Source organism: Procambarus clarkii, chromosome 70 (assembly GCF_040958095.1).
Source record: "Procambarus clarkii isolate CNS0578487 chromosome 70, FALCON_Pclarkii_2.0, whole genome shotgun sequence".
Lineage (NCBI taxonomy): Eukaryota > Metazoa > Arthropoda > Malacostraca > Decapoda > Cambaridae > Procambarus > Procambarus clarkii.
In genome coordinates this window covers 8852132-8924220 of record NC_091219.1, presented here as the reverse complement: position 1 = coordinate 8924220, position 72089 = coordinate 8852132, and the positions used below count along the sequence as shown (strand labels likewise).

At 40.9% G+C, this 72089-nt stretch overlaps 1 protein-coding gene and 1 long non-coding RNA gene across 4 annotated transcripts; one reads left to right on the top strand and one right to left on the bottom strand.

The window, feature by feature from the left end:
* Positions 1-23000: 23000 nt before the first annotated feature.
* LOC138356169 (uncharacterized) lies at positions 23001-24099 on the top strand. Its single transcript, XR_011224234.1, has 3 exons — positions 23001-23073; positions 23541-23762; positions 24007-24099. It is a non-coding gene; the product is annotated as an uncharacterized lncRNA (long non-coding RNA).
* Positions 24100-39815: 15716 nt separating this feature from the next.
* Positions 39816-44811, bottom strand: LOC138356168 (uncharacterized). Of its 3 annotated transcripts, none has more exons than XM_069311909.1 (3): positions 44545-44811; positions 42313-42518; positions 39816-40411 (listed from the first exon to the last, which is right to left on the bottom strand). In XM_069311909.1, exons 1-3 carry the CDS (start codon positions 44645-44647, stop codon positions 40373-40375), a joined length of 348 nt encoding a protein of 115 aa, XP_069168010.1. In that variant the 5' UTR covers positions 44648-44811; the 3' UTR covers positions 39816-40372. The 3 variants fall into 3 exon arrangements, 2 of the variants coding, with proteins under 2 accessions (XP_069168010.1, XP_069168009.1); XM_069311908.1 differs by lacking the exon at positions 39816-40411 and adding an exon at positions 41325-41493 and having other exon boundaries at positions 44545-44796; XR_011224233.1 differs by lacking the exons at positions 39816-40411; positions 42313-42518 and adding an exon at positions 41325-41493.
* Positions 44812-72089: the final 27278 nt, after the last annotated feature.

The window sequence follows — 72089 nt, the reverse complement described above, 5'->3', positions numbered from 1 at the left end:
ATATATATCGAATACGTTAAGGTGATGTCGTTACATCGTTCAAATTAGTTTCAAATGGTCCGTCAGAAGGCTCTTTCGCATGGTTCTCTCAGACAGCAGGTTACCCGTGCGGAAAATGACACCAACACCGAGTCTACCCTATATATATCTAATACGTTAAGGTGATGTCGTTACATCGTTCAAATTAGTTTCAAATGGTCGCCCAGTAAGCACCCAGCTCTGAACATATAGAGAAAAAGTCTGATGTACCACACCCGATTTCTGCAGAAAGGTTAATTTTTCGGCTCGATTTTCTCCAGAATAAGCACATCTAAGTGAGTGCACCGTAACCGCGAACAAACACCTTGCATTAAGGGAAAATACTGGAGCCAAAAAACGAAAATTGAAACATTTGCTCCTTTTCTCTCGAAACAACGAGACACTATGTCGACAATTCGTCAATACTCGTCTGTAGGCTCCTTCGCATGGTTCTCTAAAACAGCAGATTACACATGAGGAATTTGCAAAAAACACCGAGTCTACCCTATATGTATCGAATACGTTAAGGTGGTGTCATTACATCGTTCATTTGAGTTTCAAATGTTCGGCCAGGATGGGATGCAAACATAGTGTATAATATAGTTTATGTTTGAATTGAGATTCCCACCAAAGTTTACCACAACGAGAAAAATATTGCCAATACGCCAATATCCGTCAGAAGGCTCCCTCGCATGGTTCTCTCAGACTGCAGGTTACCAGTGAGGAAAATGACAGCGACACCGAGTCTACCCTATATATATCTAATACGTTAAGGTGATGTCGTTACATCGTTCAAATTAGTATCAAATGGTCGCCCAATAAGCACCCTGCTCTGAACATATAAAGAAAAAGTCTGAGGTACCACACCCGATTTCTGCAGAAAGGTAAATTTTTCGGCTCGATTTTCTCCAGAATAAGCACATCTAAGTGAGGTGAGCACATGATCGCGAATGCACCGTAACCGCGAACAAACACCTTGCATTAAGGGAAAATATTGGAGCCAAAAAACGAAAATTGAAACATTTGCTCCTTTTCTCTCGAAACAACGAGACACTATGTCGACAATACTCGTCTGTAGGCTTCTTCGCATGGTTCTCTAAAACAGCAGATTACCCATGAGGAATGTGCAAAAAACACCGAGTCTACCCTATATGTATCGATTACGTTAAGGTCATGTCATTAAATCGTTCATTTGAGTTTCAAATGTTCGGCCAGCAAGCACCCTGCTCAGAACATATAACGAAAAAGTGTGATGTTCCACATCCGATTTCTAGAGAAAGGTAAATTTTTCGGCTCGATTTCCTCCAGAATAAGCACATCTAAGTGAGGTGAGCACATGATCGCGACCGCACCGGAAACGAGAACTAGCACCTTGCATTGAGGGAAAAGACTGGAGGCTAAAAACAAAATAATGGGAAACATTTGCTCCTTTTTTCTGGCAACAACGAGGCACTATGTCGACAATTCGTCAATACTCGTCTGTAGGCTCCTTCGCATGGTTCTCTAAAACAGCAGATTACCAATGTGGAATGTGCAAAAAACACCGAGTCTACCGTATATGTATCGAATACGTTAAGGTGATGTCATTACATCGTTCATTTGAGTTTCAAATGTTCGGCCAGGATGGGATGCAAACATAGTGTATAATATAGTTTATGTTTGAATTGAGATTTACACCAAAGTTTCCCACAACGAGACAAATGTTGCCAATACGCCAATATCCGTCAGAAGGCTCCCTTGCATGGTTCTCTCAGACAGCAGGTTACCCGTGCGGAAAATGACACCAACACCGAGTCTACCCTAAATATATCTAATACGTTAAGGTGATGTCGTTACATCGTTCAAATTAGTTTCAAATGGTAAGTCAGAAGGCTCCCTCGCATGGTTCTCTCAGACAGCAGGTTACCCATGCGGAAAATGACAGCGACACCGAGTCTACCCTATATATATCTAATACGTTAAGGTGATGTCGTTACATCGTTCAAATTAGTTTCAAATGGTCGCCCAGTAATTACCCTGCTCTGAACATATAAAGAAAAAGTGTGATGTACCACATCCGATTTCTGGAGAAAGGTAAATTTTTCGGCTCGATTTCCTCCAGAATAAGCACATCTAAGTGAGTGCACCGTAACCGCGAACAAACACCTTGCATTAAGGGAAAATACTGGAGCCAAAAAACGAAAATTGAAACATTTGCTCCTTTTCTCTGGCAACAACGAGACACTATGTCGACAATTCGTCAATACTCGTCTGTAGGCTCCTTCGCATAGTTCTCTTGTACAGCAGATTACACATGAGGAATGTGCAAAAAACACCGAGTCTACCCTATATGTATCGAATACGTTAAGGTGATGTCATTACATCGTTCATTTGAGTTTCAAATGTTCTTCCAGGATGGGATGCAAACATAGAGTATAATATAGTTTATGTTTGAATTGAGATTCCCACCAAAGTTTACCACAAAGAAACAAATGTTGCCAATACGCCAGTATCTGTCAGAAGGCTCCCTGGCATGGTTCTCTCAGACAGCAGGTTACCCGTGCGGAAAATGACACCAACACCAAGTCTACCCTATATATATCGAATTCGTTAAGGTGATGTCGTTACATCGTTCAAATGAGTTTCAAATGGTCGCCCAATAAGCACCCTGCTCTGAACATATAAAGAACACTTAGTAAGCCAACCAGAGGCTTAGGGCCATCGCAGGAATATCCCTCCTAAAAAAATTCTTTTAATAAAGCACAGTACTTCAGCTTTGCAGCTTACATGGGCATACCTCATTAATTGCAATTCATCCACTTTTCATGGTGTTGTATTCAGTGTATTTTGAACTTTGTATTTGAAGTCTTTAAATCTTTGCGCTGCAAAAGATTTAATGAGGCATTAATGGTTCAACAAATTTTACTCCATTAAACATTGGATGACTGAAGTTTTTACTCAGTCTAAGCATACTCCATTGTGAATTTATTTATTTATTTATTTATTTATTTATTTATTTATGCATATACAAGAATGTACATAAGGAATGTGAGGATACAAATATGGTAATTACAGTCTTGTAAAGCCACTAGCACGCGCAGCGTTTCGGGCAATTGTGTTAAGAACATTTATATTGCGACATGGAATTCATAAGCTCTTTATTTTGAGGATGGGATGCAAACATAGTGTATAATATAGTTAATGTTTGAATTGAGATTCCCACCAAAGTTTCCCACAACGAGAAAAATGTTGCCAATACGCCAATATCCGTCAGAAGGCTCCCTCGCATGGTTCTCTCAGACTACAGGTTACCAGTGAGGAAAATGACAGCGACACCGAGTCTACCCTATATATATCTAATACGTTAAGGTGATGTCGTTACATCGTTCAAATTAGTATCAAATGGTCGCCCAATAAGCACCCTGCTCTGAACATATAAAGAAAAAGTCTGAGGTACCACACCCGATTTCTGCAGAAAGGTAAATTTTTCGGCTCGATTTCCTCCAGAATAAGCACATCTAAGTGAGTGCACCGTAACCGCGAACAAACACCTTGCATTAAGGGAAAATACTGGAGCCAAAAAACGAAAATTGAAACATTTGCTCCTTTTCTCTGGCAACAACGAGACACTATGTCGACAATTCGTCAATACTCGTCTGTAGGCTCCTTCGCATAGTTCTCTTGTACAGCAGATTACACATGAGGAATGTGCAAAAAACACCGAGTCTACCCTATATGTATCGAATACGTTAAGGTGATGTCATTACATCGTTCATTTGAGTTTCAAATGTTCTTCCAGGATGGGATGCAAACATAGAGTATAATATAGTTTATGTTTGAATTGAGATTCCCACCAAAGTTTACCACAAAGAAACAAATGTTGCCAATACGCCAGTATCTGTCAGAAGGCTCCCTGGCATGGTTCTCTCAGACAGCAGGTTACCCGTGCGGAAAATGACACCAACACCAAGTCTACCCTATATATATCGAATTCGTTAAGGTGATGTCGTTACATCGTTCAAATGAGTTTCAAATGGTCGCCCAATAAGCACCCTGCTCTGAACATATAAAGAACACTTAGTAAGCCAACCAGAGGCTTAGGGCCATCGCAGGAATATCCCTCCTAAAAAAATTCTTTTAATAAAGCACAGTACTTCAGCTTTGCAGCTTACATGGGCATACCTCATTAATTGCAATTCATCCACTTTTCATGGTGTTGTATTCAGTGTATTTTGAACTTTGTATTTGAAGTCTTTAAATCTTTGCGCTGCAAAAGATTTAATGAGGCATTAATGGTTCAACAAATTTTACTCCATTAAACATTGGATGACTGAAGTTTTTACTCAGTCTAAGCATACTCCATTGTGAATTTATTTATTTATTTATTTATTTATTTATTTATTTATGCATATACAAGAATGTACATAAGGAATGTGAGGATACAAATATGGTAATTACAGTCTTGTAAAGCCACTAGCACGCGCAGCGTTTCGGGCAATTGTGTTAAGAACATTTATATTGCGACATGGAATTCATAAGCTCTTTATTTTGAGGATGGGATGCAAACATAGTGTATAATATAGTTAATGTTTGAATTGAGATTCCCACCAAAGTTTCCCACAACGAGAAAAATGTTGCCAATACGCCAATATCCGTCAGAAGGCTCCCTCGCATGGTTCTCTCAGACTACAGGTTACCAGTGAGGAAAATGACAGCGACACCGAGTCTACCCTATATATATCTAATACGTTAAGGTGATGTCGTTACATCGTTCAAATTAGTATCAAATGGTCGCCCAATAAGCACCCTGCTCTGAACATATAAAGAAAAAGTCTGAGGTACCACACCCGATTTCTGCAGAAAGGTAAATTTTTCGGCTCGATTTTCTCCAGAATAAGCACATCTAAGTGAGGTGAGCACATGATCGCGAATGCACCGTAACCGCGAACAAACACCTTGCATTAAGGGAAAATATTGGAGCCAAAAAACAAAAATTGAAACATTTGCTCCTTTTCTCTCGAAACAACGAGACACTATGTCGACAATACTCGTCTGTAGGCTTCTTCGCATGGTTCTCTAAAACAGCAGATTACCCATGAGGAATGTGCAAAAAACACCGAGTCTACCCTATATGTATCGATTACGTTAAGGTCATGTCATTAAATCGTTCATTTGAGTTTCAAATGTTCGGCCAGTAAGCACCCTGCTCAGAACATATAACGAAAAAGTGTGATGTTCCACATCCGATTTCTAGAGAAAGGTAAATTTTTCGGCTCGATTTCCTCCAGAATAAGCACATCTAAGTGAGGTGAGCACATGATCGCGACCGCACCGGAAACGAGAACAAGCACCTTGCATTGAGGTAAAAGACTGGAGCCTGAAAACAAAATAATGGGAAACATTTGCTCCTTTTCTCTGGCAACAACGAGACACTATGTCGACAATTCGTCAATACTCGTCTGTAGGCTCCTTCGCATGGTTCTCTAAAACAGCAGATTACACATGAGGAATGTGAAAAAAACACCAAGTCTACCCTATATGTATCGAATACGCTAAGGTGATGTCATTACATCGTTCATTTGAGTTTCAAATGTTCGGCCAGGATGGGATGCAAACATAGTGTATAATATACTTTATGTTTGAATTGAGATTCCCACCAAAGTTTACCACAACGAAACAAATGTTGCCAATACGCCAGTATCTGTCTGAAGGCTACCTCGCATGGTTCTCTCAGACAGCAGGTTACCCGTGCGGAAAATGACACCAACACCGAGTCTACCCTATATATATCGAATACGTTAAAGTGATGTCGTTACATCGTTCAAATGAGTTTCAAATGGTCGCCCAATAAGCACCCTGCTCTGAACATATAAAGAAAAAGTCTGATGTACCACACCCAATTTCTGCAGAAAGGTAAATTTTTCGGCTCGATTTTCTCCAGAATAAGCACATCTAAGTGAGGTGAGCACATGATCGCGAATGCACCGTAACCGAGAATAAATACCTTGCATGAAAGGAAAATACTGGAGCCAAAAAAAGAAAATTGAAACATTTGCTCCTTTTCTCTCGAAACAACGAGACACTATGTCGACAATTCGTCAATACTCGTCTGTAGGCTCCTTCGCATGGTTCTCAAAAACAGCAGATTACCCATGAGGAATGTGCAAAAAACACCGAGTCTACCCTATATGTATCGATTACGTTAAGGTCACGTCATTAAATCGTTCATTTGAGTTTCAAATGTTCGGCCAGTAAGAACCTTGCTCAGAACATATAACGAAAAAGTGTGATGTACCACATCCGATTTCTGGAGAAAGGTAAATTTTTCGGCTCGATTTCCTCCATAATAAGCACATCTAAGTGAGGTGAGCACATGATCGCGACCGCACCGGAAACGAGAACTAGCACCTTGCATTGAGGGAAAAGACTGGAGCCTAAAAACAAAATAATGGGAAACATTTGCTCCTTTTCTCTGGCAACAACGAGACACTATGTCGACAATTCGTCTGAAGGCTCCTTCGCATGGTTCTCTAAAACAGCAGATTACCAATGTGGAATGTGCAAAAAACACCGAGTCTACCCTATATGTATCGAATACGTTAAGGTGATGTCATAACATCGTTCATTTGAGTTTCAAATGTTCGGCCAGGATGGGATGCAAACATAGTGTATAATATAGTTTATGTTTGAATTGAGATTCCCACCAAAGTTTACCACAACGAGACAAATGTTGCCAATACGCCAGTATCCGTCAGAAGGCTCCCTCGCATGGTTCTCTCAGACAGCAGATTACCAATGTGGAATGTGAAAATGACACCAACACCGAGTCTACACTATATATATCGAATACGTTAAGGTGATGTCGTTACATCGTTCAAATGAGTTTCAAATGGTCGCCCAATAAGCACCCTGCTCTGAACATATAAAGAACACTTAGTAAGCCAACCAGAGGCTTAGGGCCCACTCAGGAATATGCCTCCCCAAAAAATTCATTTTATAAAGCACAGTACTTCAGCTTTGCAGCTTACATGTGTATACCTCACCGATTGCAATTCATCCTTTTTTCATTGTGTTGTATTCAGTGTATTTTGAACTTTGTATTTGAAGTCTTTAAATCTTTGCGCTGCATAAGATCTAATGAGGCATTAATGATTCAACAAATTTTACTCCATTAAACATTGGATGAGGGAAGATTTTACTCAGTCTAAGCATACTCCATTGTGAATTGTGTTAAGAACATTTATATTGCGACATGGAATTGATAAGCTCTTTATTTTGAGGATGGGATGCAATCATAGTGTATAATATAGTTAATCTTTGAATTGAGATTCCCACCAAAGTTTCCCACAACGAGACAAATGTTGCCAATACGCCAATATCCGTCAGAAGGCTCCCTTGCATGGTTCTCTCAGACAGCAGGTTACCCGTGCGGAAAATGACACCAACACCGAGTCTACCCTAAATATATCTAATACGTTAAGGTGATGTCGTTACATCGTTGAAATTAGTTTCAAATGGTAAGTCAGAAGGCTCCCTCGCATGGTTCTCTCAGACAGCAGGTTACCCATGTGGAAAATGACAGCGACACCGAGTCTACCCTATATATATCTAATACGTTAAGGTGATGTCGTTACATCGTTCAAATTAGTTTCAAATGGTCGCCCAGTAATTACCCTGCTCTGAACATATAAAGAAAAAGTGTGATGTACCACATCCGATTTCTGGAGAAAGGTAAATTTTTCGGCTCGATTTCCTCCAGAATAAGCACATCTAAGTGAGTGCACCGTAACCGCGAACAAACACCTTGCATTAAGGGAAAATACTGGAGCCAAAAAACGAAAATTGAAACATTTGCTCCTTTTCTCTGGCAACAACGAGACACTATGTCGACAATTCGTCAATACTCGTCTGTACCCAGCAAACACAAATCATCTACACAACGTTCGCCTATCTCTTCCCATAGGTGTGGGAATGATTTGCATTGAGAATGGTGCAGGAGAGCCTTTGAGAAACTTTTACTCAAAAAATCCAAACACAAAGGTTTAATTATAAATTGTTTTTCTACAATTATTTTCTTCCAAATGTAAAACAAATAGTTTTTACATGTTTAAATATAAAATTTATGGTGTTTTTTTGTAAAATTCATTAATAAATTGTGAATGATATATATTGGCTGAGTGAAACCTTTAAAATCCATTTAGTTATAATATGAACAAAAAAAAGTAGTTTTCCAAATTTTCTAAAAATCGCTCTTTTTAACACAATTTGACTCCTTATGCATTCCACTAAACACTAATATCATGTTTAAATATATAATTTATGTATTATTCCCTAAGATAATTTATATAAATTATAAAAGTTGCTGGAAAGTGGTGAGAAAGAATCTGAACACGTTTTGTTGTCTTATATTGGCGTGTTCTTATTAACTAGAGTGAGTAAGAGTGAGCGAGAGTGGGTAAGAGTGAGTAAGAGTGACTGAAGGTGAGTGAGAGTGCCAGAGAGTGTGTAAGTGTGAGTAAGAGTGAGTATAAGTAAGAGTGACTGAGAGTGCGTAAGAGTGACAGAGTGAGTAAGAGTGAGAGTAAGGGTGACAGAATGAGTAAGAGTGAGAGTAAAGTGATTGAGAGTAAGGGTGAGTATGAGAGTAAGAGTGATTGAGAGTTAGAGTGAGAGTAAGAGTGATTGAGAGTAAGAGTGATTGAGAGTAAGAGTGATTGAGAGTAAGAGTGATTGAGAGTAGGAGTGATTGAGAGTAAGAGTGATTGGGAGTAAGAGTGATTGAGAGTAAGAGTGATTGGGAGTAAGAGTGATTGGGAGTAGGAGTTAGAGTGAGAGTAGGAGTAAGAATGAGAATAAGAGTGATTGAGAGTAAGAGTGAGTAAGAGTAAGAATGAGAGTAAGAGTGATTGAGAGTAAGAGTGATTGAGAGTAAGAGTGATTGGGAGTAAGAGTGATTGGGAGTAAGAGTAAGAGTGAGAGTAAGAGTAAGAATGAGATTAAGAGTGATTGAAAGTAAGAGTGATTGGTAGTCAGAGTAAGAATGAGAGTAGGAGTGATTGAGAGTAGGAGTGAATGGGAGTAGGAGTGATTGGGAGTAAGAGTGATTGAGAGTAAGAGTAATTGAGAGTAAGAGTATGAGAGTAAGAGTGAGAGTGAGTATGAATGGGTAAGGGTGACTGAGAGTGAGTAAGAGTGACAGAGTAAGAATGACAGTAAGAGTGATAGAGAGTAAGAGTGACAGAGAGTAAGAGTGACAGAGAGTAAGAGTGACAGAGAGTAAGAGTGACAGAGAGTAAGAGTGACAGAGAGTAAGAGTGACAGAGTAAGAGTGAGTATGAGAGTAAGGATGACTGAGAGAAAGAGTGAGTAATAGTGCGTAAGAGTGATTGAGAGTTAGAGTGAGAGTAAGAGTGATTGAGAGTTAGTGAGAGTAAGAGTGATTGAGAGTAAGAGTGATTGAGAGTAAAAGTGATTGAGAGTAAGAGTGATTGAGAGTAAGAGTGATTGGGAGTAAGAGTGATTGAGAGTAAGATCGAGTGATTGGGAGTAAGAGTGATTGGGAGTAGGAGTAAGAATGAGAATAAGAGTGATTGAGAGTAAGAGTGAGTAAGAGTAAGAATGAGAGTAAGAGTGATTGAGAGTAAGAGTGATTGAGAGTAAGAGTGATTGAGAGTAAGAGTGATTGGGAGTAAGAGTGATTGAGAGTAAGAGTGATTGGGAGTAAGAGTGATTGGGAGTAGGAGTAAGAATGAGAATAAGAGTGATTGAGAGTAAGAGTGAGTAGGAGTAAGAATGAGAGTAAGAGTGATTGAGAGTAAGAGTGATTGAGAGTAAGAGTGATTGAGAGTAAGAGTGATTGAGAGTAAGAGTGATTGGGAGTAAGAGTGAATGGGAGTAAGAGTAAGAGTGAGAGTAAGAGTAAGAATGAGAATAAGAGTGATTGAGAGTAAGAGTGATTGGGAGTAAGAGTAAGAGTAAGAATGAGAGTAGGAGTGATTGAGAGTAGGAGTGAATGGGAGTAGGAGTGATTGGGAGTAAGAGTGATTGAGAGTAAGAGTAATTGAGAGTAAGAGTATGAGAGTAAGAGTGAGAGTGAGTATGAATGGGTAAGGGTGACTGAGAGTGAGTAAGAGTGACAGAGTAAGAATGACAGTAAGAGTGATAGAGAGTAAGAGTGACAGAGAGTAAGAGTGACAGAGAGTAAGAGTGACAGAGAGTAAGAGTGACAGAGAGTAAGAGTGACAGAGAGTAAGAGTGACAGAGAGTAAGAGTGACAGAGAGTAAGAGTGACAGAGTAAGAGTGAGTATGAGAGTAAGGATGACTGAGAGAAAGAGTGAGTAATAGTGCGTAAGAGTGATTGAGAGTTAGAGTGAGAGTAAGAGTGATTGAGAGTTAGTGAGAGTAAGAGTGATTGAGAGTAAGAGTGATTGAGAGTAAAAGTGATTGAGAGTAAGAGTGATTGAGAGTAAGAGTGATTGGGAGTAAGAGTGATTGAGAGTAAGATCGAGTGATTGGGAGTAAGAGTGATTGGGAGTAGGAGTAAGAATGAGAATAAGAGTGATTGAGAGTAAGAGTGAGTAAGAGTGAGTAAGAGTAAGAATGAGAGTAAGAGTGATTGAGAGAAAGAGTGATTGAGAGTAAGAGTGATTGAGAGTAAGAGTGATTGGGAGTAAGAGTGATTGAGAGTAAGAGTGATTGGGAGTAAGAGTGATTGGGAGTAGGAGTAAGAATGAGAATAAGAGTGATTGAGAGTAAGAGTGAGTAAGAGTAAGAATGAGAGTAAGAGTGATTGAGAGTAGGAGTGATTGAGAGTAAGAGTGATTGGGAGTAAGAGTGAATGGGAGTAAGAGTAAGAGTGAGAGTAAGAGTAAGAATGAGAATAAGAGTGATTGAGAGTAAGAGTGATTGGGAGTAAGAGTAAGAGTAAGAATGAGAGTAGGAATGATTGAGAGTAGGAGTGATTGGGAGTAGGAGTGATTGGGAGTAGGAGTGATTGGGAGTAGGAGTGATTGGGAGTAGGAGTGATTGGGAGTAAGAGTGATTGAGAGTAAGAGTAATTGAGAGTAAGAGTATGAGAGTAAGAGTGAGAGAGTGAGTATGAATGGGTAAGGTTGACTGAGAGTGAGTAAGAATGACAGAGTAAGAGTGACAGAGAGTAAGAGTGACAGAGAGTAAGAGTGACAGAGAGTAAGAGTGACAGAGAGTAAGAGTGACAGAGAGTAAGAGTGACAGAGAGTAAGAGTGACAGAGAGTAAGAGTGACAGAGAGTAAGAGTGACAGAGAGTAAGAGTGACAGAGAGTAAGAGTGACAGAGAGTAAGAGTGACAGAGTAAGAGAGTGAGAGTGATTATGAGAGAGTTAAGAGTGTGAGGTGTGTGAGTGTAGCAGGCCAGGGAGGCAGGATGTGTGGTCACAAGCGAGGCCTAGGCCTCGTGATCTCTAATGTTGGTTTTTATATATATGTTGGATTTTTTGTCCTGTTTCAAATTATAATTATTTAGGAGGAATGTAATAAGATATTGCACAGTATTAATGTGACAATAATATATGCATTATTTCCTTGATAATCAAACTTGTTGTTCAAAGATAATATACAATCTTTGAAGGAAACATTTTGAGAGCGCGAGCTGGCAACACTAGGCTGGTGGTGGTGAGAGAGACATATGGTTAGTTGTTCTCAGACCTTCAGTGGTGAAGGGTGCGTCCCAGCTGGCCGCCACCAGCCACCACCAGCCGCCACCCGCCGCCCACCACCAGCCGCCACCCGCCAGCACCCACCACCAGCTGCCACCCACCACCAGCCGCCACCCGCCACCACCCACCACCAGCCGCCACCCGCCACCACCCACCACCAGCCGCCACCCGCCACCACCCACCACCAGCCACCACCCGCCACCACCCACCACCAGCCACCACCCGCCACCACCCACCACCAGCCGCCACCCGCCACCACCCACCACCAGCCGCCACCCGCCACCACCCACCACCAGCCGCCACCCGCCACCACCCACCACCAGCCGCCACCCGCCACCAGCCGCCACCCACCGCCACCCACCACCAGCCGCCACCCGCCGCCACCCGCCGCCACCCGCCGCCACCCGCCGCCACCCGCCACCCACCACCAGCCGCCACCCACCACCAGCCGCCACCCGCCACCACCCACCACCAGCCGCCACCCGCCATCACCCACCACCAGCCGCCACCACCCTCCACCGCCACTCACCACCCGCCGCCACCACCCACCACCCGCCGCCACCCGCCACCCACCACCAGCCGCCACCCGCCACCACCCACCACCAGCCGCCACCCACCACCAGCCGCCACCCGCCACCACCCACCACCAGCCGCCACCCGCCACCCACCACCAGCCGCCACCCGCCGCCACCCACCGCCACCCACCACCAGCCGCCACCCACCACCAGCCGCCACCCACCACCAGCCGCCACCCACCACCAGCCGCCACCCGCCACCACCAGCCGCCACCACCCACCACCACCCACCACCAGCCGCCACCACCCACCACCAGCCGCCACCCGCCACCACCCACCACCAGCCGCCACCCGCCACCACCCACCACCAGCCGCCGCCACCCTCCACCGCCACTCACCACCCGCCGCCACCACCCACCACCCGCCGCCACCCGCCACCCACCACCAGCTGCCACCCGCCACCACCCACCACCACCCGCCACCCGCCACCACCCACCACCAGCCGCCACCCGCCACCACCCGCCACCAGCCGCCACCCGCCACCAGCCACCGCCACCCACCACCGCCACTCACCACCCGCCGCCACCACCCGCCACCAGCCGCCACCCGCCACCAGCCACCACCAGCCGCCACCTGCCACCACCCACCACCAGCCGCCACCCGCCGCCACCCGCCACCCACCACCAGCCGCCACCCGCCGCCACCCGCCACCCACCACCAGCCGCCACCCGCCACCACCCACCACCAGCCGCCACCTGCCACCACCTACCACCAGCGGCCAGCCGCCACCACCACCAGCCGCCATCACTGCCACCAGCTGCCACCACCACCAGCCGCCATCACCGCCACCAGCTGCCACCACCACCAGCCGCCACCCGCCACCACCCACCACCAGCCGCCACCCGCCACCACCCACCACCAGCCGCCACCCGCCACCACCCACCACCAGCCGCCACCCGCCACCAGCCGCCACCCACCGCCACCCACCACCAGCCGCCACCCGCCGCCACCCGCCACCCACCACCAGCCACCACCCACCACCAGCCGCCACCCGCCATCACCCACCACCAGCCGCCGCCACCCTCCACCGCCACTCACCACCCGCCGCCACCAGCCACCCACCACCAGCCGCCACCCGCCACCACCCACCACCAGCCGCCACCCACCACCAGCCGCCACCCGCCACCACCCACCACCAGCCGCCACCCGCCACCCACCACCAGCCGCCACCCGCCGCCACCCACCGCCACCCACCACCAGCCGCCACCCGCCGCCACCCGCCACCCACCACCAGCCGCCACCCACCACCAGCCGCCACCCACCACCAGCCGCCACCCGCCACCACCAGCCGCCACCCGCCACCACCCACCACCACCCACCACCAGCCGCCACCACCCACCACCAGCCGCCACCCGCCACCACCCACCACCAGCCGCCACCCGCCACCACCCACCACCAGCCGCCGCCACCCTCCACCGCCACTCACCACCCGCCGCCACCACCCACCACCCGCCGCCACCCGCCACCCACCACCAGCCGCCACCCGCCACCACCCACCACCACCCGCCACCATCCACCACCCACCACCAGCCGCCACCCGCCACCACCCGCCACCACCCGCCACCCGCCACCAGCCACCGCCACCCACCACCGCCACTCACCACCCGCCGCCACCACCCACCACCAGCCGCCACCCGCCACCAGCCGCCACCCGCCACCAGCCGCCACCAGCCGCCACCTGCCACCACCCACCACCAGCCGCCACCCGCCGCCACCCGCCACCCACCACCAGCCGCCACCCGCCGCCACCCGCCACCCACCACCAGCCGCCACCCGCCACCACCCACCACCAGCCGCCACCTGCCACCACCTACCACCAGCCGCCAGCCGCCAGCCGCCACCACCACCAGCCGCCATCACTGCCACCAGCTGCCACCACCACCAGCCGCCATCACCGCCACCAGCTGCCACCACCACCAGCCGCCACCACCAGCCGCCACCACTGCCACCACCACCTGCCACCAGCCGCCACCACCGCCCGCTATCAGCCGTCACCGCCCGTTGCCACAGTCGTCACCGCAAGCCGCCACCGCCAGCCGCCACCAGACCCCCCCACCGCCGATCGTCAACACCCACCACCGCCGCCGCCATCTCCCACCACCGCCAGCCGCCACCACTCATCACAGACGCCGCCACCCGCCACCGCCCGCCACCACCGCCAGACACAGCCGCCAGTGTCCGCCACCGCCGCCACTGTCCGCCACCGCCGCCACTGTCCGCCACCGCCGCCACTGTCCAACACCGCCGCCACTGTCCGCCACCGCCCGCCACCGCCGTCACTGTCCGCCACCGCCGCCACTGTCCGCCACCGCCACCACTGTCCGCCCGCCGCCTCCACTGTCCGCCCGCCGCCACCACTGTCCGCCCGCCGCCACCACTGTCCGCCCGCCGCCACCACTGTCCGCCCGCCGCCTCCACTGTCCGCCCGCCGCCGCCACTATCCGCCACAGCCGCCACTGTCCGCCCGCCGCCACTGTCCGCCCGCCGCCACTGTCCGCCCGCCGCCACTGTCCGCCCGACGCCACTGTCCGCCCGCCGCCACTATCCGCCACCGCCGCCACTGTCCGCCCGCTGCCACTATCCGCCACCGCCACCACTGTCCGCCACCGCCACCACTGTCTGCCACCGCCACCACTGTCTGCCACCGCCACCACTGTCCGCCCGCCGCCACCACTGTCCGCCCGCCGCCACCACTGTCCGCCCGCCGCCACCACTGTCCGCCCGCCGCCACCACTGTCCGCCCGCCGCCACCACTGTCCGCCCGCCGCCACCACTGTCCGCCCGCCGCCACCACTGTCCGCCCGCCGCCTCCACTGTCCGCCCGCCGCCACCACTGTCCGCCCACCGCCGCCACTGTCCGCCCGCCGCCACCACTGTCCGCCCGCCGCCACCACTGTCCGCCCACCGCCGCCACTGTCCGCCCGCCGCCGCCACTGTCCGCCCGCCGCCGCCACTGTCCGCCCGCCGCCACTGTCCACCACCGCCGCCAAAGCCGCCACGGTCCGCCCGCCGCCACTATCCGCCACAGCCGCCACTGTCCGCCCGCCGCCACTGTCCGCCCGCCGCCACTATCCGCCACTGTCCGCCCGCCGCCACTGTCCGCCCGCCGCCACTGTCCGCCCGCCGCCACTGTCCGCCACCGCCGCCACTGTCCGCCACTGTCCGCCACTCTCCGCCGTCCAGCCTCCCCTCTCTCCGTTAGTAAATAATTATAATTGTTAGTAAATAATAAAAGAAATATAAATTATTAGATTTTTTTTACCCTTAAATTGGTTTTAATATTTAAATTGAAAATAATAATATAATATAAAATATAATACAAATAATATAATATAAAATATAATTTAATTTCAAGAAACTTAACTTTAAACAAAGATGTGAAAATGGTTCAGATTATTGGCTCAAACCTTTCATAAGAGATTCATATTGGTATATGAATGGATTATGAATGACTCATGTTAGGAGTGTAAAGTTGCCACAACATCTCAAATTGTGTTAGATACATTTGTCTTGGTTATAAGTTTTGGAAACCTATTTAAGTCCACACACAATATCGTATCTGATACGATAAAACAAACGTTTCCAATACTTTCAAATACTTTCCAGATATGTTGTGGCAACCTAAAATTGTTTGCTGGGTAGGCTCCTTCGCATGGTTCTCTAAAACAGCAGATTACACATGAGGAATTTGCAAAAAACACCGAGTCTACCCTATATGTATCGAATACGTTAAGGTGATGTCATTACATCGTTCATTTGAGTTACAAATGTTCGGCCAGGATGGGATGCAAACATAGTGTATAATATAATTTATGTTTGAATTGAGATTTACACCAAAGTTTCCCACAACAAGACAAATGTTGCCAATACGCCAATATCCGTCAGAAGGCTCCCTTGCATGGTTCTCTCAGACAGCAGGTTACCCGTGCGGAAAATGACACCAACACCGAGTCTACCCTATATATATCGAATACGTTAAGGTGATGTCGTTACATCGTTCAAATTAGTTTCAAATGGTCCGTCAGAAGGCTCCTTCGCATGGTTCTCTCAGACAGCAGGTTACCCGTGCGGAAAATGACGGCGACACCGAGTCTACCCTATATATATCTAATACGTTAAGGTGATGTTGTTACATCGTTCAAATTAGTTTCAAATGGTCGCCCAGTAAGCACCCTGCTCTGAACATATAAAGAAAAAGTCTGATGTACCACACCCGATTTCTGCAGAAAGGTAAATTTTTCGGCTCGATTTTCTCCAGAATAAGCACATCTAAGTGAGTGCACCGTAACCGCGAACAAACACCTTGCATTAAGGGAAAATACTGGAGCCAAAAAACGAAAATTGAAACATTTGCTCCTTTTCTCTCGAAACAAAGAGACACTATGTCGACAATTCGTCAATACTCGTCTGTAGGCTCCTTCGCATGGTTCTCTAAAACAGCAGATTACACATGAGGAATTTGCAAAAAATACCGAGTCTACCCTATATGTATCGAATACGTTAAGGTGATGTCATTACATCGTTCATTTGAGTTACAAATGTTCGGCCAGTAAGAACCCTGCTCAGAACATATAAAGAAAAAGTCTGATGTACCACACCCGATTTCTGCAGAAAGGTAAATTTTTCGGCTCGATTTTCTCCAGAATAAGCACATCTAAGTGAGGTGAGCACATGATCGCGAATGCACCATACCCGAGAATAAATACCTTGCATGAAGGGAAAATACTGGAGCCAAAAAACGAAAATTGAAACATTTGCTCCTTTTCTCTCGAAACAACGAGACACTATGTCGACAATACTCGTCTGTAGGCTTCTTCGCATGGTTCTCTAAAACAGCAGATTACCCATGAGGAATGTGCAAAAAACACCGAGTCTACCCTATATGTATCGATTACGTTAAGGTCATGTCATTAAATCGCCAGTATCTGTCAGAAGGCTCCCTGGCATGGTTCTCTCAGACAGCAGGTTACCCGTGCGGAAAATGACACCAACACCAAGTCTACCCTATATATATCGAATACGTTAAGGTGATGTCGTTACATCGTTCAAATGAGTTTCAAATGGTCGCCCAATAAGCACCCTGCTCTGAACATATAAAGAACACTTAGTAAGCCAACCAGAGGCTTAGGGCCCTCGCAGGAATATCCCTCCTAAAAAAATTCTTTTAATAAAGCACAGTACTTCAGCTTTGCAGCTTACATGGGCATACCTCATTAATTGCAATTCATCCACTTTTCATGGTGTTGTATTCAGTGTATTTTGAACTTTGTATTTGAAGTCTTTAAATCTTTGCGCTGCATAAGATTTAATGAGGCATTAATGATTCAACAAATTTTACTCCATTAAACATTGGATGACTGAAGTTTTTACTCAGTCTAAGCATACTCCATTGTGAATTTATTTATTTATTTATTTATTTATTTATGCATATACAAGAATGTACATAAGGAATGTGAGGATACAAATATGGTAATTACAGTCTTGTAAAGCCACTAGCACGCGCAGCGTTTCGGGCAATTGTGTTAAGAACATTTATATTGCGACATGGAATTGATAAGCTCTTTATTTTGAGGATGGGATGCAAACATAGTGTATAATATAGTTAATGTTTGAACTGAGATTCCCACCAAAGTTTCCCACAACGAGAAAAATGTTGCCAATACGCCAATATCCGTCAGAAGGCTCCCTCGCATGGTTCTCTCAGACTGCAGGTTACCAGTGAGGAAAATGACAGCGACACCGAGTCTACCCTATATATATCTAATACGTTAAGGTGATGTCGTTACATCATTCAAATTAGTTTCAAATGGTCGCCCAATAAGCACCCAGCTCTGAACATATAAAGAAAAAGTCTGATGTACCACACCCGATTTTTGCAGAAAGGTAAATTTTTCGGCTCGATTTTCTCCAGAATAAGCACATCTAAGTGAGGTGAGCACATAATCGCGAATGCACTGTAACCGAGAACAAACACCTTGCATTAAGGGAAAATACTGGAGCCAAAAAACGAAAATTGAAACATTTGCTCCTTTTCTCTCGAAACAACGAGACACTATGTCGACAATTCGTCAATACTCGTCTGTAGGCTCCTTCGCATTGTTCTCTAAAACAGCAGATTACCCACGAGGAATGTGCAAAAAACACCGAGTCTACCGTATATGTATCGATTACGTTAAGGACATGTCATTAAATCGTTCATTTGAGTTTCAAATGTTCGGCCAGTAAGCACCCTGCTCAGAACATATAACGAAAAAGTGTGATGTACCAAATCCGATTACTGGAGAAACGTAAATTTTTCGGCTCGATTTCCTTCAGAATCAGCACATCTAAGTGAGCTGAGCACATATTGGCGACCGCACCGGAAACGAGAACTAGCACCTTGCATTGAGGGAAAGAGCCTAAAAACAAAATAATCGGCCATTATTTGCATTTGCTCCTTTTCTCTGGCAACAACGAGACACTATGTCAACAATTCGTCTGTAGGGTCCTTCGCATGGTTCTCTAAGACAGCAGATTAACAATGAGGAATGTGCAAAAAACACCGAGTCTACCCTATATGTATCGAATACGTTAAGGTGGTGTCATTACATCGTTCATTTGAGTTTCAAATGTTCGGCCAGGATGGGATGCAAACATAGTGTATAATATAGTTAATGTTTGAATTGAGATTCCCACCAAAGTTTACCACAACGAAACAAATGTTGCCAATACGCCAGTATCTGTCAGAAGGCTCCCTCGCATGGTTCTCGCAGACAGCAGGAAAATGACACCAACACCGAGTCTACACTATATATATCGAATACGTTAAGGTGATGTCGTTACATCGTTCAAATGAGTTTCAAATGGTCGCCCAATAAGCACCCTGCTCTGAACATATAAAGAACACTTAATAAGCCAACCAGAGGCTTAGGGCCCTCGCAGGAATATCCCTCCTAAAAAAATTCTTTTAATAAAGCACAGTACTTCAGCTTTGCAGCTTACATGGGCATACCTCATTAATTGCAATTCATCCACTTTTCTTGGTGTTGTATTCAGTGTATTTTGAACTTTGTATTTGAAGTCTTTAAATCTTTGCGCTGCATAAGATTTAATGAGGCATTAATGATTCAACAAATTTTACTTCATTAAACATTGGATGAGGGAAGTTTTTACTCAGTCTAAGCATACTCCATTGTGAATTGTGTTAAGAACATTTATATTGCGACATGGAATTGATAAGCTCTTTATTTTGAGGATGGGATGCAAACATAGTGTATAATATAGTTAATGTTTGAATTGAGATTCCCACCAAAGATTCCCACAACGAGACAAATGTTGCCAATGCGTCAATATCCGTCAGAAGGCTCCCTCGCATGGTTCTATCAGACAGCAAGTTACCCGTGCGGAAAATGACAGCGACACCGAGTCTACCCAATATATATCTAATACGTTAAGGTGATGTCGTTACATCGTTCAAATTAGTTTCAAATGGTCCGTCAGAAGGCTCCCTCGCATGGTTCTCTCAGACAGCAGGTTACCCGTGCGGAAAATGACAGCGACACCGAGTCTACCCTATATATATCTAATCAACCCGTTCTCACACAAGACAGTACATATATGACTAGTGCTTAAAGTCAATATGTGGAATGTGATTTAGTACATATGTGATATATTCCCAGTTAACTTTTTTACCAAGGCTCAAACTCTTCCTCACGTACCAATTTACGTCTCACAGTACTCGTCCATCAACGTAGATAGCTGAATAGTCGTGATTGGTTCAATTATAACGAAAATTGTAGTTTTCAGGTCCCACATGGGTTGTGAAATTCACCTACTATTGTCCATGCTCTTATAATATTACAGATCAGCTACATCCTATTGAAGGCTCGTAGTTTTGTTTTGAGAAATATTAGTTGTTCTTAGTAAATTATAATAAGCACAATAAATTATTACATAGAATAAGTGCTTCACCAATCAATATTATATACTATAGTTTGTGCTTTAGAAATCTTTAAAGAATGTTTTGTAGGAACGCTAACAGAAAACGATGTTATGTTGGAATGTATATAGGGTAAACTACTGCAAACAGGATGGTATGGTGTGGATTATTGGAAACTATAGGATTAGGGTCCACTACCACCTGTTAGGTGGGTAAGGGGTCCAATAACACCCGCAGGATGAGTATGGGGGTCACATCCACCCACAGGAATGGTATGGGGATCACTTCCACCCACAGGAAGGGTATGGGATCCAATACCATCCACTGGATGTGTATTGCGTCCACTACCACCGACAGGATGGGTATGGGCTCACAACCACCCACAGGATAGGTATGGGGTCCAATACCACCCACAGGATGAGTATGGGGTCCACTATAACCCACAGGATGGGTATGGGGCTCCAACCACCCACAGAATAAGTATGGGGTACAATAACACCCACTGGATATGTATGGCATCCATTGCCCCCACAGGATGACTATAGGGTACAGTATCGCCCACAGGATTAGTATATAGGGTTCACTGCCGCCCACAGAGTCGGTATGGAGTCCACCGCCACCCACAGGGTCGGTATGGGGTTCACTACCGCCCACTGGGTCGCTATGAAGTCAACTACCGTCCACAGGGTCGGTAGGGGTCCACTACCGCCCACAGGGTCGGCAGGGGGTCCACTGCCACCCACTGGGTCGGTAGGGGGTCCACTGCCGCCCACAGGATCGATAGGGGGTCCACTGCCGCCCACAGGGTCGATATGGGGGGGGTCCACTACCGCCCACAGGATCGATAGGGGGTCCACTGCCGCCCACAGGGTCGGTAGGGGGTCCACTGCCGCCCACACGTTCGGTAGGGGTCCACTGCCGCCCACAGGGTCGGTAGGGGGTCCACTGCCGCCCACAGGACCGATAGGGGGTCCACTGCCGCCCACAGGGTCGATAGGGGGTCCCTTACTGCCCACAGGGTCTCTATGAAGTCAACTACCGCCCATAGTGTTTGTATAGTGTCCACTATCGCCCATAGTGTTATTATGGGGTCCACTACCCCTCATAGGGTCGGTATGGGGGTCCATTACTACCCACAGGGTGTGTCTGGGGTCTATTTTGGCAATACTGCTTTTCCAATCTCATTTGTTGTTCAATGTAAAATATTTGTTGCTCGACTTGCAACAATTTATATATATATATATATAGTATAGTGCCTTTGCAATAATGTACCAATGTGTGTATTTTCATAACTCGTTTTAAATTGTTGAAAAATAAATAACTACATTGTGAATGCAAGTCAATGTTTACATGCTAAATCAGAGTTGCCAGATTCCGCTTAAAATAGCAAATTGTGCTTATTTTCAAAGCTTGAGAATTTAGCTTTAAAGTAGTTAAAAAACTACGAATTTCGCAATTTGCTATGTACTTTAGTGTACTATTTTAAAATAAGATTGGTTTTTAAGCTGCAAGTCATATGAATCTCAAAAAAAGTATATTATTAACAATCTTATCTCCATAGTTCACTAGTTTCTGTAAATCAGATCTGGTAACTGTAGGCCAAGTACTGGAAGACTCAAGACACAATGTGTTGAAGCTATTCTCTTTGAAGAAGTCATCTCGACAGGATCTTCCAGCTCCAGCTATAAAACTTCACCAAACATGGATCTACCTAGTACATCAAATGGTAAGGAATTACTAAACTGTACAAAGTTTTATGCTAGAACATTTGTTACAGAATTGTCCCTGTCAGGGACAATTCAGTCCCTATTCTATGTGTACTCCATCACATAGTGACGGAGTATGTGGGAATAATTTTGTTGACACTGTCCATTTTGTCAATTCTACAACAGCAGATAATATGAATTCCCAGAGATATTTGTAACTTGAGATACTTGGTTTGGTTTGGTTAAGTTAGGTTAGGTTAGCCTAACCCAGTAAATCCTCCCCGGCTAGAATATAAACCCCGGACAAAGTGCTCGTGAAATGCCAGGCATTTGCAAATATGAGGATGTGGTTGATTAGATTATATTCTTTTCTATATCATAGATGTTCAATATATGAAAAATATTTTAGACTTAAAAATGGACCCCTGAGGTACTCAACTTAACACATTTCTTCATATTCATTCCCATTTAGTATGACCTTTTGCTCTCTTTGTTTTAACTATTGTTTTGTGCACTTTACAATTTTTTTCATGAACCTGTAATTTCCTTGCTAGTCTTCCATGTGGTACCTTATTAAAGTCTTTAGCATAATCCATGTATACTACATCCACCGGAAACCCTTTATCTGAGTACCATGTTACCATGTCCCAAAAGTGAGGAGGTTTATAAGGTAGCATCTGTTTTTAAGAAGACCATGGTGTGTCGATTGAATAAGATTTTTCACTGAAAGATGGTAAATGATTCCCTCCCTTAGGATTTTCGCCATGAGCTTGCAGATGTGTTATACCTAGCTGATCGGACATTAGTTTTGTGCTTAACTCTTTCTGCTTTTTTTTTAAATACTGTAAGGGTGAAATTTTCATATTTCAAATCTCGGGGTACTATCCCTTGGTTCAGATATTTTGTGGAAAGTATTTTCAGCAGTATTCATAGTTCTTCTGTCAGTTTATTTTCCTTTATAATTAAGGTTTGTTTTCTTTTGTACCATAGAAAGTACCACAGAAAGGTGTTATAATGTTGTGTTAGCTTTTCTGTACAATTTTTCTTTTTTGTTTGTATAAAAGGCTATGCAATGAATTCAAATATTTACGCTACCAATCAATTTTTCAGATAGATCATCGGATTTTGACAGTATGCTGTACATACCAGATGTTCCAAAAATAACTACAGACAACAATAATGGTACTGTGTTTACTATTTTTATACTTTATATATAGGAAGACAAGTTCAATCAATGAGCATTTTAATATATCATCAAAATTTTCATACATTTCTTTCACTTTGTTACACTTGTAAAAACTTATTCTTAGCTATATTTATATAAATGTTAATACCACTGTTAAATGAACATATTGATTTGTGTCCTTATTAGTTATAGCTTATTTATGTTGACCCAGCACCTTACTAAAGGGATTACCTTAACTTGTGTCACTATCTCTCTAGGGGGCTCCAGGTAGGCAGTATAGGTAATGCCACTAACATGCATATCATTATGGGAAAGTCCATAATTTAACACATAATTATAAGTAGGTAATTTGTAGCAAATTTTAAGATTATTAATAGGTACATTGTAGCATAATTTTGCATAAGCATAATTTTCTTGTTTTGTTCTTGTACTTTTCCTTCGAACACTATTATTTTCTCTTCAGAATTTCACCGGAGAATAGCAGTGATGACTAGAGAACATCTTGAACGTGAGTACCAGAAAGCACGTGCTGCAATGATACAAAGAAATGAGTACTTGAAGAGACTCTTAAACGTGGAGGAACCAAACTCAATAAAGGTGACAAACAAGAAACAGAAAAAAGATAACATACAGGATGTATCACACATTAATTCAAAACAAAGACCAGCTGCACCCCAATCTGATGGTAATCTTCTATTATTTTTTTAACAATATTTCTACAGCTGTTATTTGTGTACTTTCCAATAATATTTGTTGCCTATTTTTAAGTGTATGCTAGACAATTATGGAGATTAAATTACTATAACACTGAACAACTTGGTAGCATAAAGTTAGTTATAGTAATATCTTGAGATTTGTCTGAAAATATTAATACTTGTATACAATTTGCAATTATGTACCATGCTTAAATCTTCAAATGTGCCACCCAGACATTCTGCCTGCTATACTTTCACCACCACACATTCAAAATGCGGGCTATTCTACTAGTGGCAGAACGTACACTCAAAGTTATTTGGCAGCTGGTGAAGAAACTTTGGAATCATTTGATGTTGGTATGTCCCAACATCATTTGTTGGTATTTAAATGAGGGTTTATTTAATGGACACACGTCATAAATATTATGTACCAAAATTGTGCTTAATGCCTATGAAATTTTGTTTAACATATTATACTAATCATTCCTTTCACTTACAAATTTTTCTTACTAATTTTTAATCCCATATTTCAAAGTACTTGCTGCAGAACTTGAACAAATTAAAGATTCTCAGCCAAGTGTTTCTGACTGGCAAAAAAGAAGAAAAAATGCAGAGATTAATTGGGGAGAAAGCAGGGCAATGCTGTTCGATTGGACATTGTCTGAGTTGGGTGTTCCAGATAAAGGTAAATTAAATATTGCTGTGTTCATTAAGGTTATACTGTATAATAAGCATCATATGCAAATTAATGACACTCTATTAATACATTTAGACTTCAGATTGTTTAAAATGTTAGGTATACAGTATTTAAAATTAGTATAAATAATTACCCCTTTTTTCATCAGGTAAAGTTTGTGTACAATGTACAAATTGTGAGGCAAGCATCAAATGTGAAGACTGTTTTGCATTTTTGTGTCACATTTGTGACCAAATGCAACATTTTCTCATGCCTTTCCACCACAGATTATATTGGAAAAATGGCTTTTATGAGCCATTAGACCCGACACAAACTGTGTGCCCTGAAGGAAATATCTTTCACTGGAGTAAGTATACGATACCTGTATAAAATCCGTACTTTGTTCCGAGATTACTTCTACTTCCCAATCCCAGTCTAGAGCTACGATTATCTTGGTATAACAAAATAAAATGAATAAATGTTTCATTTCAGTCATTACAACATTTGGAGAAGTCTTAAAGTTTAAACCTGACACTTGGTTTTATAGATTGATTTAATCGTCTGATTGTTTCTTTTCTGTGAATTTCTCGGTCATTATCTGGAGAATAATGTCAATATTTTGTACAATCAAGAAACAATGAAATATTCAGTCTGAAATTCTTTTCCATAAAACTCATTTTGTCAAACTGTCTTCCTTTTCTTTGTTACCAGAACCTGTTGTACCAGCCCAACCACCAAATTCTTGCCCCAACTGCACAGATTGCAAGTTTAAAATTTCAAGCTCCAGCAATCTCTGCATCTTCATCACTATAATGGGTAAATAAACTTTAAAATTTACCCTTTTATTTCCATTACCGGATATTCCTGAATCACAATACATTTTGAAATTTTTGTTGCTATAAATGTTAATTTTTACATCACTATTTTAGCAAGTCGCCACACCACTCAATGCACTGTATTTTAAACTACAGGAAGGTATGACCTCTATACTCCAATCTATACATGCCACTGTGGATATGAGCATCAACAACTAGGCAAGACCATGCACAAGTCTGGTTTCTATTCATCATTAGGAAAGAGCAGCACATTCTACAGCACCAGTCTGCTTGAATCATGGCACCATATCAAAAGAAATTGTCCCGGAACATCATTTCGGGCATTAGTCACTGCACTGGAATCCTTTGGTGCTTCTCGTGGGCGTGTATGTTTTGATACCGTTATTCTTAATATTTTCAGTTTTATATTTCAATACAAAAATTATCAAAATTTTGTAGTAATGTATATTCATTTATTAATAATTAGTTTTTAATTTTGTTCAAACACAAAATGGAATGTTTTTTTTGTTTATTTATCTTATGTCATAATATGCATTTTAAATGTCACCATCTAAAAAATTCTATTCCTAGATTGGACCCATTAATTATATAACTTCGAAGAGAGTGTTCTTCGAATGGCGATTCCAGCAATATGAGCTGAGAAAAATTAGAGGAGAAGCTGACAATGAGTGTCCTGCTTGTGATAAAACCCCTTTAGCAGTACATATTGATGGCAACAAGAAGCTGTATCGTTACAACAAAGTTGGGAGGTAATAAAATGTGCTTTACAGATACTTAATGTATAGTATTCTTTTGTTCTCTACACACACTATATTATAATGAATTATATTGTCTTCAAATTAATGTTCTTATAAATAAAGTATGCACATATAAATATACATTGTCATATGACATATTTTTTAACTGAGTATGTCTTTATAGTTTGCCTTTCAATTGCATCCATATCATCATTTTATTTATCTAACACCATGTAAATTTTTGTTTTATGTAAAATTTAGCAGTGCATCAGAATTCTTCATATAAAACATTTTTTGATACCCCATTACCCATTGTTTAATATTATAGTGGTTACAGACAATAAATAATTATTTCTGAATTATCATTGCAGAGGTATCAGAAACCCCTATTATTCTGATAGTATCTTCAGCAAAGATGAAGATGTTCAAGCTCATGTTGGCACTATTCAGAGCTTGAAAACTAAGGTGAGTTTTATTATATATTGAGAAACCTTCAATTTTACCTAATAACTGTTTGGCGACTATAACATATGGTGGCCATTTTTGTATTTTTTCATTATAGTTTATATATATTGAATAAGGAAATATAACCCATAGAAATTCTTATGTGCAACAACAATGCCTATCGCGCAAAATAATCTCTACCTTCTACCCGTCCTACATAATTATAATCATGCTCACCAACTGGGTATTTAGTTACTATAAATATTTTTGTTTAATAGAGTAAGCACACGTGTGGAGTGTCTACATGGAAAGCTGCTCAAAATAAGCCTCTTTCATTCCAAAGTTTGGATGAAACAGGAATCAGCATGGCCTCCTGTCGACATGGTATTATCCTCCACACCTTGAATATGTATCAAGGAGAGCTGTACAGTTATGCCCACTATTTGCAAATTATGTATTTCAAATACGTAAAGTTTATTTGTCAAGACATAATTTGCAAATATTGGCCATGGGCCTTAACTGTGGCTCAGAAACAATCACATTTTCACATTGGTCAAGCAAAGCCATTTTTAGGAGTCCTACATGCAAAAGGACATGCTTGGTATTGTCAGGTAAATAAAAATATAACATTACATTTATGTATACTAATTAAATTTAATGTAATGTATACATTACATTAAATATAATAAGTACAGTTTGTGTAAAAAAATTTAAGATTTCTGATTGTTTAAGATTAATGATATACGTATCATTTAATATAGTAGGAGGCTTTTAATTTTTGTACAATAATTTGAATTTTTTTTTACTGTATACTTTTATGTTAAAGGTATTGTATGGAGGGCGGTGGCAAGAAGGAAGTGGCATGACTTTAGGGGAAGAGGCAGAGCAAGTGTTTGCATACCTCTCACGATACAACTCTACAACTAAAAACATGCTGAAAGCTGGTATTTGTTTATATGGTTCATCTGATCAAGTTTTTTATTATTTTACCTGCCCTGTAATCAGTATAATGCGATTTGTATTCAGTATTCAATAAGTATCAACTCCCTCAAATAATCAATAAAAGAATGAAAACATATTGGTCAAACTTGAGTTGGTCTTGGTGAGTAAAGGTATGTTATGAAACTGTTATTAATCTATGCTCTTCAAGATGTTCATTGCTATAAATATTTTTCTCAGAAAGAACAGAAGAACTCACAGAGGGTGCAGTCTTTTGGAACCATCGAAAAATTGATGGACTGGCTCGTGCATTAGTTACTCGACTCAGAAAGGTACTAAAAATAATATATATTTATTTTATTTATTTGTATTTATTTTGAAACTTATTATAATGCATTTATATGTGAAAGGTATTATAATGCATTTATAGGTTAGTTATGTGTTCAGATCATGTACTACATATATTTTCCATTATAAATTAGCGACCATTTCCTTGAATTAACTGCTTGAACTTTTTCAATATATCAATAAGGTTAATTTGTATAAAGTATATAGTATTTAATTAACCTAAATGTATGATTCCGAGATATATCAAATGTGTTCACAGAGAAATCACAGTATCGTGATATATCACGGGAACTGTGATGAGGGTTTGAACCCCATGCACTGAGTGCTCTCAGATGCATGCTCTAGTTCACTACGCCACGACATGGTCAGATGAATTGCAACTTGGAGTACTACTGCACCCACAAGGATCCCAAGGCTTCCACTGAAGCCAAACCAGGTTTCACACAATTCCCCCATGAACTCGGTCTCTGTCATTCAGTAGTTCTGCCTTTGATGCCCCCATTTCAATGTCTTTCTCCATGTATTGATATATCACAATAATATGAATTCTATGTGTATTGAAAGGGCCATCAGAGGTAAAACTACTGGAGGACACAGACCAAGTACATGGGAAACTGCATGCACAACCGCCCATGGAATGGGTATGGGGGTGCATAATTAACAAAAATTGAATTGTGGGTTCATTAGTACCCTAGGTTGCAATTCTTTTGACCATGTTGTGGCGCATTCAACTACAGCAAGCATCTGGGAATGCCAAGCCCATAGGTTCGAACCACTCATCATGGTTAATGTGATTTGTTCATTAAATTTATTATATTTTCAAATAGGCCAGAGAGACGGAAATAACAGTTTCAAATGAGATCGACAAACTTGATGTTCAAAAGTCATTGATTCAAGAATGGCGATCTGACCTACAAATGATTTGTAAGGAGTTAGAGTTAAACACTGGAACAACCTCGAAGAACATAAAATATTCTATCGAGGCAGTTGCAGACTCTATCAGGCATCGCAAAAATCTGATTGCCACTGATGCAGGTAGGCTTACTATTTCTTTGTTAACTCTGAAGCAATTTCTATTTAGCTCTTGTCTATAATTTCTATGTAGGTAAATGATGAGGAAATTTTTTTAACAACTTTAAAACTTTCAGCCAAAAAACTTTATTTGCAGCATCCAGTAAAATGCGCTCTTCACTCCGGCACAGAAATGAGTGTGATAGGAAAAAGCTTCAAGGCTTCATAAAAATCTACAATAGTGAAAACTCTGAAATTCTCAGTGAAAAGGATGCAATAGAAGGTATCCTGCCATGGCACAATTTATTGCCTCATCATAGCCAAAATGGTATGTAACTACATCTCATTTTATCAGGGGTTACAATTCGGCCTTATCAAGATAACTAACATTTAGCATGCATAATGGATAAGCTTTACTTATTTTTGAAGTAAAATATCATCACTACTGTTTGTAAAATAGGTGCAGTATCATAATCCGTAGGTTTTTATCAGGTTGATACTGCACAATAAACTATGTATAGTATGTATAATGCAAGTACCTAAACTGTATTTACATTAAATTGAGTTGTAGTTTACTTGCAGTAAATATAATTTTCCTCTTTTATTAGTGTCCCTTGCTCAAAAAAAGAAGGCAGTAGAAGATGTGGAGCTTCAGAAGAGATCCAGAGAAGAGCAACAACACACTGTTCAAGAAATGCTGCATTATCTCGCATATTACAAGAATAAGAGAGAGATTTTAACCGAACATACTGAAGAGTTGTTATGTGGAATTTTTCCTTCATATCTAAGCAAGGTAAGCTAACAGCCTAAATGTGTGTTGCAATTCAGTTCTTCATAAACATTTATCCAGCAGAATTTTATACTTGAGTAAAGTCTTGCTATTTACAACTTTGACAGGTAGACAATTCCATGGTTTTCATATACTGTACTGGTGTGTTTTACATATATTTGAACTTTTACCGAAAACTTTATTTATTTATTCTAATTTCTTTAGTATTTTCAGGGAAATTTGTAAATGTCTTAAACCCCATTAAATAGTCTATATATTACAGGATCCTAACAAGTACACTATTGAAGAGAAGCACCTATCAACCAAAAATAAGAGTGGAATCTTGGCTCTTTTGAAGCAAGGGCAAAAGTTGTGTTCTGACAAGCTGAGTGATGCAAAGCGTTTATTTGGATACCAGGAAGAGGATGTTGATGTTTCCGAGCCCTACCTGGAGCTTTGTGACAGTGAAGATGATGATGATGAAGATGAAGAATTACTACTAAACTGATGATACAAAAGTTAAGTATAATAAATTTTACCTGATTTCTCTTGCTAATTTCTCTTACTTAATTTCTCTAATTTCTAATTATCCTAGCCCTAAGATTACTACTGGCCTCCATTGCCTTGCCTGCACTTTGTTTCCCCCTTAACCATATCACTCATTCTTACAGGTGTGAGACAGAGAGGTACAAGATCATCCAAGAGGAACAACACCTGAAGCACCCAACATTTGGGTGTTTTAATTAATAAAAACGCCCTTCATGGCTTCACTCATCCTGGCTGGTTTAATTAAAAAAACCTAACCTAAACCTAATATATATACCTCTAGAGTCAAGGGAGTTAAGTTTTAGGCTGCACAATGAAACTGCTATTGACAATTTTATAACTGCTGCTGATAATGTCTGTCCTGTGACTTTTTTGTAAGCATAACCAAAAGGCTTAACAATCCCTTGCTTACAAAGGGAATACTTAAACCCATTAATAAAAAACATGACCTTGAGAAGAAGTATAGGTTAGGAATTGTCTCCAAAGAATTCTCATGCTCTTCAACAGGTCACTTGAACTCCAAACCTTTCCAGTTATCCTAAAAAAAGCGAGTTACCCCTGTACACAAATGTGGTGATCTCACAGATGTTAACAATTACAGACCTATATCAATCCTGCCTAACTTGTCAACATTTTTTGAAAAGCTACTTGAACTTGAACTCCAAACCTTTCCAGTTATCCTAAAAAAGCGAGTTACCCCTGTACACAAATGTGGTGATCTCACAGATGTTAACAACTACAGACCTATATCAATCCTGCCTAACTTGTCAACATTTTTTGAAAAACTAATCTACAAGCAGTTTTACTCTTATCTAGCCAAACACCATATACTTAGTACTAGGCTGTACAAGAATATAACAACTCTTGTATATATCTCAAAAAAAAAAAAAAAAAAAAAAAGCACAAGACGAAGCTTGAAAAAGTTTAGTGGTATGCCAATAGGCTAGTCCCAGGACTAAGAGGCATGAGTTACGAGGACAGGCTGCGAGAAATGCATAAAGATAAACTGTTTAACACGGGTGGTAGGCGAACAAGGGGACACAGGTGGAAACTTAGTACCCAAATGAACCACTAGGATGTTAGAAAGAACTTTTTCAGTGTCAGAGTAGTTAATAGATGGAATGCATTAGGCAGTGATGTGGTGGAGGCTGACTCCATACACAGTTTCAAATGCAGATATGATAGAGCCCAGTAGGCTCAGGAATCTGTACATCAGTTGATTGCCAGTTGAGAGGTGGGACCAAAGAGCCAGAGCTCAACCCCCCGCAACCACAACTAGGCGAGTATACACACACACACACACACGTACACACACACACACACACACAGACACAAACATACACACACTAATGCCTCTATTCACCTTGCAGTAAATAGGAACCTGAAAGTCAGGAAGCTGCTAAAGGCTGCATCTTGGGGATGTGTGAGTGTGTTAGATAAAAATATATGTTGTTTAGATATGATGGAGGAAAAGAGGCCGAGAGTCGGTACATTAGACAACCGACGCTTAGAAAGGCGGGGTCCAAGAGCTAACAGCTAAATCTTGGAAATAATAAATTAAAATATTTAATACACCCACATACATGTTTCACATTATTTTGGCTGAGGGCACACTGAGGGCTGATGGCCCCGTCGACGGGGCAGGAAGTCGGTGGTTGATCAAAGGCCTCCCACATCCTCCACATACCTGAGGATTATTCCGGCTTAATTTTAAACGGAAGTAATGTCTTGGCATTTACGGCTTCAGCGGGTGGGTGGGTCCGTGGGTTTATTACACTGTGAGTGAAAACAATCGCCTATTCTCTATTTTATATTGCGGCTTGTAGAGCTAGAAGCTGTTGCCTCTTGTGTGCGTTGCACAAGGGGATTAATATCTGGATTAATAGCTTTCAATATTTCCAGTATTTTTAAGGTAACGCTTAAATACCGAAGATACTGCTATTGGACACCGCTTAATTGACAATGTCTCAGCAACGCAGGCTAAAGATGTGCGTGGCTCCTGCTATTGCAATGATGCTCATTTGTTTTTCAATGATGGGCCTTAGTTGCCCCCTCTCTAACTTACCGTTCTAAATACCCCTTCTCCATCTTCCGCAAACATTTCCCCTCATACATCTCCCCCCTTTCCTCCTGTCCCCCTTGTCCATCTTTGTCCCCCTGTCCATCTTTGTCCCCTGTCCCTCACTTTGTCCCCTTGCCCACATTTTCTGTCCTCTGTCCCAGATCCCTTTCCCCCTCTCTGTCCCCCTGTCCCCCCTTTCCATCTCTCTGTCCCCCTGTCCCTCTCTATCCCATTGTCCCTGTCTCTGTCCCCCCTGTCTCTCTCTGTCCCCCTGTTCTTCTCTGTCCTCCTGTTCCTCTCTCTGTCCCCCTGTCACTCTCTGTCCCCCTGTTCCTCTATGTCCCCCTGTCCATCTCTCTGTCCCCTGTACCTCTCTGTCCCCCTGCCCACTCTTTCTGTCCGCTGTCCATCATCTGTCCCCCTCCCTTTCCTCCAGTCCCCCTATCCATCTCTGTCCCCTTGTCCCTGTCTCTCCTCTGTCCCCTCTCTCTTGGTCTCCTGCCCCCCTCTCCTCCCTCTGTCCCCCGGTCCCCCTCTCTGACCCTGTCCCTCTGTCTCTGTCTCTGTCCATGTCCCCCTCTCTGTCCCTGTCTCCCTCCCTGTCCCACTGCTCCCCCTCTGTTCCCCCGTCCCTCCTCTGGCCCTGTCCGTCTGTCCCTGTCCCTCTGTCTCTGCCTCTCCTCGTTTCGGACATTCTCTGTGTCAGCCTATCTCTCTGTCTCTTTCCTCGCTCTATCTCTGTCATTCTCTCACTGACTTTGCATATCCTTATCTATACGTCTCTGTGTCTAACATTCTCTCCCTGACTCTGTCTATATCTATTTCTCTGTCTCGATCTTCATCTCTTTCTCTCTCTCTCTCTCTCTCTCTCTCTCTCTCTCTCTCTCTCTCTCTCTCTTTCTCTCTCTCTCTCTCTCTCTCTCTCTCTCTCTCTCTCTCTCTCTCTCTCTTTCTCTCTCTCTCTCTCTCTCTCTCTCTCTCTCTCTCTCTCTCTCTCTCTCTCTCTCTCTCTCTCTCTCTCTCTCTCTCTCTCTCTCTCTCTCTCTCTCCCTCTCTCTCTCTCCTTACATACATACATACATACATACATACATACATACATACATACATACATACATACATACATACATACATACATACATACATACATACATACGTACATACATACATACGTACATACATACATACATACATACATTTATTTAACACATGTGGTACACGCACAAGGGGACACAGGTGGAAGCTGAGTACCCAAATGAGCCACAGAGAGATTATAGAAAGAACTTTTCAGTGTCAGAGTAGTTAATAAATGGAATGCTTTAGGCAGTAATGTGGTGGAGGCTGATTCCATACACAGTTTCAAGTGTATGGAAAGTGTATGTATTCAAGTGGCGGGACCAAAGAGCCAAAGTTCAACCCTTGCAACCACAACTAGGTTAGTACATACATACATACATAAGATATAAAACAGTGGAGGATTCCCAGGTAGAACAATCAACCACAATGCCCATTACCCCTTTACCCTGATGTCCTTAACTACACAACTATACAAGAGTCATTAACACGTGTAATGGCTGATCCCCCATCACGATAGCATAAAGACCAATTGCTTGACCCGCAGTCTGTCTTGCTCCTCAAATAATTTTCGGGTTAACATGAAAACGTCTCTCGAGTTTATCTTTCTAATGTTGTTTTCCCATCTTTCATTTTATCAGCTTAGTTCCTTTATTATGCCCCAATTACTCATCCCTTGAGCGGTAGTTAAACTGAACCCAAATTTAAAAAAAGTTCCTTGCTAAGCAAGCTACAGTCTTGATAAGTCAGATATATTGTTTGTTAACACATTTCTCAACAATGAACAGTCAGTTTTATCAAGCTAACATATATTATTAGATTATACTGGTATAATTATATATATATATATATATATATATATATATATATATATATATATATATATATATATATATATATATGTATATATATACATATATATATATATATATATATATATATATATATATATATATATATATATATATATATATATATATATATATATATATATATATATATATATATATATATGTATGTATGAGTGTGTGTGTACATGTGTATACAACATTAATAATTTTGTAACTAGCGTCAAACATTGTTATTTGCTTAGCTAAACGAACTAGAGGGTTCCGGTCCTGAACCGATTATGTGCCTCTGTAATCCTTTACACCACGGCCCACGGGATGGGTATGGGGTGCATAATAAAGAAAGCAATAGAAGAAATTGAAATTGCATAATACGGTTATTGACATTCAATAATAGTAAGATAAAGCAATGAGGACCAAATGGGAGACCAGTGATCAGTGTCTTGTATCCCCTGCAATACCTCAAATCCTACGTACCTCACTGACAGGCTCCAGTATGTTTCTGTGAATAATTCAATTTCTCCCACCCTACCCATCAACATTGGTGTTCCTCAGGGCAGCATACTTGGCATACTTGGGTATCCTTTGGAGGTGCTTATCCAGTTCTCACTTGAACACTGTGAGGGGATTGCCAGTTATGCCATGCAGTTATGCAATGTATGAATCTATCTATAAGTCCACCAATCTTTGTAAAAATATCTTGTATGGATGTACCTTACCTAAATAAACATTTATTTATTTATTATTTATATTTAGGATTCATCAACTGCCAAAGATATTCACATGTCAGTATAATTCTGGCGAGAGAGAGGTTTGGGAAAAGCCGTTATACCAACTAGTCAGCAATAAGGGTGATATTTGTGGGGCACAGGCACACTCGGCCTGGCCCATTAACCCCCAACTGACACTATAACTACTAGCTACTAGGTACATGAACATAATTACATAATTTACGTACATAATTTAAGGTACATAATTACTAGGTACATGAGGACTGGCCATTGTACTATATAGACCTGAAAAAGTGTAACTTAGCGACAACAAGAAAATATTGAATCACAAGACCAACGACGACCATTCCCTTACCCTGCCATAAACACTGAAATTTGACACCCTACCTCTGGAGCCACCCTGACCACAGGTCCACCAACTACATTTCCCTCCCTCCAACAAGTTAGTACACCCAGAAACAAGATATACTAGGTGAATACACACATACAAGGTATACTAGGTGAGTATTAGTTGAGTACTTACACACAAGATATTCTAGGTGAGACTAGGTGAGTATACACACACACGCAACATATACTAAGTTAGTACACCCAGAAACAAGATATACTAGGTGAATACACACATACAAGGTATACTAGGTGAGTACTAGTTGAGTACTTACACACAAGATATTCTAGGTGAGACTAGGTGAGTATACACACACACGCAACATATACTAAGTTAGTACACCCAGAAACAAGATATACTAGGTGAATACACACATACAAGGTATACTAGGTGAGTACTAGTTGAGTACTTACACACAAGATATTCTAGGTGAGACTAGGTGAGTATACACACACACGCAACATATACTAAGTTAGTACACCCAGAAACAAGATATACTAGGTGAATACACACATACAAGGTATACTAGGTGAGTACTAGTTGAGTACTTACACACAAGATATTCTAGGTGAGACTAGGTGAGTATACACACACACGCAACATATACTAAGTTAGTACACCCAGAAACAAGATATACTAGGTGAATACACACATACAAGGTATACTAGGTGAGTACTAGTTGAGTACTTACACACAAGATATTCTAGGTGAGACTAGGTGAGTATACACACACACGCAACATATACTAAGTTAGTACACCCAGAAACAAGATATACTAGGTGAATACACACATACAAGGTATACTAGGTGAGTACTAGTTGAGTACTTACACACAAGATATTCTAGGTGAGACTAGGTGAGTATACACACACACGCAACATATACTAAGTTAGTACACCCAGAAACAAGATATACTAGGTGAATACACACATACAAGGTATACTAGGTGAGTACTAGTTGAGTACTTACACACAAGATATTCTAGGTGAGACTAGGTGAGTATACACACACACGCAACATATACTAAGTTAGTACACCCAGAAACAAGATATACTAGGTGAATACACACATACAAGGTATACTAGGTGAGTACTAGTTGAGTACTTACACACAAGATATTCTAGGTGAGACTAGGTGAGTATACACACACACGCAACATATACTAAGTTAGTACACCCAGAAACAAGATATACTAGGTGAATACACACATACAAGGTATACTAGGTGAGTACTAGTTGAGTACTTACACACAAGATATTCTAGGTGAGACTAGGTGAGTATACACACACACGCAACATATACTAAGTTAGTACACCCAGAAACAAGATATACTAGGTGAATACACACATACAAGGTATACTAGGTGAGTACTAGTTGAGTACTTACACACAAGATATTCTAGGTGAGACTAGGTGAGTATACACACACACGCAACATATACTAAGTTAGTACACCCAGAAACAAGATATACTAGGTGAATACACACATACAAGGTATACTAGGTGAGTACTAGTTGAGTACTTACACACAAGATATTCTAGGTGAGACTAGGTGAGTATACACACACACGCAACATATACTAAGTTAGTACACCCAGAAACAAGATATACTAGGTGAATACCCTAACACCAACCTCCTACAGTACACAACACCAACCTCCCACAGTACACCTCCCACAGGTAACCCCAACACCAACCTCCCACAGTACACAACACCAACCTCCCACAGTACACCTCCCACAGGTAACCCCAGCACCAACCTCCCACAGTACACAACACCAACCTCCCACAGTACACATCCCACAGGTAACCCCAGCACCAACCTCCCACAGTACACAACACCAACCTCCCACAGTACACATCCCACAGGTAACCCCAGCACCAACCTCCCACAGTACACAACACCAACCTCCCACAGTACACCTCCCACAGGTAACCCCAGCACCAACCTCCCACAGTACACCTCCTACAGGTAACCCCAACACCAACCTCACACAGTACACCTCCCACAGTAACCCCAGCACCAACCTCCCACAGGTACAAAATGAAGCCATGAGAATTATCTTAGGATGCCCAAGAAATGCTATGATTGAGAAAATCAGGATGGAGTTGAATCTGCAGAGTATTGGGGATAGAATTGCAGAGATAAATGTAGCTTCTGCCATTAGATTAATGAGAGGTGGGGGAGCTAATGAATTGGTCCTCTCAGTTCAAAAGGTGGGAAGTACTGAACAATGTATGATGAAGAAAAGAGCATATATGAATACCTTATGTTCTAATGTTATTAAGTATGATGTTATTTCAGAGTGTATTGCTGTGCCCAAGAGAAAATTTACACCACCATGGGAGGATTGTAATGTAGATGTAGTAATTACTCCCTTGCAAAAGAAAAAAAGTATGTATGAAATAGGAGAGCTGAGGGCAACATATGATTGTATAATTAGAAAATTGCCTACAGAAAACACTCTACTACATGTATATTGTGATGGGTCAGTAGCTAGGGATGGGAAGGCAGGATGTATATTGTGATGGGTCAGTAGCTAGGGATGGGAAGGCAGGATGTATATTGTGATGGGTCAGTAGCTAGGGATGGGAAGGCAGGATGTATATGTTCTTAACATTCTGAAACCTATATTGTTTGCTGATGATACTACACTCATCTACTCCAACCCCAACCCACATACACTAAATACTGTAATGTTGTTAATAATGAACTAAAAAAAGTCCACTTATGGATGTCAACCAACAAACTAACACTTAACATAGAAAAGACCTACTACATCTTATTTGGAAGCAAATCTACAAATGCAATTCAGCTTCAGATGACAATGTAAACATTAGCAATAACAATGATGGAAAGTTTCTTGGTCTATTCTTAGACAAGAGACTCAACTTCAGTACCCACATACAATACATAACTAAGAAAGTCTCTAAAACAGTTGGTATACTCTCCAAAATCAGATATTATGTACCTAACCCTGCTCTCATCTCTCTATATTATACACTAATCTATCCCTATCTCAACTATGGTATCTGTGCATGGGGTTCAACCACTGCAAACCACCTCAAGTCCATCATCACCCAGCAAAAATCTGCTATCAGAATAATATCAAATTCTGCTTTCAGACAACACACAGCCCCCTTGTTTAACTCCCTAAACATGCTAAACATAATCTCACTCCATAAATTCTCTTGTGTCAACTACATTTACAAAACCCTGTTCTTAAATGCAAATCCTGCTCTGAAACTCTTCCTGGACAGATGTAATAGGACCCATTATCACCACACCAGAAATAAATATCTCTTTGATATCCCCAGAGTTAAACTTGTATAAATAAATAAATAAATAAATAAATATGTTTATTCAGGTAAGGTACATACATACAAGTAATGTTACATTAATGGATCGATATATAGATAGAGCTAGTACATACAATGCCTAAAGCCACTATTACGCAACGCGTTTCGGGCAGGAAAAACATTAATATCTAGAACTTAATACTAATTGAGCATAAAGAATAAAATGTGTTGAGAACAAATACAAATAAAGATAAAAAAAAGAGGGAACATGACTGAAAAAGCAGCACAAATACAATAGGTTGACAAACAGTGTTGATTAAAAAAAAAAAAAAAATAACAGACATGGGTTGACAATAGAGGGGTAAGGTAGGTTAGTGAATTTATTAGGTAGTGTTTAGTTTTTATCTTAAACTGGTTGAGAGAGGTACAGTCTTTAACATGGTTGGGAAGATCATTCCACATTCTGGGTCCCTTGATTTGTAGAGCATTTCTAGTTTGATTAAGTCGTATTCTTGGAATATCAAAACTGTATTTTTTTCTGGTGTGGTGCTCATGGGTTCTGTTACAACCTTCAATGAAGCTTTTGAGCTTATATGTATGTATTTGTAATGTATGTATGTAAACAATGTATTTATTATCATTTATCAATTCTGATAGAAATTACCTACTTAAAATTATCTGTTAGATTAAGGACCTGCCTGAAACGCTGCGCATACTAGTGGCTTTACAAGATTGTAAATACTGTACTATTCAATGTATTCTCACAACCCCAATGTACCTACTTGTATATATATAAATAAAATAAAATAAAATATTGTGATGGGTCAGTAGCTAGGGATGGGAAGGCAGGATGCAGTATGCCAAACTGAATTCGTGCGCCCCTTGAGGGACTTGAAGTAGAGGGATAGGGATCACAGGATAAGTATGGGTTGCACAAACTACTGGTAACAGGATGAGTATGGGTTGCACAATTAATTACTACAAAGTGGTTGAGTATGGGGTGCACGTAAATGAAGACTCCCAAGAAGCAAATCAGAGATCAGCCCAAGCTTCATCTTGAGGCAAAGCTCAATGCCTTAAGCCATATTGATGCTCTGTCCACAGAGCATTCTCTCTCTCAAATCATAATAGTACACTAATGGTTCCCTACACCACCCCTCAGGTGCAGCTGCAGCAGGCTTGGGTGACATGATGACTATGGGGTGCACAATAAACTAACACTCACAGAATGAGTATGGGCTGCACAATAAGCTACCTCTCACAAGATTAGTAATAAAGAAACATTAATTTTTTGGGTAGGGTGACTGAAACTCATCCTGGGGTAAAAATGTTTATTTAAATTTATTATAGTTAAATGAATTTAGTAAATTATTCCATATATTGTATTATAAGTGAATTGACACTAAACTATAAATGATACTAATAAGGTTTTAAAAATGAAAAACAGTAAAAATCCTTCATGTAAGATATGGAAGTTGAAAAGTAAATTAACTGTAAACTAAATTATAAACTGTAGACATAATATAAAGTATTATAAGTAAAATACCTATAAACTACCAAATAATGTGTAAGGAACCATTTCTATTGTTTGTCCTTTTTTACCTGTTTCCTCAGGTATTTTAAAATTCCCATTCCGTTGTTACTACACTGTTTTCCTGGTGTAGTTCCCTGTGGTTCAAATTTTACTACTTGTACTTCTTGCTGTTTCTGAAGGATTGCTAATGGTAGCCCTTGTTGCACCGGCGGAACTTTTTGTAAATGTTCCACCTGCGGAACTTTTTGTAATTGTTGAATTTCTTGCACCTGCGGTACTTTTTGGACTTTATGCACCTGCTGCACTTGTAGCTCGTCAGGATTTTTTTCCAGGGCATTATCGCTATCACCTTCTGATCCTAATGTAAGTTTATCTGCATCAAGCTTCCTTGTGCGTGCTGGAAAAAAATAAAAATAAAAAATAAAAAATTTTGAAATGGAAGATCCTGTGTAACAAATTTAATCAGTTACTATGATCGAGCCGCAGAAATTTTACAGGAAAGATATGGTTGGGTTGACTGCATCTATCTGGACCTAAAAGAGGCATTCAATAGAATTCCACATAAGAGTTTGTTCTGGAAACTGGAACATATTGGAGGGGTGACAGGTAAGCTTCTAACATGGATTAAAAAATTTCAAACTGATAGAAAAATGAGGGCAGTAATCAGAGGCAATGTATTGGACTGGAGAAATGTCACGAGTGGAGTACCACAGGGTTTAGTTCAGGCATTCATGGATAAATAATAAATAAATTGTTCATGATTTTTTTAGACAAAAGCTAGAATATGCAGCAGTTGTATGGTGCCCATATCTTAAGAAGTACATGTACAAACTTGAAATGATACAAAGACGTCATGGGTGTCATAGGGGCACCAGCACACTGGTTTGCTAAAGGGCCCTTAATGCTGTCGAGACCTTATGGGCCCTTGGACCCATTACGTTAAGACATAGTGCTGTATTGGGCCACACACTTTTTGCCATATACATCAACGACAGAGATGATTGAATTGAAATTATATATATATATATATATATATATATATATATATATATATATATATATATATATATATATATATATATATATATATATATATATATATATATATACATATATATATATATACATATATATATATATATATATATATATATATATATATATATATATATATATATATATACATATATATATATATATATATATATATATATATATATATATATATATATATATACATATGTATATATATATATATATACATATGTATATATATATATATATATGAGAGAAAATAATAGGTGGTGATATATTTATATATTATGTGAACTACTTACACAAAAAGAAGTTAGTGGTGAAGATCTTCTTGTCCTCTTCTTGTATTACGTTGTTTGGTAAAATACCATGTGTCACCCGTGCTGGTCCTTTCTTGTAATAGATAACGATTGATTCATACCCACAGCCACGCAGATATGTTAGCTGAAAAGCAAATAATATTTAAACAATAACACTATCTGGGAAAATGCAACAAAATAAATGTTTGAAGCATAGCTGGGCATGTGCAATAGAACCCATAATAGAATCACAATACCAGAAATAAATATCTTTGATATCCCCAGAGTCAAAGTTATTCTGTGTAAATACTCTATGCAAATAAAGGGACCTTGTCTATGGAACTAACTTGCTAACAAATTTAAAAACTGTCCAACTTCTGCCATTTTAAAAAATAAAACCAAAAAGTACCTAAATTTTTTCTTGATAGTTTCCTAACTAGTGTATTAAACTCGCACTGTATCTTATGAAATCCAATGCCAGAATATATGTGCCTAAACCATACAACTTTTCCATTGTAATCATTGCTATCACCTTATATCATGATTGTTATATTGAATGCATATCTTACTATATTATACCTTGAAATATTCCTCAAATTATGCTACAATTTATATGTTGATAACCCTCAAATTTTACTTTAATGTACATAGTAATCTTTGTGATACTTTCTTACAATGTACCAGCCAATTTTTTCCATTTAAGCTTTAAATTGCCTATTTAAAATTATCTGTTAGATTAAGGACCTGCCCAAAACACTATGTGTGCTAGTGGCTTTACAAGAATGTAAAAACATCAATTCTATGTACTCTCATAATCCCAGTGTGCTATCTTGTATATAAATAAATAAACAAATAGTATGTAAGTACTGTACAGCATTATTCATGTTGATTCTATACCTTATCAAGCAAGTTCAGCATAAGAAGAATACAAATGAATACAACAGATGTAGACAAACTTCAATACCTGATTTTCAATCCTTCGTAGAACCCGGCTTGCTGTATTTCGTTCTAAAGCCTTCTTGCCTTTAAGTAGAAAACGGGCTTCCTCTTCTTTCTTCATTAATTCTCTACTGTTTCGGAAGTCACACTGGCAGAACTTGCAAACATTGCTTCGGACATGCACACATTGTTTGCAGTTTGTGCATCTCCTCAAGAATTTTCCCTGAAGACCTGAAGGAAATAGTTTCTAATAAAATACTTATATTCAAATGACCTATGCTGCAAAAATTATAAGTTAAATTGTTGTTAAAATGTACTACAGTAATTAAATATATTATTTAAATTATGAAATAATCTACATTAACACTAGTGAGAGCAATGTTAAAAATTTTAGGACTGCATCTGGAAATAACTTTAATTTTGGATGTGATTAACCATGCTGTAACTCGTATAACAAAACTGAGAGGAGTTGAATCCAACAGCCTGATTGACCAGGCTGTTAATTTCAAGCGAATACTATATTATTGGAAGAAAAAAAAATTATATATATATATATATATGTCGTACCTAATAGCCAGAACGCACTTCTCAGCCTACTATTCAAGGCCCGATTTGCCTAATAAGCCAAGTTTTCATAAATTAATGTTTTTTCGTCTACCTAACCTACCTAACCTAACCTAACCTAGCTTTTTTTGGCTACCTAACCTAACCTTACCTATAAATATAGGTTAGGTTAGGTTAGGTAGGGTTGGTTAGGTTCGGTCATATATCTACGTTAATTTTAACTCCAATAAAAAAAAATTGACCTCATACATAGAGAAAAGGGTTGCTTTATCATTTCATAAGAAAAAAATTATAGTAAATATATTAATTCAGGAAAACTTGGCTTATTAGGCAAATCGGGCCTTGAATAGTAGGCTGAGAAGTGAGTTCTGGCTACTAGGTACGACATATATATATATATATATATATATATATATATATATATATATATATATATATATATATATATGTCGTACCTAGTAGCCAGAACGCACTTCTCAGCCTACTATGCAAGGCCCAATTTGCCTAATAAGCCAAGTTTTCCTGAATTAATATATTTTCTCTAATTTTTTTCTTATGAAATGATAAAGCTACCCATTTCATTATGTATGAGGTCAATTTTATTTTATTGGAGTTAAAATTAACGTAGATATATGGCCGAACCTAACCAACCCTACCTAACCTAACCTAACCTATCTTTATAGATTAGGTTAGGTTAGGTAGCCGAAAAAGTTAGGTTAGGTTAGGTTAGGTAGGTTAGGTAGCCGAAAAAGCATTATTTCATGAAAACTTAGCTTATTAGGCAAATCGGGCCTTGCATAGTAGGCTGAGAAGTGCGTTCTGGCTACTAGGTACGACATATATATATATATATATATAATCAATATTGTAACTTTTTTTGTGTAATGACGTTTTCAAATAAAGTTAGATAAATATACACACATACCAAAAGAATAAGGGTGGTAGGAGAAGAAAATATGAAAGTGTTCAGTGAGGATCCACAAGGTCTTCTCTGAGTACTCTTTATTTTCTTCTCCGAGGCTATGGGTCCCTACACTTGCACCAGAGGTGGTACCCCTCATACATATATATATATATATATATATATATATATATATATATATATATATATATATATATATATATATATATATATATATATATATATATATATATATATATATATATATATATGTCGTACCTAGTAGCCCGAACGCACTTCTCAGCCTACTATGCAAGGCCCGATTTGCCTAATAAGCCAAGTTTTTATGAATTAATTGTTTTTCGACTACCTAACCTACCTAAGCTAACCTAACCTAACTTTTTCGGCTACCTAACCTAACCTAACCTATAAATATAGGTTAGGTTAGGTTAGGTAGGGTTGGTTAGGTTCGGCCATATATCTACGTTAATTTTAACTCCAATAAAAAAAATTGACCTCATACATAATGAAATGGGTAGCTTTATCATTTCATCAGAAAACAAATTAGAGAAAATATACTGTCAGGAAAACTTGGCTTATTATGCAAATCGGGCCTTGCATAGTAAGCCGAGTACGACGTTCTGGCTACTAGGTACAACATATATATATATATATATATATATATACATACATACATACATACATACATACATACACACATACATATATATATATATATATATATATATGACAGTGTCAGATTCAGTTTACTACAGTTTAGTAATTTCTTACCATTTGATGTACTAGGTAGATCCATGTTTGGTGAAGTTTTATAGCTGGAGCTGGAAGATCCTGTCGAGATGACTTCTTCAAAGAGAATAGCTTCAACACACATTGTGTCTTGAGTCTACCAGTACTTGGCCTACAGTTACCAGATCTGATTTACAGAAACTAGTGAACTATGGAGATAAGATTGTTAATAATATACTTTTTTTGAGATTCATATGACTTGCAGCTTAAAAACCAACCTTATTTTAAAATAGTACACTAAAGTACATAGCAAATTGCGAAATTCGTAGTTTTTTAACTACTTTAAAGCTAAATTCTCAAGCTTTGAAAATAAGCACAATTTGCTATTTTAAGCGGAATCTGGCAACTCTGATTTAGCATGTAAACATTGACTTGCATTCACAATGTAGTTATTTATTTTTCAACAATTTAAAACGAGTTATGAAAATACACACATTGGTACATTATTGCAAAGGCACTATACTATATATATATATATATAAATTGTTGCAAGTCGAGCAACAAATATTTTACATTGAACAACAAATGAGATTGGAAAAGCAGTATTGCCAAAATAGACCCCAGACACACCCTGTGGGTAGTAATGGACCCCCATACCGACCCTATGAGGGGTAGTGGACCCCATAATAACACTATGGGCGATAGTGGACACTATACAAACACTATGGGCGGTAGTTGACTTCATAGAGACCCTGTGGGCGGTAAGGGACCCCCTATCGACCCTGTGGGCGGCAGTGGACCCCCTATCGGTCCTGTGGGCGGCAGTGGACCCCCTACCGACCCTGTGGGCGGCAGTGGACCCCTACCGAACGTGTGGGCGGCAGTGGACCCCCTACCGACCCTATGGGCGGCAGTGGACCCCCTATCGATCCTGTGGGCGGTAGTGGACCCCCCCCATATCGACCCTGTGGGCGGCAGTGGACCCCCTATCGATCCTGTGGGCGGCAGTGGACCCCCTACCGACCCAGTGGGTGGCAGTGGACCCCCTGCCGACCCTGTGGGCGGTAGTGGACCCCTACCGACCCTGTGGACGGTAGTTGACTTCATAGCGACCCAGTGGGCGGTAGTGAACCCCATACCGACCCTGTGGGTGGCGGTGGACTCCATACCGACTGTGGGCGGCAGTGAACCCTATATACTAATCCTGTGGGCGATACTGTACCCTATAGTCATCCTGTGGGGGCAATGGATGCCATACATATCCAGTGGGTGTTATTGTACCCCATACTTATTCTGTGGGTGGTTGGAGCCCCATACCCATCCTGTGGGTTATAGTGGACCCCATACTCATCCTGTGGGTGGTATTGGACCCCATACCTATCCTGTGGGTGGTTGTGAGCCCATACCCATCCTGTCGGTGGTAGTGGACGCAATACACATCCAGTGGATGGTATTGGATCCCATACCCTTCCTGTGGGTGGAAGTGATCCCCATACCATTCCTGTGGGTGGATGTGACCCCCATACTCATCCTGCGGGTGTTATTGGACCCCTTACCCACCTAACAGGTGGTAGTGGACCCTAATCCTATAGTTTCCAATAATCCACACCATACCATCCTGTTTGCAGTAGTTTACCCTATATACATTCCAACATAACATCGTTTTCTGTTAGCGTTCCTACAAAACATTCTTTAAAGATTTCTAAAGCACAAACTATAGTATATAATATTGATTGGTGAAGCACTTATTCTATGTAATAATTTATTGTGCTTATTATAATTTACTAAGAACAACTAATATTTCTCAAAACAAAACTACGAGCCTTCAATAGGATGTAGCTGATCTGTAATATTATAAGAGCATGGACAATAGTAGGTGAATTTCACAACCCATGTGGGACCTGAAAACTACAATTTTCGTTATAATTGAACCAATCACGACTATTCAGCTATCTACGTTGATGGACGAGTACTGTGAGACGTAAATTGGTACGTGAGGAAGAGTTTGAGCCTTGGTAAAAAAGTTAACTGGGAATATATCACATATGTACTAAATCACATTCCACATATTGACTTTAAGCACTAGTCATATATGTACTGTCTTGTGTGAGAACGGGTTGATCTAATACGTTAAGGTGATGTCGTTACATCGTTCAAATTAGTTTCAAATGGTCCGTCAGAAGGCTCCCTCGCATGGTTCTCTCAGACAGCAGGTTACCCGTGCGGAAAATGACAGCGAAACCGAGTCTACCCTATATATATCTAATACGTTAAGGTGATGTCGTTACATCGTTCAAATTAGTTTCAAATGGTCGCCCAATAAGCACCCTGCTCTGAACATATAAAGAAAAAATCTGATGTACCCGATTTCTGCAGAAAGGTAAATTTTTCGGCTCGATTTTCTCCAGAATATGCACATCTAAGTGAGGTGAGCACATGATCGCGAATGCACCGTAACCGAGAACAAACACCTTGTATTAAGGGAAAATACTGGAGCCAAAAAACGAAAATTGAAACATTTGCTCCTTTTCTCTAGCAACAACGAGACACTATGTCGACAATTCGTCAATACTCGTCTGTAGGCTCCTTCGCATTGTTCTCTAAAACAGCAGATTACACATGAGGAATGTGAAAAAAACACCAAGTCTACCCTATATGTATCGAATACGTTAAGGTGATGTCATTACATCGTTCATTTGAGTTTCAAATGTTCGGCCAGGATGGGATGCAAACATAGTGTATAATATACTTTATGTTTGAATTGAGATTCCCACCAAAGTTTACCACAACGAAACAAATGTTGCCAATACGCCAGTACCTGTCTGAAGGCTACCTCGCATGGTTCTCTCAGACAGCAGGATACCCGTGCGGAAAATGACAGCGACACCGAGTCTACCCTATATATATCGAATACGTTAAGGTGATGTCGTTACATCGTTCAAATGAGTTTCAAATGGTCCGTCAGAAAGCTCCCTCGCATGGTTCTCTCAGACAGCAGGTTACCCGTGCGGAAAATGACACCAACACCGAGTCTACCCTATATATATCGAATACGTTAAGGTGATGTCGTTACATCGTTCAAATTAGTTTCAAATGGTCCGTCAGAAGGCTCCCTCGCATGGTTCTCTCAGACAGCAGGTTACCCGTGCGGAAAATGACAGCGAAACCGAGTCTACCCTATATATATCTAATACGTTAAGGTGATGTTACATCGTTCAAATTAGTTTCAAATGGTCGCCCAATAAGCACCCTGCTCTGAACATATAAAGAAAAAGTCTGATGTACCCGATTTCTGCAGAAAGGTAAATTTTTCGGCTCGATTTTCTCCAGAATATGCACATCTAAGTGAGGTGAGCACATGATCGCGAATGCACCGTAACCGAGAACAAACACCTTGTATTAAGGGAAAATACTGGAGCCAAAAAACGAAAATTGAAACATTTGCTCCTTTTCTCTAGCAACAACGAGACACTATGTCGACAATTCGTCAATACTCGTCTGTAGGCTCCTTCGCATTGTTCTCTAAAACAGCAGATTACACATGAGGAATGTGAAAAAAACACCAAGTCTACCCTATATGTATCGAATACGTTAAGGTGATGTCATTACATCGTTCATTTGAGTTTCAAATGTTCGGCCAGGATGGGATGCAAACATAGTGTATAATATACTTTATGTTTGAATTGAGATTCCCACCAAAGTTTACCACAACGAAACAAATGTTGCCAATACGCCAGTACCTGTCTGAAGGCTACCTCGCATGGTTCTCTCAGACAGCAGGATACCCGTGCGGAAAATGACAGCGACACCGAGTCTACCCTATATATATCGAATACGTTAAGGTGATGTCGTTACATCGTTCAAATGAGTTTCAAATGGTCCGTCAGAAAGCTCCCTCGCATGGTTCTCTCAGACAGCAGGTTACCCGTGCGGAAAATGACACCAACACCGAGTCTACCCTATATATATCGAATACGTTAAGGTGATGTCGTTACATCGTTCAAATTAGTTTCAAATGGTCCGTCAGAAGGCTCCCTCGCATGGTTCTCTCAGACAGCAGGTTACCCGTGCGGAAAATGACAGCGAAACCGAGTCTACCCTATATATATCTAATACGTTAAGGTGATGTCGTTACATCGTTCAAATTAGTTTCAAATGGTCGCCCAATAAGCACCCTGCTCTGAACATATAAAGAAAAAGTCTGATGTACCCGATTTCTGCAGAAAGGTAAATTTTTCGGCTCGATTTTCTCCAGAATATGCACATCTAAGTGAGGTGAGCACATGATCGCGAATGCACCGTAACCGAGAACAAACACCTTGTATTAAGGGAAAATACTGGAGCCAAAAAACGAAAATTGAAACATTTGCTCCTTTTCTCTAGCAACAACGAGACACTATGTCGACAATTCGTCAATACTCGTCTGTAGGCTCCTTCGCATTGTTCTCTAAAACAGCAGATTACACATGAGGAATGTGAAAAAAACACCAAGTCTACCCTATATGTATCGAATACGTTAAGGTGATGTCATTACATCGTTCATTTGAGTTTCAAATGTTCGGCCAGGATGGGATGCAAACATAGTGTATAATATACTTTATGTTTGAATTGAGATTCCCACCAAAGTTTACCACAACGAAACAAATGTTGCCAATACGCCAGTACCTGTCTGAAGGCTACCTCGCATGGTTCTCTCAGACAGCAGGATACCCGTGCGGAAAATGACAGCGACACCGAGTCTACCCTATATATATCGAATACGTTAAGGTGATGTCGTTACATCGTTCAAATGAGTTTCAAATGGTCCGTCAGAAAGCTCCCTCGCATGGTTCTCTCAGACAGCAGGTTACCCGTGCGGAAAATGACACCAACACCGAGTCTACCCTATATATATCGAATACGTTAAGGTGATGTCGTTACATCGTTCAAATTAGTTTCAAATGGTCCGTCAGAAGGCTCCCTCGCATGGTTCTCTCAGACAGCAGGTTACCCGTGCGGAAAATGACAGCGACACCGAGTCTACCCTATATATATCTAATACGTTAAGGTGATGTCGTTACATCGTTCAAATTAGTTTCAAATGGTCCGTCAGAAGGCTCCCTCGCATGGTTCTCTCAGACAGCAGGTTACCCGTGCGGAAAATGACAGCGACACCGTGTCTACCCTATATATATCTAATACGTTAAGGTGATGTCGTTACATCGTTCAAATTAGTTTCAAATGGTCGCCCAATAAGCACCCTGCTCTGAACATATAAAGAAAAAGTCTGATGTACCCGATTTCTGCAGAAAGGTAAATTTTTCGGCTCGATTTTCTCCAGAATATGCACATCTAAGTGAGGTGAGCACATGATCGCGAATGCACCGTAACCGAGAACAAACACCTTGCATTAAGGGAAAATACTGGAGCCAAAAAACGAAAATTGTAACATTTGCTCCTTTTCTCTCGAAACAACGAGACACTATGTCGACAATTCGTCAATACTCGTTTGTAGGTTTCTTCGCATAGTTCTCTAAAACAGCAGATTACCCATGAGGAATGTGCAAAAAACACCGAGTCTACCGTATATGTATCGATTACGTTAAGGTCATGTCATTAAATCGTTTATTTGAGTTTCAAATGTTCGGCCAGTAAGCACCCTGCTCAGAACATATAACGAAAAAGTGTGATGTACCACATCCGATTTCTGGAGAAAGGTAAATTTTTCGGCTCGATTTCCTCCAGAATAAGCACATCTAAGTGAGGTGAGCACATGATCGCGACCGCACCGGAAACGAGAACTAGCACCTTGCATTGAGGGAAAAGACTGGAGCCTAAAAACAAAATAATGGGAAACATTTGCTCCTTTTCTCTAGCAACAACGAGACACTATGTCGACAATTCGTCAATACTCGTCTGTAGGCTCCTTCGCATTGTTCTCTAAAACAGCAGATTACACATGAGGAATGTGCAAAAAACACCAAGTCTACCCTATATGTATCGAATACGTTAAGGTGATGTCATTACATCGTTCATTTAAGTTTCAAATGTTCGGCCAGGATGGGATGCAAACATAGTGTATAATATAGTTTATGTTTGAATTGAGATTCTCACCAAAGTTTACCACAACGAAACAAATGTTGCCAATACGCCAGTATCTGTCTGAAGGCTACCTCGCATGGTTCTCTCAGACAGCAGGTTACCCGTGCGGAAAATGACACCAACACCCAGTCTACCCTATATATATCGAATACGTTAAGGTGATGTCATTACATCGTTCATTTGAGTTTCAAATGTTCGGCCAGGATGGGATGCAAACATAGTGTATAATATAGTTTATGTTTGAATTGAGATTCCCACCAAAGTTTACCACAACGAAACAAATGTTGCCAATACGCCAGTATCTGTCTGAAGGCTACCTCGCATGGTTCTCTCAGACAGCAGGTTACCCGTGCGGAAAATGACACCAACACCCAGTCTACCCTATATATATCGAATACGTTAAGGTGATGTCGTTACATCGTTCAAATGAGTTTCAAATGGTCCGTCAGAAAGCTCCCTCGCATGGTTCTCTCAGACAGAAGGTTACTCGTGCGGAAAATGACAGCGACACCGAGTCAACCCTATATATATCTAATACGTTAAGGTGATGTCGTTACATCGTTCAAATTAGTTTCAAATGGTCCGTCAGAAAGCTCCCTCGCATGGTTCTCTCAGACAGCAGGTTACCCGTGCGGAAAATGACAGCGACACCGAGTCTACCCTATATATATCTAATACGTTAAGGTGATGTCGTTACATCGTTCAAATTAGTTTCAAATGGTCGCCCAATAAGCACCCTGCTCTGAACATATAAAGAAAAAGTCTGATGTACCACACCCGATTTCTGCAGAAAGGTAAATTTTTCGGCTCGATTTTCTCCAGAATATGCACATCTAAGTGAGGTGAGCACATGATCGCGAATGCACCGTAACCGAGAACAAACACCTTGCATTAAGGTAAAATACTGGAGCCAAAAAACGAAAATTGAAACATTTGCTCCTTTTCTCTCGATACAACGAGACACTATGTCGACAATTCGTCAATACTCGTTTGTAGGCTCCTTCGCATGGTTCTCTAAAACAGCAGATTACCAATGAGGAATGTGCAAAAAACACCTATATGAGTCTACCCTATATGTATCGATTACGTTAAGGTCATGTCATTAAATCGTTCATTTGAGTTTCAAATGTTCGGCCAGTAAGCACCCTGCTCAGAACATATAACGAAAAAGTGTGATGTACCACATTCGATTTCTGGAGAAAGGTAAATTTTTCGGCTCGATTTCCTCCAAAATAAGCACATCTAAGTGAGGTGAGCACATGATCGCGACCGCACCGGAAACGAGAACTAGCACCTTGCATTGAGGGAAAAGACTGGAGCCTAAAAACAAAATAATGGGAAACATTTGCTCCTTTTCTCTAGCAACAACGAGACACTATGTCGACAATTCGTCAATACTCGTCTGTAGGCTCCTTCGCATTGTTCTCTAAAACATCAGATTACCCATGAGGAATGTGCAAAAAACACCGAGTCTACCCTATATGTATCGATTACGTTAAGGTCATGTCATTAAATCGTTAATTTGAGTTTCAAATGTTCGGCCAGGATGGGATGCAAACATAGTGTATAATATAGTTTATGTTTGAATTGAGATTCCCACCAAAGTTTACCACAACGAAACAAATGTTGCCAATACGCCAGTATCTGACAGAAGGCTATCTCGCATGGTTCTCTCAGACAGCAGGATACCCGTGCGGAAAATGATAGCGACACCGAGTCTACCCTATATATATCGAATACGTTAAGGTGATGTAGTTACATCGTTCAAATGAGTTTCAAATCGTCGCCCAATAAGCACCCTGCTCTGAACATATAAAGAACACTTAGTAAGCCAACCAGAGGCTTAGGGCCCGCGCAGAAATATCCCTCCTAAAAAAATTCTTTTAATAAAGCACAGTACTTCAGCTTTGCAGCTTACATGTGCATACCTCACCGATTGCAATTCATCCACTTTTCATGGTGTTTTATTCAGTGTATTTTGAACTTTGTATTGGAAGTCTTTAAATCTTTGCGCTGCATAAGATTTAATGAGGCATTAATGATTCAAAAAATTTTACTCCACTAAACATTGGACGAGGGAAGTTTTTACTCAGTCTAAGCATACTCCATTGTGAATTGTGTTAAGAACATTTATATTGCGACATGGAATTGATAAGCTCTTTATTTTGAGGATGGGATGCAAACATAGTGTATAATATAGACAATGTTTGAATTGAGATTCCCACCAAAGTTTCCCACAACGAGACAAATGTTGCCAATACGCCAATATCCGTCAGAAGGCTCCCTCGTATGGTTCTCTCAGACAGCAGGTTACCCTTGTGGAAAATGACAGCGACACCGAGTATACCCTATATATATCTAATACGTTAAGGTGATGTCGTAACATCGTTCAAAATAGTTTCAAATGGTCGCCCAATAAGCACCCTGCTCTGAACATATAAAGAAAAAGTCTGATGTACCACACCCGATTTCTGCACAAAGGTAAATTTTTCGGCTTGATTTTCTCCAGAATATGCACATCTAAGTGAGGTGAGCACATGATCGCGAATGCACCGTAACCGAGAACAAACACCTTGCATTAAGGGAAAATACTGAAGCCAAAAAACGAAAATTGAAACATTTGCTCCTTTTCTCTCGAAACAACGAGACACTATGTCGACAATTCGTCAATACTCGTCTGTAGGCTCCTTCGCATGGTTCTCTAAAACAGCAGATTACCCATGAGGAATGTGCAAAAAACACCTATATGAGTCTACCCTATATGTATCGATTACTTTAAGGTCATGTCATTAAATCGTTCATTTGAGTTTCAAATGTTCGGCCAGTAAGCACCCTGCTCAGAACATATAACGAAAAAGTGTGATGTACCACATTCGATTTCTGGAGAAGGGTAAATTTTTCGGCTCGATTTCCTCCAGAATAAGCACATCTAAGTGAGGTGAGCACATGATCGCGACCGCACCGGAAACGAGAACTAGCACTTTGCATTGAGGGAAAAGACTGGAGCCTAAAAACAAAATAATGGGAAACATTTGCTCCTTTTCTCTAGCAACAACGAGACACTATGTCGACAATTCGTCAATACTCGTCTGTAGGCTCCTTCGCATTGTTCTCTAAAACAGCAGATTACACATGAGGAATGTGAAAAAAACACCGAGTCTACCCTATATGTATCGAATACGTTAAGGTGATGTCATTACATCGTTCATTTGAGTTTCAAATGTTCGGCCAGGATGGGATGCAAACATAGTGTATAATATACTCTATGTTTGAATTGAGATTCCCACCAAAGTTTACCACAACGAAACAAATGTTGCCAATACGCCAGTATCTGACAGAAGGCTATCTCGCATGGTTCTCTCAGACAGCAGGATACCCGTGCGGAAAATGATAGCGACACCGAGTCTACCCTATATATATCGAATACGTTAAGGTGATGTAGTTACATCGTTCAAATGAGTTTCAAATCGTCGCCCAATAAGCACCCTGCTCTGAACATATAAAGAACACTTAGTAAGCCAACCAGAGGCTTAGGGCCCGCGCAGAAATATCCCTCCTAAAAAAATTCTTTTAATAAAGCACAGTACTTCAGCTTTGCAGCTTACATGTGCATACCTCACCGATTGCAATTCATCCACTTTTCATGGTGTTTTATTCAGTGTATTTTGAACTTTGTATTGGAAGTCTTTAAATCTTTGCGCTGCATAAGATTTAATGAGGCATTAATGATTCAAAAAATTTTACTCCACTAAACATTGGACGAGGGAAGTTTTTACTCAGTCTAAGCATACTCCATTGTGAATTGTGTTAAGAACATTTATATTGCGACATGGAATTGATAAGCTCTTTATTTTGAGGATGGGATGCAAACATAGTGTATAATATAGACAATGTTTGAATTGAGATTCCCACCAAAGTTTCCCACAACGAGACAAATGTTGCCAATACGCCAATATCCGTCAGAAGGCTCCCTCGTATGGTTCTCTCAGACAGCAGGTTACCCTTGTGGAAAATGACAGCGACACCGAGTATACCCTATATATATCTAATACGTTAAGGTGATGTCGTAACATCGTTCAAAATAGTTTCAAATGGTCGCCCAATAAGCACCCTGCTCTGAACATATAAAGAAAAAGTCTGATGTACCACACCCGATTTCTGCACAAAGGTAAATTTTTCGGCTTGATTTTCTCCAGAATATGCACATCTAAGTGAGGTGAGCACATGATCGCGAATGCACCGTAACCGAGAACAAACACCTTGCATTAAGGGAAAATACTGAAGCCAAAAAACGAAAATTGAAACATTTGCTCCTTTTCTCTCGAAACAACGAGACACTATGTCGACAATTCGTCAATACTCGTCTGTAGGCTCCTTCGCATGGTTCTCTAAAACAGCAGATTACCCATGAGGAATGTGCAAAAAACACCTATATGAGTCTACCCTATATGTATCGATTACTTTAAGGTCATGTCATTAAATCGTTCATTTGAGTTTCAAATGTTCGGCCAGTAAGCACCCTGCTCAGAACATATAACGAAAAAGTGTGATGTACCACATTCGATTTCTGGAGAAGGGTAAATTTTTCGGCTCGATTTCCTCCAGAATAAGCACATCTAAGTGAGGTGAGCACATGATCGCGACCGCACCGGAAACGAGAACTAGCACTTTGCATTGAGGGAAAAGACTGGAGCCTAAAAACAAAATAATGGGAAACATTTGCTCCTTTTCTCTAGCAACAACGAGACACTATGTCGACAATTCGTCAATACTCGTCTGTAGGCTCCTTCGCATTGTTCTCTAAAACAGCAGATTACACATGAGGAATGTGAAAAAAACACCGAGTCTACCCTATATGTATCGAATACGTTAAGGTGATGTCATTACATCGTTCATTTGAGTTTCAAATGTTCGGCCAGGATGGGATGCAAACATAGTGTATAATATACTTTATGTTTGAATTGAGATTCCCACCAAAGTTTACCACAACGAAACAAATGTTGCCAATACGCCAGTATCTGTCTGAAGGCTACCTCGCATGGTTCTCTCAGACAGCAGGTTACCCGTGCGGAAAATGACACCAACACCCAGTCTACCCTATATATATCGAATACGTTAAGGTGATGTCATTACATCGTTCATTTGAGTTTCAAATGTTCGGCCAGGATGGGATGCAAACATAGTGTATAATATAGTTTATGTTTGAATTGAGATTCCCACCAAAGTTTACCACAACGAAACAAATGTTGCCAATACGCCAGTATCTGACAGAAGGCTATCTCGCATGGTTCTCTCAGACAGCAGGATACCCGTGCGGAAAATGATAGCGACACCGAGTCTACCCTATATATATCGAATACGTTAAGGTGATGTAGTTACATCGTTCAAATGAGTTTCAAATCGTCGCCCAATAAGCATCCTGCTCTGAACATATAAAGAACACTTAGTAAGCCAACCAGAGGCTTAGGGCCCGCGCAGTAATATCCCTCCTAAAAAAATTCTTTTAATAAAGCACAGTACTTCAGCTTTGCAGCTTACATGTGCATACCTCACCGATTGCAATTCATCCACTTTTCATGGTGTTTTATTCAGTGTATTTTGAACTTTGTATTGGAAGTCTTTAAATCTTTGCGCTGCATAAGATTTAATGAGGCATTAATGATTCAACAAATTTTACTCCATTAAACATTGGATGAGGGAAGTTTTTACTCAGTCTAAGCATACTCCATAGTTAATTGTGTTAAGAACATTTATATTGCGACATGGAATTGATAAGCTCTTTATTTTGAGGATGGGATGCAAACATAGTGTATAATATAGTTAATGTTTGAATTGAGATTCCCACCAAAGATTCCCACAACGAGACAAATGTTGCCTATGCGCCAATATCCGTCAGAAGGCTCCCTCGCATGGTTCAATCAGACAGCAGGTTACCAATGCGGAAAATGACAGCGACACCGCGTCTACTCTATATATATCTAATACATTAAGGTGATGTCGTTACATCGTTCAAATTAGTTTCAAATGGTCCGTCAGAAGGCTCCCTCGCATGATTCTCTCAGACAGCAGGTTACCCGTGCGGAAAATGACAGCGACACCGAGTCTACCCTATATATATCTAATACGTTAAGGTGATGTCGTTACATCGTTCAAATTAGTTTCAAATGGTCCGTCAGAAGGCTCCCTCGCATGGTTCTCTCAGACAGCAGGTTACCCGTGCGGAAAATGACAGCGACACCGTGTCTACCCTATATATATCTAATACGTTAAGGTGATGTCGTTACATCTTTCAAATTAGTTTCAAATGGTCGCCCAATAAGCACCCTGCTCTGAACATATAAAGAAAAAGTCTGAAGTACCCGATTTCTGCAGAAAGGTAAATTTTTCGGCTCGATTTTCTCCAGAATATGCACATCTAAGTGAGGTGAGCACATGATCGCGAATGCACCGTAACCGAGAACAAACACCTTGCATTAAGGGAAAATACTGGAGCCAAAAAACGAAAATTGTAACATTTGCTCCTTTTCTCTCGAAACAACGAGACACTATGTCGACAATTCGTCAATACTCGTTTGTAGGTTTCTTCGCATGGTTCTCTAAAACAGCAGATTACCCATGAGGAATGTGCAAAAAACACCGAGTCTACCGTATATGTATCGATTACGTTAAGGTCATGTCATTAAATCGTTTATTTGAGTTTCAAATGTTCGGCCAGTAAGCACCCTGCTCAGAACATATAACGAAAAAGTGTGATGTACCACATCCGATTTCTGGAGAAAGGTAAATTTTTCGGCTCGATTTCATCCAGAATAAGCACATCTAAGTGAGTGCACCGTAACCGCGAACAAACACCTTGCATTAAGGGAAAATACTGGAGCCAAAAAACGAAAATTGAAACATTTGCTCCTTTTCTCTGGCAACAACGAGACACTATGTCGACAATTAGTCAATACTCGTCTGTAGGCTCCTTCGCATGGTTCTCTAAAACAGCAGATTACACATGAGGAATTTGCAAAAAACACCGAGTCTACCCTATATGTATCGAATACGTTAAGGTGATGTCATTACATCGTTCATTTGAGTTACAAATGTTCGGCCAGGATGGGATGCAAACATAGTGTATAATATAATTTATGTTTGAATTGAGATTTACACCAAAGTTTAACACAACGAGACAAATGTTGCCAATACGCCAATATCCGTCAGAAGGCTCCCTTGCATGGTTCTCTCAGACAGCAGGTTACCCGTGCGGAAAATGACACCAACACCGAGTCTACCCTATATATATCGAATACGTTAAGGTGATGTCGTTACATCGTTCAAATTAGTTTCAAATGGTCCGTCAGAAGGCTCCTTCGCATGGTTCTCTCAGACAGCAGGTTACCCGTGCGGAAAATGACAGCGACACCGAGTCTACCCTATATATATCTAATACGTTAAGGTGATGTCGTTACATCGTTCAAATTAGTTTCAAATGGTCGCCCAGTAAGCACCCTGCTCTGAACATATAAAGAAAAAGTCTGATGTACCACACCCGATTTCTGCAGAAAGGTAAATTTTTCGGCTCGATTTTCTCCAGAATAAGCACATCTAAGTGAGTGCACCGTAACCGCGAACAAACACCTTGCATTAAGGGAAAATACTGGAGCCAAAAAACGAAAATTGAAACATTTGCTCCTTTTCTCTGGCAACAACGAGACACTATGTCGACAATTAGTCAATACTCGTCTGTAGGCTCCTTCGCATGGTTCTCTAAAACAGCAGATTACACATGAGGAATTTGCAAAAAACACCGAGTCTACCCTATATGTATCGAATACGTTAAGGTGATGTCATTACATCGTTCATTTGAGTTACAAATGTTCGGCCAGGATGGGATGCAAACATAGTGTATAATATAATTTATGTTTGAATTGAGATTTACACCAAAGTTTAACACAACGAGACAAATGTTGCCAATACGCCAATATCCGTCAGAAGGCTCCCTTGCATGGTTCTCTCAGACAGCAGGTTACCCGTGCGGAAAATGACACCAACACCGAGTCTACCCTATATATATCGAATACGTTAAGGTGATGTCGTTACATCGTTCAAATTAGTTTCAAATGGTCCGTCAGAAGGCTCCTTCGCATGGTTCTCTCAGACAGCAGGTTACCCGTGCGGAAAATGACAGCGACACCGAGTCTACCCTATATATATCTAATACGTTAAGGTGATGTCGTTACATCGTTCAAATTAGTTTCAAATGGTCGCCCAGTAAGCACCCTGCTCTGAACATATAAAGAAAAAGTCTGATGTACCACACCCGATTTCTGCAGAAAGGTAAATTTTTCGGCTCGATTTTCTCCAGAATAAGCACATCTAAGTGAGTGCACCGTAACCGCGAACAAACACCTTGCATTAAGGGAAAATACTGGAGCCAAAAAACGAAAATTGAAACATTTGCTCCTTTTCTCTCGAAACAACGAGACACTATGTCGACAATTTGTCAATACTCGTCTGTAGGCTCCTTCGCATGGTTCTCTAAAACAGCAGATTACACATGAGGAATTTGCAAAAAACACCGAGTCTACCCTATATGTATCGAATACGTTAAGGTGATGTCATTACATCGATCATTTGAGTTACAAATGTTCGGCCAGTAAGCACCCTGCTCAGAACATATAAAGAAAAAGTCTGATGTACCACACCCGATTTCTGCAGAGAGGTAAATTTTTCGGCTCGATTTTCTCCAGAATAAGCACATCTAAGTGAGGTGAGCACACGATCGCGAATGCACCGTAACCGAGAACAAACACCTTGCATTAAGGGAAAATACTGGAGCCAAAAAACGAAAATTGAAACATTTGCTCCTTTTCTCTCGAAACAACGAGACACTATGTCGACAATTCGTCAATACTCGTCTGTAGGCTCCTTCGCATTGTTCTCTAAAACAGCAGATTACCCACGAGGAATGTGCAAAAAACACCGAGTCTACCGTATATGTATCGATTACGTTAAGGACATGTCATTAAATCGTTCATTTGAGTTTCAAATGTTCGGCCAGTAAGCACCCTGCTCAGAACATATAACGAAAAAGTGTGATGTACCAAATCCGATTACTGGAGAAAGGTAAATTTTTAGGCTCGATTTCCTTCAGAATAAGCACATCTAAGTGAGCTGAGCACATATTGGCGACCGCACCGGAAACGAGAACTAGCACCTTGCATTGAGGGAAAGAGCCTAAAAACAAAATAATCGGCCATTATTTGCATTTGCTCCTTTTCTCTGGCAACAACGAGACTATGTCAACAATTCGTCTATAGGGTCCTTCGCATGGTTCTCTAAAACAGCAGATTAACAATGAGGAATGTGCAAAAAACACCGAGTCTACCCTATATGTATCGAATACGTTAAGGTGGTGTCATTACATCGTTCATTTGAGTTTCAAATGTTCGGCCAGGATGGGATGCAAACATAGTGTATAATATAGTTAATGTTTGAATTGAGATTCCCACCAAAGTTTACCACAACGAAACAAATGTTGCCAATACGCCAGTATCTGTCAGAAGGCTCCCTCGCATGGTTCTCTCAGACAGCAGGAAAATGACACCAACACCGAGTCTACACTATATATCGAATACGTTAAGGTGATGTCGTTACATCGTTCAAATGAGTTTCAAATGGTCGCCCAATAAGCACCCTGCTCTGAACATATAAAGAACACTTAATAAGCCAACCAGAGGCTTAGGGCCCTCGCAGGAATATCCCTCCTAAAAAAATTCTTTTAATAAAGCACAGTACTTCAGCTTTGCAGCTTACATGGGCATACCTCATTAATTGCAATTCATCCACTTTTCTTGGTGTTGTATTCAGTGTATTTTGAACTTTGTATTTGAAGTCTTTAAATCTTTGCGCTGCATAAGATTTAATGAGGCATTAATGATTCAACAAATTTAACTCCATTAAACATTGGATGAGGGAAGTTTTTACTCAGTCTAAGCATACTCCATTGTGCATTGTGTTAAGAACATTTATATTGCGACATGGAATTGATAAGCTCTTTATTTTGAGGATGGGATGCAAGCATAGTGTATAAAATAGTTAATGTTTGAATTGAGATTCCCACCAAAGTTTCCCACAAAAAGACAAATGTTGCCAATACGCCAATATCCGTCAGAAGGCTCCCTCGCATGGTTCTCTCAGACAGCAGGTTACCCGTGCGGAAAATGACAGCGACACCGAGTCTACCCTATATATATCTAATACGTTAAGGTGATGTCGTTACATCGTTCAAATTAGTTTCAAATGGTCGCCCAATAAGCACCCAGCTCTGAACATATAAAGAAAAAGTCTGATGTACCACACCCGATTTTTGCAGAAAGGTAAATTTTTCGGCTCGATTTTCTCCAGAATAAGCACATCTAAGTGAGGTGAGCACATAATCGCGAATGCACTGTAACCGAGAACAAACACCTTGCATTAAGGGAAAATACTGGAGCCAAAAAACGAAAATTGAAACATTTGCTCCTTTTCTCTCGAAACAACGAGACACTATGTCGACAATTCGTCAATACTCGTCTGTAGGCTCCTTCGCATTGTTCTCTAAAACAGCAGATTACCCACGAGGAATGTGCAAAAAACACCGAGTCTACCGTATATGTATCGATTACGTTAAGGACATGTCATTAAATCGTTCATTTGAGTTTCAAATGTTCGGCCAGTAAGCACCCTGCTCAGAACATATAACGAAAAAGTGTGATGTACCAAATCCGATTACTGGAGAAAGGTAAATTTTTCGGCTCGATTTCCTTCAGAATCAGCACATCTAAGTGAGCTGAGCACATATTGGCGACCGCACCGGAAACGAGAACTAGCACCTTGCATTGAGGGAAAGAGCCTAAAAACAAAATAATCGGCCATTATTTGCATTTGCTCCTTTTCTCTGGCAACGAGACACTATGTCAACAATTCGTCTGTAGGGTCCTTCGCATGGTTCTCTAAAACAGCAGATTAACAATAAGGAATGTGCAAAAAACACCGAGTCTACCCTATATGTATCGAATACGTTAAGGTGGTGTCATTACATCGTTCATTTGAGTTTCAAATGTTCGGCCAGGATGGGATGCAAACATAGTGTATAATATAGTTAATGTTTGAATTGAGATTCCCACCAAAGTTTACCACAACGAAACAAATGTTGCCAATACGCCAGTATCTGTCAGAAGGCTCCCTCGCATGGTTCTCGCAGACAGCAGGAAAATGACACCAACACCGAGTCTACACTATATATATCGAATACGTTAAGGTGATGTCGTTACATCGTTCAAATGAGTTTCAAATGGTCGCCCAATAAGCACCCTGCTCTGAACATATAAAGAACACTTAATAAGCCAACCAGAGGCTTAGGGCCCTCGCAGGAATATCCCTCCTAAAAAAATTCTTTTAATAAAGCACAGTACTTCAGCTTTGCAGCTTACATGGGCATACCTCATTAATTGCAATTCATCCACTTTTCTTGGTGTTGTATTCAGTGTATTTTGAACTTTGTATTTGAAGTCTTTAAATCTTTGCGCTGCATAAGATTTAATGAGGCATTAATGATTCAACAAATTTAACTCCATTAAACATTGGATGAGAGAAGTTTTTACTCAGTCTAAGCATACTCCATTGTGAATTGTGTTAAGAACATTTATATTGCGACATGGAATTGATAAGCTCTTTATTTTGAGGATGGGATGCAAAAATAGTGTATAATATACTAAATGTTTGAATTGAGATTCCCACCAAAGTTTCCCACAACGAGACAAATGTTGCCAATACGCCAATATCCGTCAGAAGGCTCCCTTGCATGGTTCTCTCAGACAGCAGGTTACCCGTGCGGAAAATGACAGCGACACCGAGTCTACCCTATATATATCGAATACGTTAAAGTGATGTCGTTACATCGTTCAAATGAGTTTCAAATGGTCGCCCAATAAGCACCCTGCTCTGAACATATAAAGAAAAAGTCTGAGGTACCACACCCGATTTCTGCAGAAAGGTAAATTTTTCGGCTCGATTTTCTCCAGAATAAGCACATCTAAGTGAGGTGAGCACATGATCGCGAATGCACCGTAACCGAGAACAAACACCTTGCATTAAGGGAAAATACTGGAGCCAAAAAACGAAAATTGAAACATTTGCTCCTTTTCTCTCGAAACAACGAGACACTATGTCGACAATTCTTCAATACTCGTCTGTAGGCTCCTTCGCATGGTTCTCTAAAACAGCAGATTACCCATGAGGAATGTGCAAAAAACACCGAGTCTACCCTATATGTATCGATTACGTTAAGGTCATGTCATTAAATCGTTCATTTTCAAATGTTTCAATGAGTTTCAAATGTTCGGCCAGTAAGCACCCTGCTCAGAACATATAACGAAAAAGTGTGATGTACCACATTCGATTTCTGGAGAAAGGTAAATTTTTCGGCTCGATTTCCTCCAGAATAAGCACATCTAAGTGAGGTGAGCACATGATCGCGACCGCACCGGAAACGAGAACTACCACCTTGCATTGAGGGAAAAGACTGGAGCCTAAAAACAAAATAATGGGAAACATTTGCTCCTTTTCTCTAGCAACAACGAGACATTGTCGACAATTCGTCAATACTCGTCTGTAGGCTCCTTCGCATTGTTCTCTAAAACAGCAGATTACACATGAGGAATGTGAAAATAACACCAAGTCTACCCTATATGTATCGAATACGTTAAGGTGATGTCATTACATCGTTCATTTGAGTTTTAAATGTTCGGCCAGGATGGGATGCAAACATAGTGTATAATATACTTTATGTTTGAATTGAGATTCCCACCAAAGTTTACCACATCGAAACAAATGTTGCCAATACCCCAGTATCTGTCTGAAGGCTACCTCGCATGGTTCTCTCAGACAGCAGGTTACCCGTGCGGAAAATGACACCAACACCGAGTCTACCCTATATATATCGAATACGTTAAAGTGATGTCGTTACATCGTTCAAATGAGTTTCAAATGGTCGCCCAATAAGCACCCTGCTCTGAACATATAAAGAACACGTAGTAAGCCAACCAGAGGCTTAGGGCCCGCACAGAAATATCCCTCCTAAAAAAATTCTTTTAATAATGCACAGTACTTCAGCTTTGCAGCTTACATGTGCATACCACACCGATTGCAATTCATCCACTTTTCATGGTGTTGTATTCAGTGTATTTTGAACTTTGTATTTGAAGTCTTTAAATCTTTGCGCTGCATAAGATTTAATGAGGCATTAATGATTCAACAAATTTTACTCCATTAAACATTGGATGAGGGAAGATTTTACTCAGTCTAAGCATACTCCATTGTGAATTGTGTTAAGAACATTTATATTGCGACATGGAATTGATAAGCTCTTTATTTTGAGGATGGGATGCAAACAGTGTATAATATAGTTAATGTTTGAATTGAGATTCCCACCAAAGTTTCCCACAACGAGACAAATGTTGCCAATACGCCAATATCCGTCAGAAGGCTCCCTCGCATGGTTCTCTCAGACAGCAGGTTACCCGTGCGGAAAATGGCAGCGACACCGAGTCTACCCTATATATATCTAATACGTTAAGGTGATGTCGTTACATCGTTCAAATTAGTTTCAAATGGTCCGTCAGAAGGCTCTCTCGCATGGTTCTCTCAGACAGCAGGTTACCCGTGCGGAAAATGACAGCGACACCGAGTCTACCCTATATATATCTAATACGTTAAGGTGATGTCGGTACATCGTTCAAATTAGTTTCAAATGGTCGCATAATAAGCACCCTGCTCTGAACATATAAAGAAAAAGTCTGATGTACCACACCCGGTTTCTGCAGAAAGGTAAATTTTTCGACTCGATTTTCTCCAGAATATGCACATCTAAGTGAGGTGAGCACATGATCGCGAATGCACCGTAACCGAGAACAAACACCTTGCATTAAGGGAAAATACTGGAGCCAAAAAACGAAAATTAAAACATTTGCTCCTTTTCTCTCGAAACAACGAGACACTTTGTCGACAATTCGTCAATACTCGTCTGTAGGCTGGTTCGCATGGTTCTCTAAAACAGCAGATTACCCATGAGGAATGTGCAAAAAACACCTATATGAGTCTACCCTATATGTATCGATTACGTTAAGGTCATGTCATTAAATCGTTCATTTGAGTTTCAAATGTTCGGCCAGTAAGCACCCTGCTCAGAACATATAACGAAAAAGTGTGATGTACCACATTCGATTTCTGGAGAAAGGTAAATTTTTCAGCTCGATTTCCTCCAGAATGAGCACATCTAAGTGAGGTGAGCACATGATCGCGACCGCACCGGAAACGAGAACTAGCACCTTGCATTGAGGGAAAAGACTGGAGCCTAAAAACAAAATAATGGGAAACATTTGCTCCTTTTCTCTGGCAACAACGAGACACTATGTCGACAATTCCTCAATACTCGTCTGTAGGCTCCTTCGCATGGTTCTCTAAAAACAGCAGATTACACATGAGGAATGGGCAAAAAACACCAAGTCTACCCTATATGTATCGAATACGTTAAGGTGATGTCATTACATCGTTCATTTGAGTTGCAAATGTTCGGCCAGGATGAGATGCAAACATAGTGTATAATATAGTTTATGTTTGAATTGAGATTCCCACCAAAGTTTACCACAACGAAACAAATGTTGCCAATACGCCAGTATCTGTCTGAAGGCTACCTCGCATGGTTCTCTCAGACAGCAGGTTACCCGTGCGGAAAATGACACCAACACCCAGTCTACCCTATATATATCGAATACGTTAAGGTGATGTCATTACATCGTTCATTTGAGTTTCAAATGTTCGGCCAGGATGGGATGCAAACATAGTGTATAATATAGTTTATGTTTGAATTGAGATTCCCACCAAAGTTTACCACAACGAAACAAATGTTGCCAATACGCCAGTATCTGACAGAAGGCTATCTCGCATGGTTCTCTCAGACAGCAGGATACCCGTGCGGAAAATGATAGCGACACCGAGTCTACCCTATATATATCGAATACGTTAAGGTGATGTAGTTACATCGTTCAAATGAGTTTCAAATCGTCGCCCAATAAGCACCCTGCTCTGAACATATAAAGAACACTTAGTAAGCCAACCAGAGGCTTAGGGCCCGCGCAGAAATATCCCTCCTAAAAAAATTATTTTAATAAAGCACAGTACTTCAGCTTTGCAGCTTACATGTGCATACCTCACCGATTGCAATTCATCCACTTTTCATGGTGTTTTATTCAGTGTATTTTGAACTTTGTATTGGAAGTCTTTAAATCTTTGCGCTGCATAAGATTTAATGAGGCATTAATGATTCAACAAATTTTACTCCATTAAACATTGGATGAGAGAAGTTTTTACTCAGTCTAAGCATACTCCATTGTGAATTGTGTTAAGAACATTTATATTGCGACATGTAATTGATAAGCTCTTTATTTTGAGGATGGGATGCAAAAATAGTGTATAATATACTAAATGTTTGAATTGAGATTCCCACCAAAGTTTCCCACAACGAGACAAATGTTGCCAATACGCCAATATCCGTCAGAAGGCTCCCTTGCATGGTTCTCTCAGACAGCAGGTTACCCGTGCGGAAAATGACAGCGACACCGAGTCTACCCTATATATATCGAATACGTTAAAGTGATGTCGTTACATCGTTCAAATGAGTTTCAAATGGTCGCCCAATAAGCACCCTGCTCTGAACATATAAAGAAAAAGTCTGAGGTACCACACCCGATTTCTGCAGAAAGGTAAATTTTTCGGCTCGATTTTCTCCAGAATAAGCACATCTAAGTGAGGTGAGCACATGATCGCGAATGCACCGTAACCGAGAACAAACACCTTGCATTAAGGGAAAATACTGGAGCCAAAAAACGAAAATTGAAACATTTGCTCCTTTTCTCTCGAAACAACGAGACACTATGTCGACAATTCTTCAATACTCGTCTGTAGGCTCCTTCGCATGGTTCTCTAAAACAGCAGATTACCCATGAGGAATGTGCAAAAAACACCGAGTCTACCCTATATGTATCGATTACGTTAAGGTCATGTCATTAAATCGTTCATTTTCAAATGTTTCAATGAGTTTCAAATGTTCGGCCAGTAAGCACCCTGCTCAGAACATATAACGAAAAAGTGTGATGTACCACATTCGATTTCTGGAGAAAGGTAAATTTTTCGGCTCGATTTCCTCCAGAATAAGCACATCTAAGTGAGGTGAGCACATGATCGCGACCGCACCGGAAACGAGAACTACCACCTTGCATTGAGGGAAAAGACTGGAGCCTAAAAACAAAATAATGGGAAACATTTGCTCCTTTTCTCTAGCAACAACGAGACATTGTCGACAATTCGTCAATACTCGTCTGTAGGCTCCTTCGCATTGTTCTCTAAAACAGCAGATTACACATGAGGAATGTGAAAATAACACCAAGTCTACCCTATATGTATCGAATACGTTAAGATGATGTCATTACATCGTTCATTTGAGTTTTAAATGTTCGGCCAGGATGGGATGCAAACATAGTGTATAATATACTTTATGTTTGAATTGAGATTCCCACCAAAGTTTACCACATCGAAACAAATGTTGCCAATACCCCAGTATCTGTCTGAAGGCTACCTCGCATGGTTCTCTCAGACAGCAGGTTACCCGTGCGGAAAATGACACCAACACCGAGTCTACCCTATATATATCGAATACGTTAAAGTGATGTCGTTACATCGTTCAAATGAGTTTCAAATGGTCGCCCAATAAGCACCCTGCTCTGAACATATAAAGAACACGTAGTAAGCCAACCAGAGGCTTAGGGCCCGCACAGAAATATCCCTCCTAAAAAAATTCTTTTAATAATGCACAGTACTTCAGCTTTGCAGCTTACATGTGCATACCACACCTATTGCAATTCATCCACTTTTCATGGTGTTGTATTCAGTGTATTTTGAACTTTGTATTTGAAGTCTTTAAATCTTTGCGCTGCATAAGATTTAATGAGGCATTAATGATTCAACAAATTTTACTCCATTAAACATTGGATGAGGGAAGATTTTACTCAGTCTAAGCATACTCCATTGTGAATTGTGTTAAGAACATTTATATTGCGACATGGAATTGATAAGCTCTTTATTTTGAGGATGGGATGCAAACAGTGTATAATATAGTTAATGTTTGAATTGAGATTCCCACCAAAGTTTCCCACAACGAGACAAATGTTGCCAATACGCCAATATCCGTCAGAAGGCTCCCTCGCATGGTTCTCTCAGACAGCAGGTTACCCGTGCGGAAAATGGCAGCGACACCGAGTCTACCCTATATATATCTAATACGTTAAGGTGATGTCGTTACATCGTTCAAATTAGTTTCAAATGGTCCGTCAGAAGGCTCTCTCGCATGGTTCTCTCAGACAGCAGGTTACCCGTGCGGAAAATGACAGCGACACCGAGTCTACCCTATATATATCTAATACGTTAAGGTGATGTCGGTACATCGTTCAAATTAGTTTCAAATGGTCGCCCAATAAGCACCCTGCTTTGAACATATAAAGAAAAAGTCTGATGTACCACACCCGGTTTCTGCAGAAAGGTAAATTTTTCGACTCGATTTTCTCCAGAATATGCACATCTAAGTGAGGTGAGCACAAGATCGCGAATGCACCGTAACCGAGAACAAACACCTTGCATTAAGGGAAAATACTGGAGCCAAAAAACGAAAATTGAAACATTTGCTCCTTTTCTCTCGAAACAACGAGACACTTTGTCGACAATTCGTCAATACTCGTCTGTAGGCTGGTTCGCATGGTTCTCTAAAACAGCAGATTACCCATGAGGAATGTGCAAAAAACACCTATATGAGTCTACCCTATATGTATCGATTACGTTAAGGTCATGTCATTAAATCGTTCATTTGAGTTTCAAATGTTCGGCCAGTAAGCACCCTGCTCAGAACATATAACGAAAAAGTGTGATGTACCACATTCGATTTCTGGAGAAAGGTAAATTTTTCAGCTCGATTTCCTCCAGAATGAGCACATCTAAGTGAGGTGAGCACATGATCGCGACCGCACCGGAAACGAGAACTAGCACCTTGCATTGAGGGAAAAGACTGGAGCCTAAAAACAAAATAATGGGAAACATTTGCTCCTTTTCTCTGGCAACAACGAGACACTATGTCGACAATTCCTCAATACTCGTCTGTAGGCTCCTTCGCATGGTTCTCTAAAAACAGCAGATTACACATGAGGAATGGGCAAAAAACACCAAGTCTACCCTATATGTATCGAATACGTTAAGGTGATGTCATTACATCGTTCATTTGAGTTGCAAATGTTCGGCCAGGATGGGATGCAAACATAGTGTATAATATAGTTTATGTTTGAATTGAGATTCCCACCAAAGTTTACCACAACGAAACAAATGTTGCCAATACGCCAGTATCTGTCTGAAGGCTACCTCGCATGGTTCTCTCAGACAGCAGGTTACCCGTGCGGAAAATGACACCAACACCCAGTCTACCCTATACATATCGAATACGTTAAGGTGATGTCATTACATCGTTCATTTGAGTTTCAAATGTTCGGCCAGGATGGGATGCAAACATAGTGTATAATATAGTTTATGTTTGAATTGAGATTCCCACCAAAGTTTACCACAACGAAACAAATGTTGCCAATACGCCAGTATCTGACAGAAGGCTATCTCGCATGGTTCTCTCAGACAGCAGGATACCCGTGCGGAAAATGATAGCGACACCGAGTCTACCCTATATATATCGAATACGTTAAGGTGATGTAGTTACATCGTTCAAATGAGTTTCAAATCGTCGACCAATAAGCACCCTGCTCTGAACATATAAAGAACACTTAGTAAGCTAACCAGAGGCTTAGGGCCCGCGCAGAAATATCCCTCCTAAAAAAATTCTTTTAATAAAGCACAGTACTTCAGCTTTGCAGCTTACATGTGCATACCTCACCGATTGCAATTCATCCACTTTTCATGGTGTTTTATTCAGTGTATTTTGAACTTTGTATTGGAAGTCTTTAAATCTTTGCGCTGCATAAGATTTAATGAGGCATTAATGATTCAACAAATTTTACTCCATTAAACATTGGATGAGGGAAGTTTTTACTCAGTCTAAGCATACTCCATAGTTAATTGTGTTAAGAACATTTATATTGCGACATGGAATTGATAAGCTCTTTATTTTGAGGATGGGATGCAAACATAGTGTATAATATAGTTAATGTTTGAATTGAGATTCCCACCAAAGATTCCCACAACGAGACAAATGTTGCCTATGCGCCAATATCCGTCAGAAGGCTTCCTCGCATGGTTCAATCAGACAGCAGGTTACCCATGCGGAAAATGACAGCGACACCGCGTCTACTCTATATATATCTAATACATTAAGGTGATGTCGTTACATCGTTCAAATTAGTTTCAAATGGTCCGTCAGAAGGCTCCCTCGCATGATTCTCTCAGACAGCAGGTTACCCGTGCGGAAAATGACAGCGACACCGAGTCTACCCTATATATATCTAATACGTTAAGGTGATGTCGTTACATCGTTCAAATTAGTTTCAAATGGTCCGTCAGAAGGCTCCCTCGCATGGTTCTCTCAGACAGCAGGTTACCCGTGCGGAAAATGACAGCGACACCGAGTCTACCCTATATATATCTAATACGTTAAGGTGATGTCGTTACATCGTTCAAATTAGTTTCAAATGGTCGCCCAATTAGCACCCTGCTCTGAACATATAAAGAAAAAGTCTGATGTACCACACCCGATTTCTGCACAAAGGTAAATTTTTCGGCTCGATTTTCTCCAGAATATGCACATCTAAGTGAGGTGAGCACATGATCGCGAATGCACCGTAACCGAGAACAAACACCTTGCATTAAGGGAAAATACTGGAGCCAAAAAACGAAAATTGAAACATTTGCTCCTTTTCTCTCGAAACAACGAGACACTATGTCGACAATTCGTCAATACTCGTCTGTAGGCTCCTTCGCATGGTTCTCTAAAACAGCAGATTACCCATGAGGAATGTGCAAAAAACACCGAGTCTACCCTATATGTATCGATTACGTTAAGGTCATGTCATTAAATCGTTCATTTGAGTTTCAAATGTTCGGCCAGTATGCACCCTGCTCAGAACATATAACGAAAAAGTGTGATGTACCACATTCGATTTCTGGAGAAAGGTAAATTTTCGGCTCGATTTCCTCCAGAATATGCACATCTAAGTGAGGTGAGCACATGATCGCGAATGCACCGTAACCGAGAACAAACACCTTGCATTAAGGGAAAATACTGGAGCCAAAAAACGAAAATTGAAACATTTGCTCCTTTTCTCTCGAAACAACGAGACACTATGTCGACAATTAGTCAATACTCGTCTGTAGGCTCCTTCGCATGGTTCTCTAAAACAGCAGATTACCCATGAGGAATGTGCAAAAAACACCTATATGAGTCTACCCTATATGTATCGATTACGTTAAGGTCATGTCATTAAATCGTTCATTTGAGTTTCAAATGTTCGGCCAGTAAGCACCCTGCTCAGAACATATAACGAAAAAGTGTGATGTACCACATTCGATTTCTGGAGAAAGGTAAATTTTTCGGCTCGATTTCCTCCAGAATAAGCACATCTAAGTGAGGTGAGCACATGATCGCGACCGCACCGGAAACGAGAACTAGCACCTTGCATTGAGGGAAAAGACTGGAGCCTAAAAACAAAATAATGGGAAACATTTGCTCCTTTTCTCTGGCAACAACGAGACACTATGTCGACAATTCCTCAATACTCGTCTGTAGGCTCCTTCGCATGGTTCTCTAAAAACAGCAGATTACACATGAGGAATGGGCAAAAAACACCAAATCTACCCTATATGTATCGAATACGTTAAGGTGATGTCATTACATCGTTCATTTGAGTTGCAAATGTTCGGCCAGGATGGGATGCAAACATAGTGTATAATATAGGTAATGTTTGAATTGAGATTCCCACCAAAGTTTCCCACAACGAGACAAATGTTGCCAATGCGCCAATATCCGTCAGAAGGCTCCCTCGCATGGTTCTCTCAGACAGCAGGTTACCCGTGCGGAAAATGACAGCGACACCGGGTCTACCCTATATATATCTAATACGTTAAGGTGATGTCGTTACATCGTTCAAATTAGTTTCAAATGGTCCGTCAGAAGGCTCCCTCGCATGGTTCTCTAAAACAGCAGATTACCCATGCGGAAAATGACAGCGACACCGAGTCTACCCTATATATATCTAATACGTTAAGGTGATGTTGTTACATCGTTCAAATTAGTTTCAAATGGTCGCCCAATAAGCACCCTGCTCTGAACATATAAAGAAAAAGTCTGATGTACCACACCCGATTTCTGCAGAAAGGTAAATTTTTCGGCTCGATTTTATCCAGAATATGCACATCTAAGTGAGGTGAGCACATGATCGTGA

Bases quoted from the DNA above. Each gene is read 5' to 3' on its own strand.
- LOC138356168 (XM_069311908.1), bottom strand. From the start codon at position 44,647: ATGTGTGTTGAAGCTATTCTCTTTGAAGAAGTCATCTCGACAGGATCT. The intron at 42,519-44,544 runs GTAAGAAATTAC...TATTTCCTTCAG, and splicing joins TCTACCTAGTACATCAAATG to GTCTTCAGGGAAAATTCTTG. The intron at 41,494-42,312 runs GTATTGAAGTTT...TTTGCTTTTCAG, and splicing joins TACGAAGGATTGAAAATCAG to CTAACATATCTGCGTGGCTG.